Raw genomic sequence first — 72089 nt, 5'->3', positions numbered from 1 at the left:
CACCGTTACGAGCACTCGTGCTTAAAGGTGGCTGGCGGCTGTCTGTCTCTCTCACTTTAGTTGAACCGAGTGTGGCTACGCCCGGTCCTTGTGAAGGTTAAAACAGAGTCTATTTGACAAACTATCGTTGTGGTTTTTGATGCGTAGGTGAGATTGGTTCTTGCTTAAGCCCGTAGCAGCCACGTAAAATTTGCAACAACAAAGTAGAGGACGTCTAACTTGTTTTTGCAGGGCATGTTGTGATGTGATATGGCCAAGACATGATGCTATATTTTATTGTATGAGATGATCATGTTTTGTAACCGAAGTTATCGGCAACTGGCAGGAGCCATATGGTTGTCGCTTTATTGTATGAAATGCAAACGCCCTGTAATTGCTTTACTTTATCACTAAGCGGTAGCGATAGTCGTAGAAGCAATAGATGGCGTAACGACAACGATGCTACGATGGAGATCAAGGTGTCGCGTCGGTGACGATGGTGATCATGACGGTGCTTCGAAGATGGAGATCACAAGCACAAGATGATGATGGCCATATCATATCACTTATATTGATTGCATGTGATGTTTATCCTTTATGCATCTTATCTTGCTTTGATTGACGGTAGCATTTTAAGATGATCTCTCACTAATTATCAAGAATTGTTCTCCCTGAGTATGCACCGTTGCGAAAGTTCTTCGTGCTGAGACACCACGTCATGATCGGGTGTGATAGGCTCTATGTTCAAATACAACGGGTGCAAAACAGTTGCACACGCGGAATACTCAGGTTATACTTGACGAGCCTAGCATATACAGATATGGCCTCGGAACACGGAGACCGAAAGGTCGAGCGTGAATCATATAGTAGATATGATCAACATAGCGATGTTCACCATTGAAACTACTCCATCTCACGTGATGATCGGACATGGTTTAGTTGATTTGGATCACGTGATCACTTAGATGACTAGAGAGATGTCTGTCTAAGTGGGAGTTCTTAAGTAATATGATTAATTGAACTTAAATTTATCATGAACTTAGTACTGGTAGTATTTTGCAAATTATGTTATAGATCAATAGCTCGCGTTGTTGCTTTCATATGTTTATTTTGATATGTTCCTAGAGAAAACTGTGTTGAAAAATGTTAGTAGCAATGTCGCGGATTTGATCCGTGATCTGAGGTTAATCCTCATTGCTGCACAGAAGAATTATGTCCTTGATGCACCGCTAGGTGACAGACCTATTGCAAGAGCAGATGTAGACGTTATGAACGTTTGGCTAGCTCAATATGATGACTACTTGATAGTTTAGTGCACCATGCTTAACGGCTTAGAATCGGGACTTCAAAGACGTTTTGAATGTCATGGACCATATGAGATGTTCCAGGAATTGAAGTTAATATTTCAAGCAAATACCCGAGTTGAGAGATATGAAGTCTTCAACAAGTTCTATAGCTAAAAGATGGAGGAGAATCGCTCAACTAGTGAGCAAGTGCTCAGATTGTCTGGGTACTACAATCGCTTGAATCAAGTGGGAGTTAATCTTCCAGATAAGATAGTGATTGACAGAGTTCTCTAGTCACCATCACCAAGTTAGTAGAACTTCGTGATGAACTATAGTATGCAAGGGATGACGAAAATGATTCCCGAGCTCTTCGTGATGTTGAAATCGACGAAGGTAGAAATCAAGAAAGAGCATCAAGTGTTGATGGTTAACAAGACCACTAGTTTCAAGAAAAGGGCAAAGGGATAGAAGGGAACTTCAAGAAGAACGGCAAGCAAGTTGCTGCTCAAGTGAAGAAGCCCAAGTCTGGACCTAAGCCTGAGACTAAGTGCTTCTACTGCAAAGGGACTGGTCACTGGAAGCAGAACTACCCCAAGTATTTGGCGGATAAGAAGGATGGCAAAGTGAACAAAGGTATATTTGATATACATGTTATTGATGTGCACTTTACTAGTGTTTATAGCAACCCCTCGGTATTTGGTACTGGTTCAGTTGCTAAGAGTAGTAACTCGAAACGGGAGTTGCAGAATAAACAGAAACTAGTTAAGAGTGAAGTGACGATGTATGTTGAAAGTAGTTTCAAGATTGATATGATCATCATCGCACACTCCCTAAACTTTCGGGATAAGTGTTAAACCTAAATAAATGTTATTTAGCATTTGCGTTGAGCATGAATATGATTTGATCGTGTTTATTGCAATACGGTTATTAATTTAAGTAAGAGAATAAACTGTTATTCTGTTTACATGAATAAAACCTTATATGGTTACACACCCAATGAAAATGGTTCATTAGATCTCGATTTTAGTGATACACATATTCATAATATTGAAACCAAAAGATGCAAAGTTAATAATGATAGTGCAACTTATTTGTAGCACTGCCGTTTAGGTCATATTGGTGTAAAGCGCATGAAGAAACTCCATACTGATGGACTTTTGGAACCACTTGATTATGAATCACTTGGTACTTGCGAACCGTGCCTTTTGGGCAAGATGACTAAAACATCGTTCTCCGGAACAATGGAACGAGCTACTAACTTATTGGAAATAATACATACCGATGTATGCGATTCAATGAGTGTTGATGCTCGTGGCAAGTATCGTTATTTTCTGACCTTCACAAGATGATTTGAGCAGATATGGGTATATCTACTTGATGAAACATAAGTCTGAAATAGTTGAAAGGTTCAAAGAATTTCAGAGTGAAGTAAAAAAAAATCATCGTAACAAGAAAATAAAGTTTCTGCGATCTGATCGCGGAGACGAATATTTGAGTTACGAGTTTGGTCTTCAACTAAAACAATGTGAAATAGTTTCACAGTTCACGCCAAACGGAACACCACAACATTATGGTGTGTCCGAACGTCGTAATCGTACTTTATTGGATATGGTGCGATCTATGATGTTTCTTGCTGATTTACCATTGTCGTTTTGGGGTTATGCATTAGAGACAGCTGCATTCACGTTTAAAATAGGGCACCATCTAAATCCGTTGAGACGACACCGCATGAACTATGGTTTAGCAGTAAACCTAAGCTGTTGTTTCTTAAAGTTTGGAGTTGCGATGCTTATATGAAAAAGGGTTTTTTAACTTGATAAGCTCGAACCCAAATCGGAGAAGTGCGTCTTCATAGAATACCCAAAGGAAATTGTTGGGTACACCTTCTATCACAGATCCGAAGGCAAATTTGTTGCTGATAATAAATCCTTTCTAGAGAAGGAGTTTCTCTCGAAAGAAGTGAGTGGGAGGAAAGTAGAGCTTGATAAGGTAATTTGTACCTTCTCCCGAATTGGAAAATAGTTCATCACTGAAATCAGTTCCAGTGATTCCTACACCAATTAGTGAGGAAGCTAATGATGATGATCATGAAACTTCAGATCAAGTTACTACAGAACCTCATAGGTCTTCCAAAGTACGGTCCGCACCAGTGTGGTACGGTAATCCTGTTCTGAAAGTCATGTTACTAGACCATGATAAACCTACGAACTATGAGGAAGCGATGATGAGCCCAGATTCCGCGAAATGGCTTAAGGCCATAAAATCTGAGATATGATCCATGTATGAAAACAAAGTATGGACTTTGATTGACTTGCTCGATGATCAGCAAGCCATGTTAAATAAATGGATCTTCAAGAGGAAGACGGACACTGATAATAGTGTTACTATCCACTAAGCTCGACTTGTTGCAAAAGGTTTTTCAACAAGTTCAAGGGGTTGAATACGATGAGATTTTCTCACTCGTATCGATGCTTAAGTCTGTCTGAATCATGTTAGCAATTGCCACATTTTATGAAATCTGGCAAATGGATGTCAAAACTGCATTCCTTAATGGATTTACTAAAGAAGAGTTGTATATGATACAACCAAAAAGGTTTTGTCAATCCTAAAGGTGCTAACAAAATGTGCAAGCTCCAGCGATCCATCTATGGACTGGTGCAAGCATCTCGGAGTTGGAATATACGCTTTGATAAATTGATCAAAGCATATAGTTTTATATGGACTTACGATGAAGCCTGTATTTATAATAAAGTGAGTGGGAGCACTACAGCCTTTCTGATTAGTATATGTGAGTGACATATTGTTGATCAGAAATGATGTAGAATTTTTCTGCAAAGCATAAAGGAGTGTTTTAAAGGAGTTCTTTAAAAAGAAAAGACCTCAGTAAAAGCTACTTACATATTGAGCATCAAGATCTATTGAGATAGATCAAGACGCTTGATAAGATTTTCAATGAGTACATACCTTGGCAAGATTTTGAAATAGTTCAAAATGGAACAGTCAAAAAAAGAGTTCTTGCCTGTGTTGCAAAGGTATTGAGTAAGACTCAAATCCCGACCACAGCAGAAAATAGATAGAGAATGAAAAGTCATTCCCTATGCCTCAGTCATAGGTTCTATAAAGTATGCTATGTACCAGACCTATTATATACCTTGCTCTGAATTTGGCAAGCGAGTACAATAGTGATCTAGGAGTAGATCACTGGACATTGGTCAAGAATATCCTTAGTAAGGACTAAGGAGATGTTTCTCGATTGTGGAGGTGATAAAAGAGTTTATTGTAAAAGTTACATCAGTGCAAACTTTTACACTGATCCAGATGACTCTAAGTCTCAACCTGAATACATATTAAAAGTGGGAGCAATTAGCTAGAGTAGCTCCGTGCAGAGCATTGTGGACATAAAATATTTGCAAAATACATACGGCTCTGAATGTGACAGACCCGTTGACTAAGCTTCTCTCACGAGCAAAACATGATCACACCTTAGTACTCTTTGGGTGATAATCACATAGCGATGTGAACTAGATTATTGACTCTAGTAAACCCTTTGGGTGTTGGTCACATGATGATGTGAACTATGGGTGTTAATCATATACAGATATGAATATTGGTGTTAAATCACATGGTGATGTGAACTAGATTATTGACTCTAGTGCAAGTGGGAGACTGAAGGAAATATGCCCTAGAGGCAATAATAAAGTTATTATTTATTTCCTTATTTCATGATAAATGTTTATTATTCATGCTAGAATTGTATTAACCGGAAACATAATACATGTGTGAATACATAGACAAACATAGTGTCACTAGTATGCCTCTACTTGACTAGCTCGTTTATCAGAGATGGTTATGTTTCCTAGCCATGGACAAAAGAGTTGTCATTTGATTAATGGGGTCACATCATTAGGAGAATGATGTGATTGACTTGACCCATTCCGTTAGCCTAGCACTTGATCGTTTAGTATGTTGCTATTGCTTTCTTCATGACTTATACATGTTCCTATAACTATGAGAATTGTGTAACTCCCGTTTACCGGAGGAACACTTTGGGTACTACCAAACGTCACAACATAACTGGGTGATTATAAAGGAGTACTACAGGTGTCTCCAAAGGTACATGTTGAGTTAGCATAATTTAAGATTAGGTTTTGTCACTCCGATTGTCGGAGAGGTATCTCTGGGCCCTCTCGGTAATGCTCATCACCTAAGCCTTGCAAGCATGTAACTAATGAGTTAGTTATGAGATGAAGTATTACAGAACGAGTAAAGAGACTTGTCGATAACGAGATTGAACTAGGTATTGGATACCGACGATCGAATCTCGGACAAGTAACATACCGATGACAAAGGGAACAACGTATGTTGTTATGCGGTTTGACCGATAAAGATCTTCGTAGAATATGTGGGAACCAATATGGGCATCCAGGTCCCGCTATTGGTTATTGACCAGAGATGTGTCTCAGTCATGTCTACATCGTTCTCGAACCGTAGGGTCCGCACGCTTAAGGTTTCGATGACAGTTATATTATGAGTTTATGTATTTTGATGTACCGAAGGTTGTTCGGAGTCCCGGATATGATTACGGACATGACGAGGAGTCTCGAAATGGTCGAGACATAAAGATTGATATATTGGACGGATATATTTGGACACCGGAAAGGTTCCGGAGAAGTTTGGAGCCCCGGGAGGTTACCGGAACCCCCCCCCCCCCGGGAGGTATATGGGCCTTATTGGGCCCATGTAGGAGGAAGAGAGAAGAAGCAAGGGAGGGGGGCGCGCCCCCCCAAGCCCAATCCGAATTGGGGAGGGGGGCCGGCCCCCCCTTTCCTTTCTCCTTCCCCCTCTTCCTATTACTACTACTAGTACTACTTCCTAATACTAGTACTCTTTCCTTCCCCATCCAAATAAGATAAGGAAAAGAGAGGGAAACCTACTTGGAGTAGGTTTCCCCCTCCTCATGGCGCGCCCCCCCTAGGGTCGGCCACCTCCTCCCTCCCTCCTTTATATACGGGGGTAGGGGGGCACCCTAGAACACAAGTTGATCATTGATCGTTCCTTAGCCGTGTGCGGTGCCCCCCTCCACGATATTACACCTCGGTCATATTGTAGCGGTGCTTAGGCGAAGCCCTGCAACAGGAGAACATCAAAGATCGTCACCACGCCGTCGTGCTGACGAAACTCTCCCTCGGCGCCTCTGCTGGATCGGAGATCGAGGGTGCGTCATCGAGCTGTACGCGTGTCAAGAACTCGGAGGTGCCGGAGTAACGGTACTTGGATCGGTTGAACCGGAGGACGTACGACTACTTCCTCTACGTTGCGTCAACGCTTCCGCTTCGGTCTACGAGGGTACGTAGACAACACTCTCCCCTCGTTGCTATATCATCACCATGATCTTGCGTGTGCGTAGGAAAATTTTTGAAATTACTACGTTCCCCAACAATAAAAACTGATAATTCCTGGTCATGGTTGTTTCCAACGCCGGTTCATGATTGTTGCCAATGCCGGTTCATGATTATTTATGACGCCGGGTTATGATTGTTGCAGACACCGGGTCATAATGATTGGTGATGCCGGGTCAATCTGGTTTGCTCAAAACCGAAAATTGGAAGATATTTCTCCCTTATATCCATATTACCTGTAGCCCCCAAGTGTCGGGTTGTCATGCTTGCAGCAACCTGGGACTTGTAATTGCCTTATGCTCATAAAAAAGTTCAACCAATGTAGCCCCCAAGGGTCGGGTCATTATGCAATAATGAGCAGGGACTTTGTAGATATAACCATGTAAATTTGAACAGCAATGTGTAGCCCCCAAGGGCCGGCTTAGTAAGATATTACTGAGTTGGGACTTTGTATATAATTTATTGATAATAACATTATATGATGTAATCTCCACCATGGGGCTTGAACCCACGTCCACAAGGTTAAGAGCCTTGTACTTTACCAACTGAACAATGGATCCTTCAATATAATGGATTAAGACTTATGTATCTTGAACTGTTGACAGGAGCAATTGATAGCCCCCAAGGGCTGGCTCATTATGATGTGATGAGTCGGGTCTTCAATAAGGTGAGCAAAAGGGCTTTGCATTAGCCCCCAAGTATCATGGTGCATGCTTGCAGCGACATGAGACTTGCATATTTGATATAATCTCAATTTGAATAATGTAGCCCCCAAGTGCCGGATCGTAAGCCTGCAGCGACTCGGGACTATTCCTTCCATTGTAGAATAAATCATGTCGTTTGATAAAATAATAGCCATTGCGCTAAAGCGACTTTGATAACCTCAATAATAATGGTTATTGATAATCACAATAGAAAATCAGCCATATTGGCTATTCAAGATTTGAATAATATAACCCGGTCTGAAAACCTCAATCATTCAATATCATCATGAAAATCCAGCCAGTTTTGGCTATTAAAAACTTGAATACCTCATCGGTTGATAAGTAAACCCGGAGTTTAAATACCCGGCGGCTCTTGGCCATCGACGATTTAATTCGCCTTTATTGTAAGCCGGAATTTTTATAACCTGGCGGCTTATAGGCTTTGAGAAAAATTCAGAACAGATAATTATTTTGAAGCATCAAGCTTGGTAATGAGCTTGAACTTAATCATTTATATGTCCTATTCCTGCAAATTCTACAAAGAGTTTAAACAACATATGCCCTGGCGACTTAACGTCAAAAGCCAGGGCGGGTAACCACCCAAATGTAGTCTTATCCTGCACACAAATAGATCACAAGATCCCTATGATCCTTTGAATGATACTGCCGGTTTATGTGACCCGGACAGTGAAGTTGATAACTCAAGTCTGTAAGAGCCGGCACATATGATATTTGTGACAACTCAAATACTTGCGATTGTATAAAAACAGATAAAAAATTTGAGGCTTCTGATTCGAATACGATCAGTAAACCGTTTCAAAGGGGTTAAGCTAAGATTCGAATACGATCATATAGCCCTCAGTGGCGTTGGCGTTGCCGATCAAAGTGGGTATCAATAGCTATGTTCTCTTTGGTTCGAATACGACCTATGTTTGAACAGGAAACCCCCAAATGACCACTGTGATATTGAATTTGTACTGCTGGTTTACATGACCTGTGTAATAAGGGTGATAACCCAATCCTTAGAAGCCAATGCTTCCATATAAATGATGGTTGTCATAAGCTGGTGACTTATAGTCAAAAGTCAAGCCAGGTTAATCATAAAACACTTATATACATTTGAGATATAACCCCCAAAAAAGGTCTCAAGTTAAGTAATTGTGGCTGCAATAAACTTTACCCGGGATGAAATAAAACTTTTTGAGGCTTCTGATTTGGATACGATCAGTAAACCGTTCCAAAGGGGTTAAGCTAAAATTCGGATACGATCATATAGCCCCCAGTGGCTTGGCGATGCCGATCAAATGGGTATCGACAGCTATGTTCTCTTTGGTTCGAATATGACCTATGTTTGAACAGGAAGCCCCCAAGTGACCATAAGAGTTGTTTAACGACGCTGATTCAGATACGATCCACGTCGATTCCCAAAGGGGTTGAGTTATGATTCAGATACGATCAAGAAGCCCTCAAGTAGGTTCAGCAGTTTGCTAATCAAAAGGGTATCGACATCTATGTTCTCTTTGGTTCGAATATGACCTATGTTTGAACAGGAAGCCCCCAAGTGACCATGTAAGTTTTGGCATTGCGCCGATCAAGAGGGTATTGATAGCTATGCCCGATGAGCAGGAAGCCCCCAAGTGACCATAATAAGATAAGCCGTAAGGCAGGATACCCATGTTTTGAACCGTGCATCATGGCAGCAAGTTCTCTTTGGCAACCTTTACTTTGTCTGAGAACTCGAACCTTGCGAGAGATTAATTCTTTTTGAACCGAAACTTGAAGCCGGATTTGAAAGCTTCAAAAATTTGTGAGGGACAAATTTACCTTGAGCCGGATTTTGAACCGGATTTGAGAGCTTCAGTGCTTTGTGGGAGAAAGATGTCTCTTGAGCCGGATTTGAAACCAGCGTCCTTATTTTGAGCCGGAAATCTTCTGACGGCTTTTAAATTTTCATCGATCTAGCAGTAATCTTCGGGGCCGGGTTATTTTCCCTTCAACGATCTTGAATTTATTTAAACCGGCTAATTTTGCCGAGTCATATCATTGTAGCCCCTGAGTCTCAAGACGACTTGAGGAGTTGGCTTGAGATTCTCCATAATTAATCGTAAGATAGACCGGTTTGAATCCTGCATGGGACAACTTGCAAACCAAAGTAATTGCTCTTTTGAAGAAAACAATATGTAATATAAAATATATTGGTAAGTTGTCCTCCTTGTTGTAAGCCGGCGTGGTCATAAGAGACGGCCACGGCATTGTAAGCCGGCGTGGTCGTGAGAGACGGCCATGGCGTAGTAAGCCGGTGCAGGAGTCCGTTGAGTAACGACGACCACCTGTGCCAAAAGATGTTGGCGTGTCTCCACCTCCGCGGTATAATATCACTTTTTGTCATAAATAATTGCCCTACATAAACAATATTGCAGACCTAGGCAAAGATAAACTTGTTATTTGACAAAAACAACATGTGATAATAAAACAAACTTGGATGGATATCACCTGATTTGTTTAGACCAAAAATAATTCGCCATGAAACTGATGATCCCTAGGTAACACCGAAATCCCTCACGGGTGAATCGGCCGCGGGAACAAACCGATAAACCAGCCATGGCATTTGTAAGCCGGTGCGGACGAGCAAGTTGTCATCCACGTTGTAAGCCGGTGAGGACGCGTGAACCGGCCACGAGGGCAGACGATGAGTCGTCTGTGGTGTTGTAAGGTGGCGTTGACGGGCGAGCCGGTCGGCGCGTTTAACGTAAACCGGACCGCAGAGGCGATGGCTGTATATAACAACACTAGGCAGAGTGGTTGTTTTCAAAAAATTAATAAATATTGATAAAAGTAAACCGGATGGATATCACCTGGTATTTTTTGTCGGATGCTGGCGCCAGATAATGCATAGTGCTGCTTTTGTTTTTTGACAAAAGAGTTAATTGGTTCTATGTATTCTAGTGCCTGAGCTCTCCACATAACCCGGTCGGCACTTTTTGAGCCAGAATTTTTGGAACCAGAACTTCTTGATAATCCGGCCGGAACCTTTGATAAACCGGAACCTCTTGATAATCTGGCCAAAACTTTTGATAATCCGGAACTTTTTGAACCAGAACCTCTTGATAATCCGGTCGAAACTTTTGATAATCCGGAACTTTTTGAACCGGAACCTCTTGATAATCCGGTCGAAACTTTTGATAATCCGGAACTTTTGAACCGGAACCTCTTGATAATCCGGAACTTTTGAACCGGAAACTCTGGGTGATTCGGCTGGAACCGTTCAGCGATTCAAACCAAACTTTTCATCCAGGCAGCCGGAACTCTTTGGTGACTCGGACGGAACCTTTCGTCGAGTCGGTCGGAACCTTTCGCCGATTCAGATGGAACCTTTCATCGAGTCGGTCGAAACTTTTCACCGATTCAGACGGAACCTTTCGTCGAGGCGGTCGGAACCTTTCCGGCAACTTAGACGGAACCTTTCGTCAAGACGCTCGGAACTTCTTCAATAAGCTGGGCGAAACTTCTCGATCCCTGGGATAGCGCCCTTCAAGAACTCAACACCACCGTGCGCAGGCCCCACGGTGGGCGCCAACTATCATGGAATTAACACGTCAGATGCCCTTAGTGTCAGGACTTAGTCGCAAGGCCAACGCATCTATGTGGTAGCTTGAGAGGGGTTGATTGGGACGAGAGACGCAACACGCAAGACAAAGATTTAGACAGCTTCGGGCCCCGGGAAACATCATCCGGTAACAACCCTACATGCTGTTTGTGGCTAGGTCTCATTATGCTCATGAGAAGAGTCGCCATAAGCCGGCTCCCCCTTTGTGTCTAGCCCTAAATATTGTTTCTTGTTTTTCTCCCCCTTCTTGGGGAGCCCTGCCCCTTCTTATATAAGTTAGAGGGCGGGTTACATGTGGAGTCCTAGTAGGACTAGCCTATCTTGTACTACAAGCCGGATACAAGTCCGGGTCTTGAATCCTTTTAAAGGAGATACTCCTTGCGCCTTTCCTCTTAAGCCGGCCTATCATAACGTAAGCCGGCCTTCTGGGCCTTGAGCCTCCTGGGCCCCCGGATCTTGTCGCTCCTCTGATCCGCTTGCCAGGTCACCCATAAGTCGCCAGGATTGGGCGGGTCACTTAGTGTGTCGTCCAGTCAGGGCGGGTCATTAGTGAGTCGCCAAGTCCGGCCGGGTTATACCTTGCGGCCGGGTTACACAGCGGGGTATATCCCGACAATGTTCGTTTACTTCCTTAATCAGGCGCATGATTCATGTTACATAAAATGTAGCACCATCTACGAGCATTCCAAATTTGTTTCGAAATTCGTTGGGTGGTATTCGTCATAAGCTGAAAGGTCAAATCCGTGTGGGAGTTTGCGCCATTCTATGGAATTCCTGAAATGACTATGTTTTTAACACATCATCTACTCCTACTTTCTTGGTTATCTACAAAGCTATAGCTTGAATCTGTGTGTGGTCATCATTGCAGCATGTGGACACGCGAGCGCTTATGGCCCCAGGGTACAGGATGCTCAAAATAGTTCTCCGGTGTTTATTCAACTAGCTTGGTTAGTGAGCCACTTGTAGATTATGTGGATGAGCTATATAATCTCCGGTCTGAGCAGTTGTGGTCGTGTTTTCTGTTTACTTGTATTGTTATCTGGTACTCGGTGAACTGAACTTTATTCATGTTTAATGAAATTGTTGCGTGCATCCTGCGATGTAGAGACCAGGGAACTCCTTTTTGAAGAAGAAAAGATGATGAATAGGTTGGAAATTATTTTCCATAAAAAAGGGGGCAACTATTTTTTTGGGTAGCCCCTAAGATATTTAAGGTATTGGTAACCATATAGAGGATCTACTGGAGTACATTTTCTCCACCTTTGGTAAGTTTTAGGAGTTGGGCCCACAGTAAGACATTTGGAGATGCTTTTATGCCCCTTACCCGCTCTGAGTTTTCTAATCATCTTAGGTAGTTTTTTGTTGCATCTCCGACAATTTCTTATCTCAAATATAGTGTCATGGGACAATTAATACTCCCTCCGTCCTAAAATAAGTGTCTTGAGTTTAGTACAAATTTGTATTAGGGAGCTCTAGTACAAAATTGTACTAAGCTCAAGACACTTACTTTGGGACGGAGGGAGTATATACTAATTTAATGTATTTTAGATATATTATACGGTCTTTAAAAGTGGAATCAAGGAGGCTACCTTCACTATGTATCAGAAAAGTGCAGTTTGGATTTTGTTGGATGCCAGACCATCTAATAATTTACAACATTCAGCCCGACAAATGAGAGTGTTTGGAGAAGAAGTAGTTTATTGCTTTAATCCCTTTTTCCCAAAATTGTTTAAAAAAATCACAGCTAAAGACAAAAGATGTAAACGTTGAAATCAACCAAACAATGTTTAGCGTAATCTATTTCAGTATCAGATTCAGTTTTTTCTTTAGAAAAGAGAATAGGATATAGACGCTCGCAAATACGTACGCGCACTCATCCCTAACACCATATGCCACTAGAAAAATAGCTCTAAAAAATCTGAAATAAATTCAGAAAATATATGAGCATCCATGTCAAATCTAAAACTTCAACCGTGGTGAGTTGATTCCACCACAAGGTCCAAACTAAGCTTAGTTTGTCTTAACTCTCTCTTTTCAAACTTAACTTTGTTTGTGGGTACAACTATATTTTTGCAGGGTTAACAAAGCGAACACAAAATATAATTGTCAGATGGAGCAAATATGTGAGTAAATTATATTTATTTCATATATTAATGACCAATATCATATGAGTTTTTCTTTGAACAGAACATAATTTACATAAAAAAAGGTGCTTGCTTTCAGAACTCTTATCTTCGCCAGCCAGCACATGATGCCGTTACTTGATAAACCCGAACAAGTGGCATAAATACTGAAATGGACGGGAGCAATAATACATAATCCACTAGCATGGCCAACCTGGATATTCCTACAAACATGCTTGTCACCAAAAAATGGACCGAGTTTTCTACAGAAATTTCAAAGCTGTATTAATCTTATATTCAACGTTCATCAATGAACGGACCGAGCCTTCAGGCCTTAATTAGCAGGCCTATGGCTTGGTGAAATAGTCCAAACTACAAGATGTCAAAGAAGATAATACACTTAGTTAGGACACGTGCTCAGCTGATCATGGGTATTTGTCTCAAATTTTTTAATCATGGGTACATCTCATGTCTGCGGTTTTGGTATTGAAATAATACACTTTTTAAGTTTAAGAAAAATAAAAAACATGCACGTAGAGGTTGAATACAAGTATGTACTCCCTCCATAAAGAAATATAAGATCATTTAGATCACTACATTAGTGATGTATACGCTCTTATATTTCTTTACAGAGAGAGTACTTCTGTAATTTATCTCATATATAGTACAAATTGCTAGGTTTTAAACTTAGGGAAAACTACACCGTGATACTTTAATTTAACTTTGTGCCAGTACAAAGTAACACTACGCAACCCATTACACACACGGGCATATTAGGTGATTCCTTTTTCACAAAATAATAATCCATCTGTTCCTAAATATAAGTCTTTTTATATCGGGTTTGAAGGAGACATGTTTACGTGGAGAAATCATGGGAAGACATTAAACTCGTATATCTACGAGCGACTCGACAGAGCTACGGCTAACAAGAAATGGTGTGACTTGTACCCCGGATTCCGGGTCGTGAATGGTGCGCCTCGGCACTCTGATCATATGCCTGTAATTGTTTGGACAGAGGGAGAGCAACGAACGCGGCGAGGAGGAGATAAGGGGTTCAGATTTGAGGCCCGTTGGTTTCAGGAGGAAGGGTGCCATGAGTTGATCCAGGAGGCTTGGGAGGAGAGTAAAAACCGAGGAGGGGAGGATGTGCCAGGATCTTTACGCTTTGTGGCTGGTAAACTCGGCAAATGGGATAAGGAGGTTCTAGGGGAGCTCGAAGGAAGACTTAAGAAAGCTAAAGATGACTTGGAGAGGTGTATGAGGGAAGGGGTGTCCGAAGAGAAGATTAGAAAAGAGGAGGAGTTGAGGTGTCAGATAGAGAGGTTGGAGGAGAAGAAGTATACGAAGTACAAGCAGAGATCTCATGTGTGGTGGCTGAGGAAGGGAGATAGAAGTACTCGATATCTTATGGCTAAAGCCTCGGCTCGACGGAGAACATATACTATCAAGGGGTTGAGAAGGGAGGATGGGTCTGTAGTAGAGGAGGGAGAGGAGCTTTCTAACTATGTTTGTTCATTTTTTCAGGATTTGTTCACCTCTTCTATGGGTGACCGCACCCATGAGCTCATTGCCAAAGTGGTTCCTAAAGTCACTCCACAAATGCAAGCTAGTTTGGCAGCTGAATTCACAAGAGAAGAGGTTAAAGCAGCCCTTGACCATATCGGAGACCTTAAGGCACCAGGGCCTGATGGCATGCCTTCTATTATCTACAAGAAATGTTGGCACTTCATGGGGGATCAAGTTGTTGAGGAGGTACTGGGCGTTCTAAATGGGGGTCCCATTCCGGAGGGGTGGAATGACACGCTTGTGGTGCTTATTCCAAAAGTTAAAAACCCGACAAGAATCAAGGACCTCCAGCCTATCAGCTTGTGTAATGTGCTATACAAATTAGTGTCGAAGGTCATCGCAAACCGGCTAAAGTTGGTGCTGCCAGAGCTTATCTCGGAGAGTCAAAGCGCATTTGTTCCTGGCAGATTGATCACTGACAATGTCCTAGTGGCATACGAGATTTCTCATTACCTCATGAACAAAAGGAGGGGAAAAGATGGAGTTATGGCGGTCAAGGCAGACATGAGCAAAGCATATGACAGGGTCGAGTGGAATTTTCTCGAGGCAATGTTGTGCAAGCTATGGTTCAGTAGGCAATGGGTTGACCTGGTGATGAAGTGTGTGTCCTCTGTAAGATATCAAATAAGAATAAATGGCACCTTGACGAACCAGTTTATCCCAACCCGAGGTTTGCGCCAAGGTGACCCTCTGTCACCATACTTGTTTGTCATCTGTGCTGCGGGACTGTCTGCTCTGTTGCATGATGCCGAGAGGAATGGTACAATCAGCGAAATAAGAGTTTGTCCAGGAGCTCCTGCTGTGTCACACCTACTATTTGCCGATGACTCAGTTCTACTTCTTAAGGCCAGGGGGAGGAGGCCCAAGCACTGCATGAGGTTCTAGCTCTTTATGAAAACTGCTCGGGACAGAGTATTAATGTGGAGAAGTCGGCTCTCATGTTCAGCCCAGGTACGACCCAGCAAGCGCGTGGGGTAGTAAAGGAAGCCTTATCAATCTCAAGTGAGTCGTGGAATGAGAAATACCTAGGCTTGCCTGTGTATGTTGGTCGGTCGAAGAAGAAAGCGTTTGCTTATGTCAAGGACAAAATCTGGGAGCGAATGCAAGGGTGGTTAGAACGGTTACTGGCCAAATCATAGAAGGAAACTCTTGTCAAGGCGGTGGCGCAGGCGATCCCGACGTATGCCATGTCGTGTTTTTACCTAACAAAAACCTTATGTGGGGAAGTGAGTGCCATGATCGCAAAGTATTGGTGGAGCCAGCAAGACAAGCAGAACTCCATCCATTGGTTGAGCTGGGACAAATTGACGAAACCAAAGAGCATGGGCGGATTAGGGTTTAGAGACATGTACAGCTTCAACGTGGCCATGCTGTCTAGGCAGGTTTGGCGGCTCATACAATATTCGGAGAGCCTGTGTGCACGCATTCTTAAGGCGAAGTATTTTCCTAGCTGCCACATTCTAGAGGCTGAACCAAGAGATGGCATCTCATATACCTGGAGGAGTTTGCTGCATGATGCAGATCTGATTAAGCAGGGATATATCTGGCGCATTGGGGATGGCACACAAGTAAAGATATGGATGGACCCTTGGATTCCGAGAGCTTGGTCAAGGAGAGTGATCACTCCGCGAGGAACATGCTTTTAACGCAGGTCAGCGAGCTAATCAGCCCAGTTATAGGAAGGTGGGATGAAGCCCTGGTTCGGGACATTTTCTGGCCTGAAGATGCAAGGCACATACTCCAAATTCCACTGAGGGAAGGGGTGGAGGACTTTACTGCCTGGCATTTTGATGGGAAAGGAGAACATTCAGTTAGGAATGCATACAAGCTTCATGTGCAGCTTGAGAAAGAGCGGAGAGGCGACAATGCGGGCAGCAGTACCATGGAAGCCGGGAACCTCAACCACTGCTCTGACCAATCATGGAAGCAAATCTGGTCGTTGCCTTGCCCACAAAACATCAAGATGTTTGTGTGGTGCCTGAAACATAACTCCCTTGCGCTACGAACAAATCTGGAGCACCAGGGTGTCAAACTGAAAAGCACCAAGTGTCTGTTCTGTGGACGAGTGGATGAGGACGGTGCTCATTTATTTGTCAAATGTAAAACAGTAAAGGAGGTGTGGAGATTGCTTGATCTGGAAGCTGTCCGGATGTGTTGTCAGGAGGCCCAATCAGTACATGAGGTGCTAGATTTGACATGGGCCATACCCGAGCAAAGGAGAATTGAGATACTAACTTTTTGGTGGCAATGGTGGCATAATCGGAACAAGCTGAGAGAAGGTGAGCTTCCAGTAACAACGGACGAGATAGCAAGACGAACGAGAAGCTATAGCCTTGAATATGCTGAAATCTTCAGGAAGGAAGTGAAGGTCGGGAATGATGCACGCTGGGCAGCGCCACCTGGGGATATGATTAAGGTCAATGTGGATGGAGCCTACACACTGGGTGGAGATCATGCAGGGTGGGGCGTTGCTGTTTGCAATAGTCAGGGGCACCTACTGCTTGCTGGCGCAGGGCGAGACAACACCATTTCTGATGCCTTTGGGGCTGAACTAAATGCAATGGAGCATGTTGTAGCCACTACATCTGATCTTGGCATGCTGCGTGTAATGTTTGAAACAGACTCCCAACTGTTGGCGGAAGCCCTTGATTTTGCTTGAGCTGACTCGTCGCCGTATGCACCCATCACCGAGGAGCTGAAACTTCAAATGAAGATGTGGTTCTCACGGAGTGAAGTCAAAGTGTGTCGCCGAGAAGCTAACTATGTAGCTCATGAACTAGCAAAAATTGGGTATGGGTGTTTAAATTCTGATAGTATGTACTGGGAGTCTGATGCACTAGTAGAAAAAGAGGCTTCCGTCCAGCCCCATTAGTCGCGAAACTGTAGGAACCGCGACTAATGAAGTCTTTAGTCGCGGTTCGGCAGATGAACCGCGACCAAATGCCTGGGCCCAGGGCGCTCGCGGGCTTTAGTCGCGGTTGGCCAGGCCAACCGCGACTAAAGGTGCCCAAAGGCCTTTAGTCGCGGTTGGCCAGGCCAACCGCGACTAAAGGCCCCCCCTTTTAGTCGCGGTTTGTGGCACGAACCGGAACTAATGGGGTTGAGACCTTTAGTCCCGGTTCGTGCCACGAACCGGTACTAAAGGTCCCATTTTCAAACTCTACCCCCCCCCCCCCCCCGGATCGCCTTTTCAGTTTTAAAAAAAATAAAAGAAAATAATGGAAATGTTAAAAAAATAAAAGAAAATAAGTTTCTCATGTGATATGTGGTCTAGTTGTTGGGAAAATTTGCAAATGTGAATTTTGACTTTATTTGCAAAATCTCTCTGAAATTTGTAAAAATGGGCATAACTTTTGCATACTAACTCGGATGAAAAAGTTTTTTATATGAAAAATCATCTACTCGAAAAGTTACATCCAAATTTAACGTAAGCCGGCTCCCCCTTTGTGTCTAGCCCTAAATATTGTTTCTTGTTTTTCTCCCCCTTCTTGGGGAGCCCTGCCCCTTCTTATATAAGTTAGAGGGCGGGTTACATGTGGAGTCCTAGTAGGACTAGCCTATCTTGTACTACAAGCCGGATACAAGTCCGGGTCTTGATCTTGGCATGTTGTAGCCACTACATCTGATCTTGGCATGCTGCGTGTAATGTTTGAAACAGACTCCCAACTGTTGGCGGAAGCCCTTGATTTTGCTTGAGCTGACTCGTCGCCGTATGCACCCATCACCGAGGAGCTGAAACTTCAAATGAAGATGTGGTTCTCACGGAGTGAAGTCAAAGTGTGTCGCCGAGAAGCTAACTATGTAGCTCATGAACTAGCAAAAATTGGGTATGGGTGTTTAAATTCTGATAGTATGTACTGGGAGTCTGATATGTACCGCCCACTGTGGCCGGTTGTGTTATGGGTGACTTACCCAAGCACACGTAAGCAATAAAGCTATGCTTTACCTAAAAAAAAGTCTTTTTATAGAGATTTCACTACGGACTTCTTACAAAGTAAAATTAATGAATGTACACTCTAAAATATGTCTATATATATATATATATTTATATGTACTCCGCAGTGAAATATTTAAAAGGGCTTATATTTATAAACGAATGGAGTATTACAATGGAGAAAAAGTGAGTAAATCTACAGTCTAAAATACGTCTATAAAGATCTATATGCAGTAAACATTGGAATATCTAAAAAGGCTTATATTTAAAAACGGAGGAAATAATAATTAGGTGCTCCCTGCTCTTGCAGTCCTTTCATGCTACAAAACCTCAACCCAAGTTATTAAATGTTGAAAATATTTTTGTATTGATAAACCATAGGTATCATTAACTTTCAAATAAAAATTCAGTTCATGGTTTGAGTAGGAAAGAAAATGCATGTCCAACTGTGAGCAATGCCTGATATCCTAATTAACAAAATATTATAGACACATGAGAGTAGCGATTCGATGCCCAGACCCATCTGCACCTGCGTTGAAAGAAAACTCAAAACAAATACTAAAAAGTTTCAAAAAAAATCAATTTTCTTTGCATGGTAGATAATTTGGTGTGTGAGGCCTGCTCCAAATTTCAGAACATTTGGACATCTGAGTAACTCTCTCAGTTTTTTTCCTGACCGAATGTATATTGACATGTTTACTGTATTTTGCACTTTTGGTCTCTATTGAAATATCAAAACATCTTATATTTATTAACTGAGGGAGTACGTGAGCGTATCTTTCTTCCCTCTCCTCTAAGAAAGGCGGCTAGGATTTCTGCCTCCCGTCGGCGGCGGCGCCAATTTCCCACGTCTTCTGTGATCTTAGGGCTAGGGTGCGCAGTGGATCCCAATCCTTGCCGACGGGAGGGCTTCGTTTTCAGGTGCTTCTTCAAGTTTTGTTAGGGTTTCTATTCTGCTCAAGAAGACAAGACAATGGTGGCTTCTTGAAGATGGAATAAGTTTCTCCCCGCCTAGCCCCCGTCCCGATGGTGTGTCTAACATCGTCGGATGGCGTGTGGAGGTATGTCTCTGGCGGATCTCGTGGGATTCGGTTGGTGTTTGTCTTTGGTAGATCCGCTCGGATCCGGTCTTTGTTCGTCTTTGTGCATGTGTCTTCAGGTTGGATCCTTCCGATCTAATCTTCTCTTCTTTGGCAGCGGTTGCTGTTCTGGTGCGTTGGTCCTATGAGGCCTTAGCACAACGACTTTCCGACTATCTACTACAACAAGTTGTGCCCAGTTCGAGGAGGGAGGGGTGATGGCGGCGGCGTGCCTTCACTCGCTTCAGTGCTCGTAATCGTTGCTAGGCGGTCTATGAATCTAGATGCAATTTTTATTATTTCTGGTGTTCGTTGTACTGCCATGATTAGAGATGAATAGTTCGACAGTTTCCCGCAAAAAACCTGATGGAGTATTATTTATACTCCCTCTCTCTCAGTTTGCAGGGCGTGTGCATACCCCTAAGTTGTCGATTTGACAAACCTAATACAAGTCATATATTAAAAAAATATACCAATATAAACTTTAGATGTTCTATTTTCAAACGGCATAATTTTTATGTTATATAGTTTATATTAGGGTGATAAAATTCGAAGGGCCAGTGGCCGAATTTTATTAGATAGAGAAAACAGAGATAGTACATGACGGTAACGGTCTAGGAGAACTAGAGCTGTTACACCACATTACAGCACGGTACCCATAGTGAGAAAATAAGCTGCAAGCAAAGAATGCAGGCAAGCCAGTTCAGGCCGTCAGGTCGCTGATACAGCCCGTGGATCTCCAAATGCCGATATCTTCAATTACCAAGTCCCGAACTTTGTCTACTGTGCAGCTCACATTATTAAATATCCTCGCGTTCCTTTCCTTCCAGATCCTCCAGTGTACAAGAATGACAATTGATCAAAGTTCTTCCTCACTGGTTTCGGGATTCCCTCCCTCGCCTTCAGCCACCAGTCTTCAGTTGTACCAAAATTGACTTCTGGAATCAAGAAATCAGCCCTAGTCCATGTCCTGAACCGCAGCTAGACTAGTCTGGTAAACTGACAGTGCACAAATAGGTGTGAGCATGTTTCAGGCGCAGAAGAGCACAAAGGGCAAATGCCATTAGATGGCCAGTTTCTTTTTTCCAAATTATCCACCGTCAGACATCTTCTGTGTACAGCAAGCCACATAAAAAACTTGCACCACGGCGGTGCTTTGGATTTCCAGATCAGCTTTTGGCAAGCAAACCGGATGTTCGCGAGGTAGAACAACTGATATACACTCTTAACGGAGAACTGGTGGTCCTTGGTGAGCTTCCAGATCGGTTGGTCCCTAGTTCCAGAAATGAGTGTTGTAGACTGAACAATCTCCCATATCCTCAGGTATTGGACCAAAGCAGTCAGTGTCAAACCTCCTGAGATGTCTCTAACCCAGGCCCGGCCATGCAAAGCATCTCTCACTGATTTGTCCTTGTTCTTAACAAAAGAGAACAGAGCTGGTGCCAAGGTAGCAATCGACTTTCCATCTGGGAGCCAGTTGTCCGTCCAGAACTTCGCTCTCTCGCCATTACCTAGGCTAATGCGACAAGCTGTTCTGAAAATGGGTTCCACGTCATTCTCATTATCATCAGGGAACAACATCCATGGTCTCTCCTCAGTGTCCCATCTTAACCAAGGCCATTTGCAACGTAGTGCCATGCCGAACCACTTGAGGTTGATAATACCGAGCCCTCCCATCTCCAAATGTAAGCAAACTCTGGACCAAGGCAGTAGACAATGACCACCATTGATCTCCTGTTCACCCTTCCAAATAAATCCACGGCAACGCCTATTAATGATCTTGATGACCCAAGCCGGCAAAGGGAGTACAGCCATCCAGTGTAAGGGCAGGGCCATGAGGACCGAGCGAGTGAGAGTTAGACGGCCTGCAGCAACAAGCATCTTTGGCTTCCATCCTTTCAATTTTCCTGAGAACTTATCGATGAGTGGGAGGAGATCTTGGCGTCGCAATCGGAAGATGGAGAGGGGTAGGCCCAAATATTGGATAGGGAATTGTTACCTCCTGCACTGGAAATGCTCCTCCACAGCTGTCGCAACCCCTTTGTCGCAACGGATGGTTGTGACAGTACTCTTATACATGTTAATCCTCAGACCCGCGGCTTCACCAAGGAGCTTCAGAATACTAGATATGGTCTGTAAGTCGGCATGCACCGGCCTGAAAAACAATATAGCATCATCTGCGAAGATGGAAGCCCTCGGCATCTTGGAATTGCATCCAAAATCAGAGAGTAACTTATGATGAACCGCCCACTGCAGCATGCTATGAAGAGGATCCATGGCAAGGATGAACAAAGTAGGCGAAAGTGAATCGCCTTGCCTGACTCCTTGACCTAGAGAAAATGGTTGGCCTAATTCACCATTAATCAAAACAGAGGATGATGCAGTAGACAACAATCCACAAATCCAAGAACACCACCTTCTGCCGAACCCTCTCTTCGTCAGCACTTCAAGAAGGAATTCCCAAGACAGTGTATCAAAAGCTTTGAAATGTCAATTTTCAAAAGTATGGCTTGCTTGCGTTTCTGATGGAGCCATCTGGCCGCATTGCGCACAAATTTGAAGTTCTCGTGCATATTGCGTTTGCATACAAAAGCAGTCTGGGCTTGTGATATTAAAGTGGGCAGGAGGGGGGCGACATGAACAGCTAGCACCTTGGCAAAAATCTTTGCCACCCCATGAATGAGATTAATGGGCATGAAATCCCTAACCTCCAGGGAGTCTGATTTCTTTGGCAGCAGAGTGATAATGGAGGAATTGAGATCACCAAAGGAATAGAAACAACCATCACACAGAGCTCTCATAACTGCCATGAGATCAGGTGCTATGATTTCCCAGCACACCTTGAAGAATAACCCCGAGAACCCATCCGGCCCCGGCGCCCTATCCGAGGGCATGTCCATGATGACCTTCTTAACCTCTTCCTCCGTGAATGGGGCTTCGAGGCTATTGGCCATAGCAGGCGACAAACGCCCCAAGTTGAGATCCTCAAGGCTAATGGTGCGGCCTCTGCGATCTGTGGTGCCCATCAGATTACTGAAGAACTGGGTTGCCATATTCAGTTTGTCTTCGTTATCCGTGACCGTCAGGTTGCCTGCCCTGAGGTAAGGAATCAAGTGTTTTCTGCGTCTCCCGTTAGCTTTCATCTGGAAGTATTTGGAGTTTGCATCCCCCTCCTTCAGGTCACACACCCTTGCCCGCTGCCTCAAGCGCACCCTCTCCAGAGAAGCAAATGCTAGACATTTACCCTTGAGAAAAACTTTCAGATTATGCTCTTCCCTCGACAACGGCCTGGCCTCTTGCGCCGCATCGAGTCTCAAAATGACCTCACTTGCGATCAGGAACTAAAGATTTAGCTGGCTCAGGTTCCTTTGACCCCAACCCCTTAAGGCTTTTGCCGTGCGTTGCAACTTGATTTTAAAAATCTTCATCGGGTCGCGACCCGGGGTCTCCTGTCCCCATGCTTCCCTAACAACCTCCATGAACCCAGGAAGCTTGCACCAGAAGTTCTCAAACCGGAAACGGCCAGCCCGTGGCCTAGCTGTCGAACAAGAGAGCAGCAGTGGCATGTGATCCGAGATATTAGAACTAAGCGGGATAAGATCACTGATGGGGAGCAAATCTTCCCAAGCATTATTGAAAAGCACTCTGTCCAGCCTGGCCATTATTGGTTGTTCTTGTTGATTGCATCAAGTGTACCGCCTACCCATCATTGGCATATCATGCAGTCCCAGCTTGTTGATAGAGTGTCTAAATTTGGACATGAGTCTCTTGTTACCTCTTCCTGAGCTGCGCTCCAACTCCGAGCATGTCAAGTTAAAATCCCCAGTTATAATTCAAGGCATGTGCACTTGCTCACCAAAAAGCGCTAGTTGTTCTAGAAAACGCAATTTATCATCCTGGCCTTGTGGCCCATACACCGATGACACCATCCATACTTTACCATCCTCTAGTGAGAGCACGCGAGCAGAAATCATGAACTCATCCTTCTGAATGTTAGAGAGCCGTAGCTTAGCGGATTTCCAGGCTAATATAATTCCCCCTCTAGTGTCGTTAATAACCTAGATATACATGGATGACTTGTAAGCTGAAACGTTGGGAGTACTCAAATTCAAGGTTTTACGTCTCTCGATAAATGAACTTTATATTTAACTAGTAAATATGCCCGTGCGTTGCACCGGGAGAATCAAAACACACCTCCCTAGCCCAATGACCCAAGATAACATTCTGTTGCATCAGCCATGTAATGTATATTTTACCAATGATCTTAAAATGCATGTATGAGATGCTACACTTCAATCCTGAAAGAATTGATTAATTTAAATATCTAAATTACCTTCCTAGTTAATTTGTAGTATAATGAGTCATTACCTTCATCATTTGATTTATCATTGAGAGCCTAAATCATGAGGATCGTACATGTATGTACATATATAAGAAATTAAGGTTTAATTGGTAAGTTACCAGATGCCCATTACTGATTTTCGTTACCAAATTTCTTCTAAACTTACATGCACGAAGACCTATAAAGTCTAAAGTACAACTCAATTTTCTTTCATATAGAAGGAAACATAATAAACAGATTTGCACATACCACACTAAAACGAATTTTCTATTTGAAGAGGTCACAATAATTTTCATGAAATCAGGTGTATGATTCGGAATTTCTTTTTTAACCATGCATGCTTGAGATTCCATGGAAAGGCATTATTCCCAGTGTGTTGCAACGGAAAAAAATCATCCCTCATACGCACACCTGAGAGCATCGGCGAATCCCTTCAAATCTTTCACAATGCCCCACGAGAAACAACATGATAAGTGGTGTAAGTTCATAAGGTTGTATTATTTGTGAAATGTATTCAACATGTTTCCAATTTATTAGACTACAGAAATATCAACGTTAAGCCGGGATTTTCAAAATACCCCATATAAAGAAGATATTAATAAAGGTTGCATCATAAATGGAATTTTAGGAATGATGATTAATATAATAGCATATTTGAAATCTACACATCTTTTTAAAGGGATTTCCATATATAACATGTTAGATTTGGCGTTAGGATTTGAAAGTGATTAATATAGTACCATATTTGAAATCTACACATCTTTTTAAGGGATTTCTATATATAACATGCTAGATTTGAAGTTAGGGTTTGAAAGTTATGAGTTTTTTTGACATTGAAAGTGATTAATATAATACCATATTTGAAATCTACACATCTTTTTAAGGGATTTCTATACATAACATGTTAGATTTGGAGTTAGGGTTTGAAAGTTATGATTTTTTTGAAATATATGAATATGTCCAAAAAATAGAGTAACTGGTACATTGTGCTGCCCATCTGCTAAGTGACGCTGGAGCGAGTAGTAATATCCTACGCCTACCAACATTAATATAGTACCATATTTGAAATCTACACATCTTTTTAAGGGATTTCTATATATAACATGCTAGATTTGAAGTTAGGGTTTGAAAGTTATGAGTTTTTTTGACATTGAAAGTGATTAATATAATACCATATTTGAAATCTACACATCTTTTTAAGGGATTTCTATACATAACATGTTAGATTTGGAGTTAGGGTTTGAAAGTTATGATTTTTTTTTGAAATATATGAATATGTCCAAAAAATAGAGTAACTGGTACATTGTGCTGCCCATCTGCTAAGTGACGCTGGAGCGAGTAGTAATATCCTACGCCTACCAACATTAATAGGAGAGAAAAATAAAAGGAGGAAAAGGGAGCAAGGGGACTCGAACCTGGGTCTCCCAGGTAAACAGGCAAGCCTCACACCACTGCGCCACACACATGCAAGCTATTGATTACAGGGGCTTCACTTTAATAACTTGAGTAGGTCGCGGATTTTAGAAAAGGGTAAACCGAACCGTTTTTTCCACTTACCAATGGCATGATGGGTAATTATTTACAACTTCAAGGGCACTTTTAATGACGGACGACCAGAAACACTATTTGCTTTATTATAGTACTAGCAAAAGAGCCCGTGCGTTGCAACGGGAGAAAAAAAATACCACATGTCCTAACCCAATAAATTAAATCAGGGACGTCGCAGTAATTTATATACCAGAAAAGGTGTAATCAAAAGGATAATTTATAAAGTCGAACATGAAAACACATTTTTGAGTTTGCCGTGTGTACCCTAACCCGTGTATATATATTAATACAACATTGTCTAATCCTTATCCACCTATGAATGATGTTCGTATCGTTTTCAGTTTTCCGCCCCCTTATCCACAAATTGCCATTCCTCATCCTCTTCACCCAACACCGCTATGCTCCATCTTGCTCTTCCTCTTACCTCAACCCCACCCAGCGCTCTGCTCCGATTCTTTCCATTATCATTATTATTATATTGTTTGCTCTATGTTATTTTTGCATTGCATCATGACATCATGTCATCACGTCATTAAATAATTCACACCATTTTTAAAACTATGATGATATTCATAATTTAATTTGAGGCCTCCTTTTATTTTATTTTTATTGCTTTTCTTAGTTCCATTCCAATGTTTCACAAATTCCCATGCTTTTTCTACTTCAAGCTTAGCCTCTAAACTTTGCCAAGAATTCTTTAATCATTTAACCAGAAGCATTAGCTGCTTTATTAGTAGGGAAAGATATATATATATATATAATATATAATATATATATATATATATATATATATATATATATATAGGGAAAGATAAAAATAGTTAAAAAGACGCAGTTTTCTAAAGTTGGGTCGGTTAATCGACAATCTACACACATGCCAGTTTTCTCAAAATCGCAAAATTACCCTTCTCACAAACCCTATCTCCTCCTTTCCCCATCCCGTAGCCACCATACTCCACCCCCCTGCTCTTCTCCGGCCGGCGCGCCACCGCCTTCCAGCCCGCCCCTCTCGTTTCTTCCGGCCGGCGGGCCACCCCACTTCCACTCGACGCATCTGCTTGGCTCGCCATTGGATCCATCAGGTAGACGAGGCGGCGCGCTCCCCGTCGTCGTAGCAGGGTGAGCAGGCGCCCCACCCCGCCCCCAGTCCCTCTGCTCGGGCGTCCAGACGCAGGAGCTGTCCATCTCTCGTCGCTCCTCCTCTTCTACCATCGGCTGGTTCTCTCCAACAGCACATCCTAGCTGCTGCTTCATACATGGCGCTTAGATTGATACGGTAGGAGTCGGTTCTTTCTTGTATCAGTTTCAGAGTTGATTTGAATGACACATTTCGTGTAGAAATAGATGCTCAGTCGTATTTACTCGTTTATGCTGCTGAAATTTGTACTGGTTGTGTGTTTCGAAGGAGATGAAGCTACGAGGAGCTCCTGGTGTGAAGAGGTAAGGGTAGAATGGTTTTTAACTTCTCCAGTTAATTTCTGTTAGTACATTTTGGTTATGAAACTTTCAAAATACATTTTGGCAACATTGAAGTTTATAATGGTATTTTGGAGTTTGACTGAAGTTTTAATGGTACACAGGCAATGCTCTGCTCATAGTCTCAGCCACGTGCTGCTGTTCGTACGCTCTTGATCTCGTCTGCCGTCCCCTCCCTCAACATCCTCCGGGTCGCTCCAGTCCTCGCCGGGCCCGTCAGCCCTGCAACTAGCATCGCCCTGCCATCTCGGTCGCACTCTTACTCCTCATATCCCTCCCCTTCTACCGCTCTCCTCTGCTCCGGCCTGAGCGCATCCGCTCACCAGACCATGCTTCTGCGGCATGGTGCACCTCTCTGCGCGCCACGATCCCCAGCAGGAGGCCTCTTCTTTGGTGTTGGCCGCCACAGCTCTGCGCTGGTGCGGCCCGATGTCCTTCGCCGGACCTGCTTCTTGTGGGCTGCAAAGACGAGCGGAGGAGCAATCAGGTTAGCTCTCCATACCGCTGATCTACGCCACACTGATGATTGCTAATTCAGTGATTTGGTTTGTTGCCTAGTTGTGATAAGCTTATTGATTCTTGCAAGACCAAGTCCAAATTGATTCCTAGTGCTTGAAATGTGTGTTTGTGGCAGACTGCACCAGTTAAAAATTTGCAATTTAGCAGAAACTTGGAGATTTGGGTTGTTGTTTACTGCCACTTTGACTTCGTGCTTAAGTCTCTATCTGTAGCAGAGGATTGAGGATTGCCTTCTTACCTACAACTCTCCACCGTCATATACCTAATGTGCCAGTCTTCATGAATTGTATGACAATGGATGCGTCAATATTTGAACAAAGAAAATATAATGAACATATCGAATGGAGCATGAGAAGCAAGGTCATGTTGCTTTTTTGGGGGAAGAAAATGTTTCCTTCACTGCACTGACTCCTGATGATATACCCACTTTAACCACTAAAATACTTGCATGTTGATCCAACATTAGTAGGACGATATATAGGCTTAAGACTAACCCATTTGAACCTCATCTTTGCCCCTCTGCTACACACATTTCTGCTCAGTGGCGTGACACCCATGTTTGACATGTATCAAGTGTGAACATTCCGTTGGCACCTTTTTGACATGTATCGCCTTCTTGGTTCTCTCAAGTCACCAATGTCGAAATGTCGTACGTCGTACCTATGGCAGGCGATTTTATGCTCACATAGTGTGTTAGAGAAAGTTAATCACCTTGTTTAGTTTCTCATCAGCTTATAAACCTAACTTTATTGATATAAAACTAAGAATGATGACATCTGCTTTGCTTTTATTTCCTTGTTTTCTGTTGTCTATTGACCGTTCCTGCCTCTCACTTCTGGGGATGCACTACCGGAGTCAACCCACCATGTAGGTGCATTTCCTCTATCAGTGTTGTCCCCTTTGCGGCTTAAACTTCTGGTATATCTGCACTGGAAATTTGATCCACTCCACGCGCATTAACAATCTAATGTTATGTTTTATAACAAATCTATTTAAGACATCGCCGCATCAAAACTCTATAATACTGTAACTCCACCATAATGTCAAAATATGAACCTTTGCTGCCCAGTCACAGAGACGAGTTACTTCAAAAGCTACAAAAATCAGCAAACGAAAGTGATATTTTGGTTGGTAATGTTTTTCTAACAACTATATCTTCTTTTTTGTAAACATATTTTACAGCCATTATATACTTAGTTACCGATGGAACCTGCTCTTTTGGTGTTTGAAAATAGCAACTAAATATTTCTTTAGTCTCAAATCTCTATAAATCTTGGTTGCTAAAACTCAATTGTGATCAGTCATTGAAACTTCAGTTGCATTTGTCTAACGCTTGAATATTGGGGTTCATCGCTGCTTAGATCACATGGCAGTGACAACCCACAGTTATCAACTAATGGTTTAAAATTTATAATGTCTTCTCACACTTTGTTTTATGTTAGTGAGTTAGTGATATTGACGCTATGTTGTGTACTGGCTTGTATGGAGGCAAGAAAGAAGAACTGTTCTTCTAATTCTTGCTTGTTTTATTCCTCATAGGGGGTCCTCTCTATATTGACGACCTAACAATCCAATGTAAGTAACCATCAATCTTATTTCTAATTGCTTGAGGACGAAGCTAAAAGATTTCTTCCTAATTTAAAGGATAGACTATCTACCATAGAGATTGGAATCAGGGTTGGGGCGTGATGATGAACTGGGAGTCCAGCGGTGTGACGAAGTTTAGTTAAATCATTTTATATCATGAAAATGAATACGATGGAAGTACCAATTTTTCATGATAATTTCTGCAGAATTAGATACAAACAAGAGTACAAGATTGCCTGTATTCCAAGTCTTAGAAATTTGGAGTGCCTTAGCTTTGTGAAGCTTAGCAACCATGATTTGATATATCTATTTTGTTTAGTTACCAGATGAAAAACTCAAGATGGAGGCCTGTGTTTGCCTTGGAGACAGGTGGACCACCTAACGCCGATGGCGAAGACTTTGAACAGGACAGTGGTTTTCTTGGCAGGACAAGGCTTGGCCGACTCGCCCAAGCTGCTGGAAGGCAACTACTTGAAAAGCTGAACTCTGCCAGAAGCAACTCTCCCACAAAGATATTCCTTGTGCTCCTTGGATTCTACACCGCCAATGCTCTGGCAACAATCCTAGGGCAGACTGGTGACTGGGATGTTCTTGTTGCTGGCGTCGTAGTGGCTGCTATTGAAGGAATTGGCATGCTTATGTACAGAAAACCGGTCACCAGGCCTCCTGGACGATTTCAGTCATTTATTTCAATGGTGAACTTCTGGAAAGCCGGTGTATGTCTGGGCCTTTTCGTGGATGCCTTCAAGCTGGGAAGCTGAGTTCTCTGGATTCACCTTATCTTGTTTACGTATCAGTACTGCGGTTGATCCATTGAGCCCATCATAACGCAAGGATTTAACACCACAAATGGCCATGCGCTCATGGATCAAGTTTTGGTGTTGCAGTTGGCCCAAGTGTTTGCAGAGATAGCTTATACGTGATCGATTTCTTGTTCATCGAGATGTTGTGGAATTAGTGTTCTTCTGGGGTGGTGTACTCTTTGTGAGGACTGATCGTATACCAATGTGTTGCGAGCATCATCTCGCCTCATTGGGAGTTTAGGACTGAAAATGTACATATGATTGTTGAGTTTCTCTTAGAATCTGAGGCTGTGATGGAACTCTTAGTCGGATGTTCATTTTTGTGCCACAGGGAAATAATCAAGGCTGCATTGTAAATGCTTGTGCGTAGCAGTGATGAGCTGGTTCTTTCTTCTATGCTTTATGAACATGAAGGTTGTTCTTTCTTTGTAATTTGCTTTGCATTTCTTGCTCAGTACCCTCCCCCCTTCTTTGAAATGGGAAAAGAAAATTCTATAAGACCAAGTCTATCTTCTCATCAAGTTGGACCCATGTGATAACATGACACATGTCTTGCACACATCTCAAAGCCTTTCTTCCCTGTAGGCCTTAGAGATGCCCTAACGCTGACGCCCAAAACAGACATGATATTCGTCCACGGACTGGTCCGGACCAGTCTGTGTATAATGTCTGTTTTGGGCATCCATATACACGGACTGGTCAGACATGATATCCATCCGTGGACTGGTCCTGTGTATATGGATGCAAAGCCGGTCATCCAATCGTATTTCTAAACTGAGAGTCGGCCATCCAATTGTCTGTTTAGGTTTGGTCAATTTGAAATTCAACAGCACATAGTGTTCGATCACAACCAAAAAGAAACTAAAAAGTGGCAAATGTTCATAGTTTTTACATGTATGATCACAAAAGTATGATAGTCCGCAAGAAAATGAACTTTTTGCCCTGTTGGACCGGCTATTCGAGTCTTCATGCTAAACTCCGTCACCGCCTCCTCCTCGCCATCCGCTTCCTTCTTGTCCGCCCCCTTCTCCGCAGTCTCCAGCTCCTTCAAGCACTTCAGCTCCTTCAAGCACTTCAACATCCTAAGACGGACGGCTTGCACGATCATCCTTGCATCGTCATCCAACTAGTCCATTTCAAGGTCAACATCTTCGAATCCTCCGAAGCGGCTGCGACCTCAACCTTCTTCTCTTCGAGCTTGGCCTTCTTCTTTTCAAGTTTGAGCTTCTTATCAGTCGCCGCCATCAAGATGTTAAACCTCTCAGCCTTACATATCTCCTTGACCTCTATGTTATCTTGGTCACCGCCCTTTCTCGCTTCTCCTTCTCCTCCTCCCACTTCTTTCCTCGGGGCCCTTTTCTAACCTTCTTGGGCGGCTCTTTTGTTCGGTCGGTTGGATCACCTGCTTCTTCCTCGGTGTCGATGCCGGCGGTCTTGATGTAGTTGGCAATGAATAAATTCCACTTTGGATGCCCACTCAACTTCAACCAACAATTTATGAGGATGGAATTTCCCTCTCCAACTTCAAGAACAAGTTGCACGCACGGCAATGCTACAAAGAAAAACATTGCCAACAAGTTGCATATCCGGTCCGGCCGAATGACCAACCCATAGAGCATATCCGGTCATGACCGACGCATATAGCAACTTACTTGGACGGTGATTTGTGCTACTTGGCCACCGACTGATTAGTTGCTTCAAATGGCCACAATATTTGGACACGACCTCTTGGATGATGTACCATCGATGGTCGAGCGAATTTGCTCCACGGTTGCATGCCGACGAGTTCATTGGTGTAGGGCTCGAAATGCTTGTTCTCATGGAACCAAGTATGAATGTTGACCTTCTCTTGGGTGTGGAAATCCAAATGTACCAATAAGCGAAAGGTCTTCGTGTGGCTTCTGTTGGCTGACCGGTTGAATACCGGGAACATGTTGAAAAGGAGACATTATGTGATCAACGACAATGTTTACACCTGCCTGCTGTGTTCTTCCCCCCAGGAAACCGTGCCCCACTTGTTCTTCAAATGCCCTTTTGTGATTGACTGTTGGAACACTATGGGAATCTCCTGGCAGAATAGTGATTGCAGATTAGCCCTCTTGCATGAGGGAAACCGTTCATGGAACAAACCACTGTTTATGGAGGTCCTTACCATTGTGGTTGGGGATATGGAAAGAGAGGAATAACAAGCATATGCCATCACTAGTTTTTTGGAGGAACGTGTTCGGAAGTGACATGTCAATGATGGCACTGGCGGAGCTTCAGCAAGGCTGAATGGGCCGTGGCCCGCCCAGCCCATGAAGTTTTATACAGTATACACCTACTCTTGGGCTTTAAAACAGCAGCCCATAAGCTATGTTCTTCTTGTTGGCCCGCCCATGTTTGGGCTGCAAGCTCCGCCACTAAATGATGGTACACAGAACAAAGGAGGAACTACATCCCTTCATCAGGGGCTTGGTGGAATCCATCTAGTTTGTCTAGTTTGGCTGTTCCTTTTCATCCTTCTCTATTTTTCTATATTTCTTGTGCTTGCGTTTTCTAACTTGTAGTCCCCCATCTCTCCATATACCCCCCCCCCCCGCCTCATCCATATTGTAACTCGTCACTTGCTAATCGAAAACTGTCATCACATTTAAAAAAAATATGTTGGCCCAAATGTTGCGTCCTTTTACTTTGTGCCATGGATCGGATGCTAGTGATCAACCACAAAGCGCACAACAACTTGTTCTCCCTCATGTTGAAGTTTCCTCCTTTATCCTTCTTCTTTGGACCAGCTGCAAATTCATCCGATTCAAGGTCATCGTCGCAGTCCTCCTACTGCTCCTGCTGGCCGGTGTACGAATCCGGCTACTGGGTGTCCGTGCTCGGCTGCATGCTAGACTGTGTGTACGTACCCGACTGCGTGCCCGACTGAGTGTACACTCTCGGCCGCGTGGACTCCGAGTCATCCACCTACCCGCCCTCGTAGCTGCCTCCGCCTTCGTTATGGATCATCTCAAACATCTCTCTGTTTGCGTCGTCATACGCTGGCTTGCCCGGTTGAGACATATTAGTGAACAGAGAGCGGGCATTGAGCTGCTCCACGCTTGTCGTCCGCATTCAGATAAGCTTAAGCAGTGTAGAATCGGAGAAAAGGAGCCGCGTGGCGTTGACGTCGAGGCAATAAGGCATGTGCCTGGCAATAGATGTCGGGGGCTACCTACCGAACTGTTGGGTGGCGTAGAAGTAGGGATGCATATATTGATCTGTTTGGGACGACATCTTTACGGACGAAGACAACGACGGTGCCCCGCGTCCCAGGCCCCCCCCCCCCCCCCTGCACCACGCGCCCCCTTCATGTTCACCGCCATGACGGCCGCCCCTACCGTCCTTCTTTTTTTAGCATAGCCACCTCCTTTGCCTTCTGAGGCGGCGTTCTTACCATGTCGCCGAGTTGATCTTTCACGGGGATGAAAGTGGGGCGGCACATTTGAGGGTCGGCCATCAGAGAAACCATAAGGGTGGTGAGGGAGGGGGTGGGGGGGGGGTGTGAAAGTCCGGGACTGCTTTAAAGTTTGTGCGACCAAATGTCTGTTGGGGTGTGGTGTGAAAGTCCGGGACTGCTTTAAAGTTTGTGCGACCAAATGTCTGTTGGGCCGGCGAGACTACCAAACGAGGTCCTAAAAAAAAGACTACCAAACGAGTTTCCGTACCCTGGAAATAGAAATATTGTTGCGTCACTCACCGAAGAAATATTGGTCTGTCGCTCACCAGTCAGGAAAAGAACAGAGGTCAGCAGCATCTACTGTTCGCAAGCCCGTCATCACTCATCAGCAACCACGCCATCGTCCTTGCCTGTTCCTTCTATCCATCCGTCCCGTTCTCCCTTCTCCATCCCATGTAACAAAATCAGCTCAGCTCAGCGACAACAGCGGCGGATGATGAGAGCTCCTCCTCGGCTACTGTCGCCTCCTCCCTCCGCCACGGCTCCTCACCTCCTCCTCTACGCCTCCTCCGCGGTCTGCCGCCTCCCTCCCTCCGCGGCCGCCGTCGCCCGCTCCGTCTCCGTCTCCACCACCGTCGTCGACGCCCCGGCCGCCGCCGCCGAGCCGGGCTCCTCCGCCACGCCGCGACGCCGCCTCATCCTCCTCCGCCACGGGGACAGCGCGGTTGGGGAGCGCTTCACCAGAGGTATATATATCGTACGTGGCAGGCAGAATCGTTCAAAGAGTGTAGGTGCGCAGCTTCTTTGATGACTTTTCCGTTCAAAGAGTTGCCTGGGGCACTTGAGCTCCCAATACTTTGGGGGTACTATCAATTAACTCTCACATTTGGTAACATCATTGGTGCTTTGGGAGTTTGGGTGTCGTAGAAGTTATGGAGTGGAATGTAACACTGTGACTATTAAGATACACTATACTTGTAGTCTGTTATACTTGAGTTAACATGTCGGGCTAAAATTCACGATATTATGAGTAAGGGGTTTCGTAAATTAGTTGGACGTCGAGCACGAAATGAGAAATCAGGGATCAAGAACATTAAACGGGGTCAGCGTGTTTTTATGCGACAGGCTTCAGTCAGCATTTTAGTCTGGTTCTATGTGCCATTTTACAATTTTAATCAGTAATTTAATTTAATTCTTCTCTTTACTTTTCGCACGATATTGTGGTACTCTTGTTTAGCTGCAGTGCTAAAAGAAACATAGATGCATTCCCTCTTTGTGGTCGCTGGCCTTTTGCTTCATTCTTGAAAACATCATCTCATATTGCCATCAATGACAGATCATGACAGGCCACTGAGCAAAGCTGGAAGAGCTGATGCAATAAGCGTTTCTGATAAATTCCATCAGATGGGATGGATACCTGAGCTTATCCTATGCAGGTACATCCTTGTCTTGTGCAGAACAATGTGTACACAGAATAGGGTTTAATGACAGCAGTAGGCGTGTAATGTAGGAACACTTCAAGGTCCAATTTGGTTGCCCTCGTATTTGTTACTAATTGTGTTGGTGGGTCTCGCAGTTTTAGAAAACTGAAACTGAGGTCCCATTAGAATGCTGGACTTTCACATTAACCAGTTCTTTCCCAGTGGGATAGGGAAATTTTTGGGTTCTAATTTCTAAATGGGGTCTGAAATTATGTATTCAAGCCACAAGTGTAAATGTTGTTTCTCCGTGATTCACTTAGATAAGCAGTGGATAATGACATATATTACATCGAAATGAACATATTACAAGTGTTACTTTCTATTCTTTAGTTTCATCTTTTTGTGCTATTTAACTTTTGGAGAGACCGAGAGATACTTTCATTTGAAAGTGCCAAATTGTAAGCTATGTCTATGAAGATGACGTAAAATCACCTACTTTGATTTACTCATATGTGCCTTAATGGAGCATGTCATGTCATTCATACCTTCCTAAACTGTTTGTGAACACAGTGATGCAACTCGTACAAAGGAAACTCTTCAGATCATGCAAGAGCATGTTCAAGGATTGTCTCAAGCACTTGTGCATTTCATCCCAAGTTTCTACTCGATTGCTGCAATGGATGGTCAAACTGCCGAGCACTTGCAAAAGGCAATTTGTGAATATTCAACTGATGAGATACTAACGGTGATGTGAGTCTGCTATTATTTGTTCTTCATTATGCTATGTTCTCGGAAGTATGCTCAGACTACATAGTCATTTCCTTCTAAGCACCTGTGCATGATATCTCTGAGAGTTGCTAGGCCTGTTTTTGATGCTTTTGTAGAATAAAATTTCAGGTGCATGGGACATAATAAAGGATGGGAAGAAGCAGCCTCTATGTTTTCTGGTGATTCAGTGGTGCTCAAGACGTGTAATGCTGCATTGCTAGAAGCTGCTGGGAAATCATGGGTTGAGGTTAGTATTATTCTGATGCCTGTGCTTCTCTTTTTAACCCCTTCATAGTACTGCGATGTGCCTACCATCATCATGGTTGCCAACAATGCCAATCCAAAAACTGATTGTGCAAATGTATAAATTACTCTAATCCTATATTTTTCCTATACAGTTACTGATTTTTAGCTAATGTAGAATTTTAAATGATGCAAGCAGACTATTCACTGGTGATTTTCAGCTAGGTGGATCCTTTAATTCTGCAGTCCGTAAACTAATATAAGAGTGTTTAGATCACTATTTTAGTGATCTAAATGCTCTTACATTAGTTTACAGAGGGAGTACTTGTTATTGGTAGTCATTTAAAAAGCACACACTAAAGGCAATTTAGAAAGCCAAGTGACTAATGTTACTGTCTGTTTGAAGGATACCTGAATGAGACGACTCAGGAAAATAGAAAAGCTTTTGGCAGTACAAAGAATTTATGAAAATGCTTGTGTTTTTTCTTCGAAAAGTATACTAGTCCATGTTCTGTGGCACATTCAAGCCCCCTATACTAAACTGAAGGGAAATCAAATCACCATGTTGCAAATCGAAATGGTCAAGTATTATCATCATATGTGAAGCATTTTAGAAACAATGACCAGTTTCATGCTGCATTGGTTTCAATTTCATACCCAACTCATAATCGAACAGCTCCATACTCTTCTCCATCAAACAAAATGATGAATAGCTTCATAGTGCACCATTTTTCATGAAATAAAAATGCAGATAAATTGGTTGCAATTTGACCGATTTTCAATCGTCATGATATGCAGGCTTTTTCGCAGGCTGGCCTTGGGGGGTGGAAGCTTCATGGCATTGTAAAGCCATAAAGTGATAAAACATTGTAGCTAAAGCTAGATGCAATTTTCGTAGCATTTTTGTTCTCATTTTGTCTCGTGCAGCTATGATTGAATGTTGTTGAAGTTATTGATGCGCATAGATAGATGAGATCAATGCACTTCACCAAACGTGACAAGACTTACAAAAGAACCACATCGCTCTTGGCCAGGGTGGTTCTTTTTTTTTTGGGAGGAAACTTCTGATCTATCCATCATGCCATGGCATGGCCGTAAAGAACACAAAAGTAACAAAAATTAAATCCATGTATGTAGACCAGCTAGCGACGACTGCAAGCATTGGAGAGAATCGGAGGTGCGTCGCTGTCATTGCCCCTTCCTCATTTTAGCCGGACCAAACTTGTTTAATAGACAGTTGAAAAGTCATCGTGCCAAGGACTCACAAGAACGGCAACCATGAACGTTGAAGAGAAGTATAGCTCGAAAGGATCCGACCTGTAAACATACAAACAAAGACTAATCCAAGTAGATCTCCCGAAGACTGGCACCGAACGAATCTTGCGAAATCCGCCGAAGACACACTTTCACATGTCCTCCGATGACGCTAGACACACTTCCACATGCCCTTCCACGACATTAGACGCGTTACCGTTACGGAGGCTAGGCGGGGAGAAACTTATTTCATCCTCAGGAAGCCGCCACCGCCTCGTCTTCAAACTTTAAATGAACTCATAAAAACACCTAAAAACAAGCAAGATCCCTCCCGCACCCAGGGTTGTTCGATTACGAGTTGGTGTAAGGTAGATCTTTCCTTTGTCCAAGGATGGCAGCTCCATACCCATGGAGTATGGAGCTGTTCGATTATGAGTTGTTTTTTTTCTTTTTGGGCATAGATACATAGAAATAAATATTTGATGTTGTCTTTTACGTCTTCTGGTTAGCAGATAATTTTTGCTGCAGCCAAGTATCTGTCGCACAGAGATTTTTTTTAGAACGAAGGCTCAAGGAGAGCCCGACTTTGAATTAACAAAGCCATCAACCGGCCAGGGATTACACAAGGCCACCAATACAACCAACGAAAAACAGAAAGGAAAATAAACTGCAGGTACACGGTGATGCCGAAGCAGCTTACAAGCACCAAAGACTACATGCCCTATAAAAGTAAACAGAGAAGCACTAGCATGTAGTCAACGGAGTCCTCCAAGTGGACTATAGACAGTAGGACAAACAGAGGGGAGCTTCGGGCAGCCATTGCCCAACGTCGATGGACCGAGCCCTCATCTACCCTGGAAGGTGCACATCGAAAACCAAGCCGCTCCTCTCCAAATCCGGAGGGGACCCCTGCCCCTCGCCTTGGCTCGAAAGGCGCCGGACCGCCGGAAGATGGAATTGCCCTCCCTAGAGCAAGGAAAGGGCATGATTCTGTGCACCAAGGAGATACTCAGCTCGACACGCCGCTGCACGAAGGGAACCAGAAGAGTCCACACCGCAGCCCACTGCTACAAGCACGAAGAGGAAAAACTGCACAATGGAGCTGTCACTGAACAAACAAACAGCAAGGAGAAATGGAGCCTCCATAACTGGATCAGATACAAAGCATCATGCTCCAAATCCCTCGCCGAAGACGCAACCACCCAGCCACCACCGCCCAGCACCACAGCACACTCCCACCTTGCCCAAGCCAGCACCTTCAGGAAGGAGGCGGCGCACGCTGCACCGTTGTCGACCTGTCTCAGCAAGACATGGGATTTCTCCCGGGCATGGAGCGGGAGGGAGAGGGCACGAAACTCGACGGCGCCTCCAAGGAGGGGAGCGGCACCGGCCGGTGTCGCCGCCGTCGTGGCTAGAGCACCCCAGCCAAGGATTTCTCCCGATTCGAACCGCATATCCGGGCAGCCCAACGCCGGATCCGGCGGCCAGAGGCTACCGACGACCAGATCCGGCGGGGCAGAGTGCTGCGTGGGGGAAGGGGCCGCCTTCAGATCCAGCCGCGGGCGAGGGGAGCGCCGCACCCGCCGCGACCGGCGACAACTCCCGCCGTCCCTCGCCACCCTCGCGGCCAAGGGAACGGAGGGTCACCACCTGCGGCGCCGCTTGCAGGGAGACAGCGCCGCCTCGCCACCCGAGGCCGCCGCCTCGGCGTCCGGAGCCCTCCGGTCGGGAGCAGCAAATCCTCGCCGCCGCCGTCCTTGACGACCCCGCGGGCGGCGCCGGAGATCCCCTCGGGCGGCGGCGAGGGGGGAGGGGGGAGGCGGGAGGGGAGGTTCGGCGGCTAGGGTTCGGCGCCGCCCGAGTCGCCCCAAGCGGAGCGACGCGGGGGCCCTGTTAAACTTTCCCCCGAAAATCAGAATTCAAAGCGCCTTGCCCACAGCAAGGCACGGCGTAACTGGCGGGCAGGCAGCCGTTGGATGCAGGGGGGCGGCTCAGATTGAGTGATGTAACGCGAAACACTATAGCTGACATTGTAGACCAGGGTACTGTGAATAATCTCCTGTAGACGAGTCACTGTAGCTTGGGGTACTGTTCACGCGGATCTGTCCGTTGACCCTCGACCGGACGGTGTGGAGAGGGGAGCCAGTCACTGTACTGTTCACCGGTGACTTGCTCACAACAAGTCACTGGATCTCAATCCATATCTGTAGTCCAATCGTTGAATACCACAAATTAAATCTTAAATCCTACTCTAATTCCTACCAACATCTAGCAGCAGGATTTTAAGTGGCATGTGATGTTTACTGAAACACAATTTAAGGGACAACATTCAATTGGCGGCTATGACACGAGCGGTTGGCTATGTGAAAACCAATCAAAATATAGGTTAGCATTCAAGCGAGCTGCTCAATGATATCATACTGAAGTCACACTCAATTTGTTCAAATACTGGTTGGGCGTTTCATATACATGCGCGCGGACGGAAAAGCCTACGGCAAGATTCAGCTGTGAACCGAGTTGCGGTGAAAAAAGGGTGTCGTGAAATGTGAGTTCCCCCACTTGAGCTGTCCAGCAGAGGTTTCACCCTCGTCCTTATCGTCATCGGCACAGCTCCTGCTTTGCCCGCGCCCATGGTTTGGCTTTAGCGCAACTTGTCTGTTAGCCATAGCCAGGTGCCCTGCTCCGAGGGAGGAGCCAGACTGGCCACTTGGCGGGACAAGATTCTCCCACTTGGCCGTACAAATCGACAGGAAATCGACCGAGCGAGCTAGATTCAAGGAATCGTTGTTCAAGGCGGTGTGTACGCGGTTGGAGCAGGTGACTATGAAGGTTTTCACCCAACATAGGTGGCAGCATAACCTTCGGATTGGTCCATCTCACCTTTCGACATAGGCACAGTGTCGCTCTATAGGACTCTACTATTGTTGATTTGTCGGTTTTTGTTTTCTTCTGGTTATCAGACTTTTGGTGTTCGGCTATGTACATCCTAGTTATGCAGATGTCGGGTGTTGCTCATAATGCTTTGTATCCACTTGATGCTACATTTTGAGTTAATAGAATCGCCCTTTATCAAAAAAGATTCAAGGAACCATCTAAGCCAAAAGTTCATTTTTTTGGCGGGAAGTTAATGCTACTGTTTTCTACTAAAGAACACTCCCTCCATTCCATAATGTACTGCGCCCGCGTATTCCAAGAACTAAGTTTGATCATAAATTTAACCAACGAGACCGACTGCGGCGGGAGCAAAAATCATACCAACGAATTCACATTTCGATACGAATTCAGTGGTATATATTTTAGCTCCCGCTGCAGTCGGTCTTGTTCACTAAATTTATGGTCAAATCTAGATCTCGAAAAGCGCAAACACACTACATTGTGAAATGAAGGAAGTACTACACTACAATATGCGAAGTTGAGAAAGCATTGTACAGTACAATATACTAAGTTTTCCATATGGCCGCCGACAGCATCTGCGGTATTGAACCAATAATATGAATGAAAGGCATTTATTTGACAAAGCAGACCACCGGTCTAGTGTTATCAGGCTAACCGTAACGGGAGTATCCTAACTAGTGAGTATTATGCAGGACGAGTGTTGAGTATTATATTATGATACGGTATCATAATAAATTCTATGCTAATGTGTCATGCATATTAATAAATAAGGACATATGATATTAACTTATGATACTATGCACTACGAAATGATACTTCTTCTATTTTTATTTACTCTGCATATTAGAGTTGACTGAAGTCAAACTTTGTAAACTTTGACCAAGTTTATAGAAAACAATATAAATATTTATCATAACAAATTTATATGATGTAAAAGTACAGTCAATAATAAATTAAGGGTTTTGATTTGTTATGGTATATGTTAATATTTTTGTTTATAAACTTTGCTAAAGCTTACAAAACTTGACTTCGATCAAAGCTAACACGCAGACTAAATAAAGATGGAGGAAGTATCATATGTGTGATATTAATATATGATACTCTTCACCACGACCAGCCTCATACGAGTAGTCGACACTAGAGATTTATGGTATTCCCTCTGTTTCTTTTTACTTTGCATATAAGATTTGGTCAAAGCCAAACTTCGAACAGTTTGACTAGCTTTTTTGGAAAATATATCAACATTCACACTATCAAATATTATTTGATGCCTGATGAAACTAATTTTCATAATGTATAACTTTAGTATTGTACATGTTGATATATTTTACTATAAAATTAGTCAAACTTTGTAAAGTTTGACTTTGTAAAGTTTGACTTTGTAAAGTTTGACTTTGACCAAATCTTATATGCAGACAAAAAAACGAAGAGAGTACTACAAACACTAGAAACGGGAGTAACGATCACTGAACGGGAGGTGCAAGCCGTACGGAGTAATTAGCAAGAATGGTACGACCAGTTGTCCCAGTTGAACGTAAATCTCCGTCGCTGCTGCCAGCGCCAGTTGCCTGGTTCAGTGGCTCCGGCCTTGTTTGAATCGGATCCCTATCTCCACTTGCTGGTCACTGGCCTGCTCCTCTTGGTGTGCGCTCGACAAGCCTTATCCCACTTGTCGCACAATGTTCCAGAAACTTCGAGCCAAGTAGAGTAGGAAGCAACACATCCTACTCGGACAGTTATCCAGCATAAAGTTTTGTCGAAGGATTCTCGGAGATGCTATGCAATACAGGCCAGGTGCAGAAATGGAAATGATCTACTGCGATGAGTGATGCTTTACGTTTCACCTGACCTCTATATAAGGCCGACGTGCTACGCGAAGAAACACATAGCCTTCCTTCGACAACACAAACAGCGATACCTGAAACAACAAACATTGATTCCCCGTACACGATGTGCGGAGGGAAGTTCGCCACCAACGACCGCGGCAAGCAGCGTCCCGGCCAAGCCCTGTCGGCGGCGGCGGGGAAGGCGAAAATGCGCGGCAGCTGGACGACGGATGAGGATTCTGACGACTGGGAGGCCGCCTTCCGGGAGTTCATGGCCGCCGACGACGGCGACGTCCGCAATGAGCCGCTCCCCACAGGCATCATGGCATCCTGCGAGCTATACCGCTCGCCGGCCATGGCGAGGCCGAAGCGGCGCAGGGCGAGCCCTAGCCACCCGTACCGCGGCATCCGGCAGCGGGCGTGGGGGAGGTGGTCGGCGGAAATCCGCGACCCCATCAAGGGCGCTCGCGTCTGGATCGGCACCTTCGACACGGCCGCGGAGGCCGCGCGCGCCTACGACGCCGAGGCGCGGCGCATCCACGGTAGAAAGGCCAGGACCAACTTCCCTGCAGCGCCGGCGGCGCCGTGCAGCCATCGTCCTGGGCCGTCTTGTTGCAGCACCGATGACGGCGCCGACAACGTGGCCCGTGCGACGGAGAGCGCCTCGTCGTCGTCCAAGCATGTCCACGGGATTGCGCCTTCCGACGCGCGCATACTGCTGGAATGCTGCTCGGACGACGTCATGGAGAGCCTCCTCGCCGGCTCCGACATGGCCGGCAACATGGACCTCCCGGAGCTTCCGGTTCCCGAGCTAACAATAACACATGCATCCGGTAGCAATTTTGTTAAAAACACTTTGTATGAAACATACACGTAAGTGCCCTAGACCCAGCCGCCGGGGGCGCACACTCCCTCCTCCCCTCCCTCCGCCGCCGTTGGGGGACGTCGCTGGTCTAAGCCCGAGGGCCGACGGCGGTGGCGGAGGACATCGCCTCTCTCCCGCCGATCTGGGGTTGTGCGAGGCCCCAAATCATGTGGAGGTGCGCCCGATCCGATCGGCAACGACGATGGTTGTGGCGCGGCGGCGTCGGAGGCGGCACGGGCTGCGGACGCGACGGCCAGCCTTGTTCAGGCGGCAGCGGCGGCGCGCCATCTCCTTTGGATCGGCGGCGGCGGCATGGAGGGCCTGGTGGTCGCGTCGGCGGCACCTCCGATCAGATCTGTTCTACCGGTGCACTCGGCGGTGATGGTCATCTCTTTCGTCAGGGGCGGTCGGCCTGCGGCTGGGTGGTCGGATCTCGAGGTTCGTCATCTAGTCCCGGCTACGAGTCACGAAGACATAGTTGCCGGTGAAAACCAAGCTGTTGGCGGGCGATGATGGCGTTTTGCGCCGTTATCTTGATGAAGTCATCGTCGTGTAACTGTTGTCGACTCACTCATGCTGCTTCGGGGGAAACCCTAGGATCTGGTCTTACAGTCGGCCGATGGCGGTATTATGGTATCGTTTCTCTCTTGGGAGCATCGTTTGTGGAGCAGCGCTGGAAGACAGAGGCAGGCGGTGGAGTGACTTCGTCTTGCATGGAGCTTCGGTGGAGCTGTCAAGTCATGCCTGACCGATAGGTGCTACGCTGAGTCATGCCTGGTTGGCAGGTGCTACGCACGACAGATCTTCTAGAGTCTTCGCGTCTGGACGGACGAGCATAGGGCGATGGTGCCGTTGGGCGCCGTGGTGGTGTCGACGGATGTCCGGATTGGCAAGGTTGATGCGGATCTCTCTCCAGAAGATGAGTCAGTGATCTGATGATGATGTCGGCTTCTAAAACGTGTGAATGTGGTGTGCGCTTTAGGCAAGCTGCACCGGCTGTTTATTCTGAATTTCTGATACATTATGTGGATGGATAGGCGACGACACCGATTTAGATATAAGGAGTGAGAGCACTCTGCGTTATCGAGTTGTAGGTGTGAGTGGTGTCTTTGGACAGACTGATGTATTGTCCTTGTTAGATCTTTATGAAATAATTAATAAAGATGGTTGCATGCATCGATGCAGAGGCTGGGTGTTTAACCTCCTTTAAAAAAATGTGTTCGTAAGTGTGTCTGGTTTCTTTTCTGTCTTAGAACAGGAGAATGAGCAATTTTAATGAGCTTTGGTACATCTACCTTAATTTTTTTATGAGTGTGTTTGATTTTTTTTTGCATGGTAATACGTGTCTCATTCATATCATAAAGAACAAAGTATAAGTCACGTAAGAATCGACATGACAAAATTGAAAAGATAGCAGAACATCTCTGAGCTTGACACTAAGGTCCGTCACCTGCCTCCGGCATCACCACAGCAGGCACAGAAGAAAAGAATGACGGATCACCTCCTCACCCGAGCTCGACGCGGCTTCATCGCTGATATGCAGCTTTGCGGACCTCCAAGGTGGCTCACCAAAAGTGAAGCCATTGCCGTTGAACGAATCAGACCGGGGCAACACCCCAAACACGCCATCAAACTCCAGATCTGGCACCCCACCACGACTAAGACGCCGAAGGAGGAAACCATACCTGCCATCCACCAACCACGAACCCAACACATGTTCCGTCTTCCAGATGTCATCGATGCAGACCACAATCTGCATCCGCTCCTGGACTATCTCCCAAGCTCCACGCTGACGCTGGAGCAAACGTCGTCGCAACGACGGAGCCCGAGGACACAGGTCCACCACGAGGATACAGCCGCCGCCACGCGATCCTTGCTTGAACAGACTGATTTCCAGATCCATCCCCAACCATAGGACCGATAGCCTCGTCAGAAAAGGATCCGAAGAATATTTATTCAGCGTCGTCATCGTCGTCGCCGAAGCAAAGGCGATGAACAACCTAAAAACCTAGACTACAGATGAGTAGAAACGATCCACACGCGTGGATCCGGCGACCCCCCTCACCACCGATGACCGAGGTCGCCGACGGAGGGGAGCCGCCGGAAAACGGCGTTGGAAGATCGGCCTCTGGCGGCGGCTAGGGTTGCAGCCGCTAGTGTGTTTGATTGATTGCACCGGTTTTCGATGGTTGCATTAGAAAGAGTAAAATGCAAGCGCGGTCCTAATTCTTTCCCAAAAGTGTTGATTGGGTCCTAATTCTTTCAGATTGCATATCTGGGTCCTAATTCTTTCTAAGTTGTTCATCCGAGGTCCTAATTTTGTCTGACCGCCGCTGACCAGCTCGCGTGGCGCTTTGACCGCCGCCACGTCGACTCAAGGGCCCATGTGTGATAACGACCAGCCGTGCATTTTTTCAAAAGAGCCCCCCAACCCTAATCTCTTCACAGCCGTAGTCCTTTTCCTCTCCTCTTCCCCACCTCTCTCTGCTCTGGCGAAACAGGGGAGATCGACGGCGGTGGTCCGGTGAGAAGAGGCAGGCGGCCATCGCAGGCGCTTGTCCGGCGGCGGCGCCGCTAGGATGGCGCCCGTGCATCGGCGACCGGAGATCCTCCTCTGCGATACGGTCAGTGTGGTGCCCGTAACCCTAACCCTCGATCCTCTTTTTCTGCGGATTCCGATTTAGCTCGAATCGATGGTAGTATTTGACTGAATCCCTCGATACCTAGGACCACAAGAGGAGGTTTTTACCGTAGAAATCAACTATGCTGGATTTTTCTGCGGATTTGGCCGATCGAAGACGTATGCCGATGGGAAAGTTGCTCTGTTCGATGGTTGCGAAGTAGATACATGGTCTCCTCTCTGGCTCACTAATTTTATGCATCAATTGGGATATAGTGACCAATCTAAGCATGTTATTTACTGGTTACTGCCTGGAAAGAATTTAGGTGATGGACTACGGATTGTGGACTGTGACACTGACACTTTGCACATGACAGCAGTTGTTCCAAAATTCCAGTACTTTCAATTGTTTGTTGATCACAAAGACATGGCCTTTGACAGTCTAATTGATAATATTCATGTTAGTGGTACACCTGAGCTACCTCCTGTACTAAGCCCTAAATCTCCTGGGTTTAGTAGTGGAATAAGAGGAAGTCCCAGGTTTAAGGTGAGAATACTCCTACATAGAAAAATGAGCTCATTCATCTTCTGCATTGCTTCTGCATACACCACAGTCTCAACAATGCTCTGCTTCTTCACTTGCAGACGAGCTAGCGGCGGCCGACATGGCGGCGACGGCGCGGCGCCAAAGAGAGGGAGAGAGCGAGCAGAAGACCTAGGGACCGGAGAATGAGGAAAGCATAAACTCCAGGGGCCAAACTGCTTAAATTCCCAACCTCCAACTGCGGGAAATCTCCCGCGTGGGCCCTCGAGTCGACGTGGCGGCGGTCAAAGCGCCACGCGAGCTGGTCAGCGGCGGTCAAACGAAATTAGGACCTCGGATGAACAACTTAGAAAGAATTAGGACCCAGATGTGCATTTTGAAAGAATTAGGACCCAATCGACACTTTTGGGAAAGAATTAGGACCGCGCTTGCATTTTACTCCATTAGAAAATTGAGTAGACTGGTTGAGAATATACAGGGTAAAATACTACACTTGTATATTGTTTGGTTGCATGCATATAAAGTCTCCGCGTCGTGAAAACACCCGGTATTTGGTAGCCTACCTCACATGATGATTACGAGTTAACTACTACACTTAAACCACAGCACCTCGGCCAGCGTTGTACGGTGACAACGCCGTCGTGAAGCACCACGGTAGTTCCTCGGAGGCCACTGGCTGAAGTCTCCGCCGCCACCGCATGTCGCTCAGCTCCGTGTCCAGGCTGCCCAACAGGTCCTGCTGCTGCTGCGTCAGCGAGGATTGCAGCACTAGCCTCCGGGCAGACGATTAGTAGGTGCGTGGACACAAACAGGTCGTGGATGTTGTTGCCGCCAGTCCCTCGCCGCTGGAGCTTTCTCTCTCGCATGAACGTAGAAGAAAGAAGGAAGAGGAACGATGCAATGGACACAACAAGCTTTACCCGGCGCACGTACGCTGCCGGCCGCACCAACAGCCGATCGTTTTCATTCCTGAGCTCGAACTCAGCCACCGGACAACAACGAGTACACAGAGGGCCTTCTATACCCAAGCTACACACATCAGGCTAGCTACCACACGCAAGCACGCATGCATCCACTGCAGCGAAAGCTAACTACATGCACGCATGCAGCCCACGACCCGGCTGCATGACGCCCGCGCCTGCCGAGTCCACGATCCGCACGGCGTGACCAACTAACCGCATGCAACTAGACGGAGCGCCCACGCAACGCCCGCCCCGCGCTCCTCAGCTCCCGCGCCCGCCGCGCACGCACCCCAACGGGATACGACTGGTTCCAGCGCCTGGCGCGGTCACACCTCGCGCGTCCGTCTAACCAACACACACACACATGACCCCGCCGTGCACCCGCCGCGCCCGACACGCCCGGCGCAATCGCGGTGGCTTATGCCCAACACTCACCCCCCTTAGCCACGAATTACAGCAGGTGAGTTCATCGTCGTCAATGTCGCCATGGCCGTCGCATCGCACCGCTGCGGCCTCCGCCATGCCGTCGACGTCGTTGTAGCCGCCGCCGTCCTGACGTCGCTGCCACACCTGCCACCGTGCCGCCGTGCCCTTCGCGTGCACTCCCCACGTCCCCGCGCTCCCGGCCCGCGCTCCCGCGCGCACGTACGCTATCTGCGCAACTAGGTCCAGTGCCTCGACGCGGTCCACTCCCACGGTCCCGACGCGTCTGGTGCGCACCCATAACACGCACCGGTCGCGCCCGGCTCGCCACCGCGTCTTATTGCCCTGCACTGCCGTGCCGTCAACCGTAGCGCAGCGCCTCCACGGTCGTCGCGCCGAGCCGCCGCGGCCTCTGCGACACCACGCAGGTCCTCCGCGACTTCCTCGTCTCCGCGACCGCCACTGCTCGCCGCGCGCACGGCATCACGCCACACCGCCGTGGACTCGCCGCGCGTTGCCGACGCCACGCGCTCGCCGCACGCCCGGCATCACGCCACACCGCCGTGGACTCGCCGCGCGTTGCCGAGATCTTCATGTCCGCCGCGCGCCACGGCCGCCCCCCGAACCTGTGGCTCTGAATACCAAATGTTGTTGCCGCCAGTCCCTCGCCGCCGGAGCTCTCTCTCTCTCTCTCTCTCCCTCGCACAAACATAGAAGAAAGAAGGAAGAGGAGCGATGCAGTGGACACAACAAGCTTTACGCGGTGCACGTACGCCGCCGGCCGCACGAACAGCCGATCGTTTTCATTCCTGAGCTCGAACTCAGCCACCGGACTACAACGAGTACACAGAGGGTCTTTTATACCCAAGCTACACATATCAGGCTAGCTACCACACGCAAGCACACATGCATCCACCGCAGCCAGAGCTAACTACATGCACGCATGCAGCCCACGACCCGGCTGCATGACGCCCGCACCTGCGGAGTCCACGATCCGCACGGCGTGACCAACTAACTGCATGCAACTAGACGGAGCGCCCACACAATGCCTGGCCCGCGCTCTTCAGCTCCCGCGCCCGCCGCGCACGCACGCCAACGGGACGCGACTGGTTCCAGCGCCTGGCGCGGCCACACCTAGCGCGTCTATCTAATCAACACACACACAAACACATGACCCCGCCGTGCACCTGATGACCCACAAGTGTAGGGGATCAATCGTAGTCCTTTTGATAAGTAAGAGTGTCGAACCCAACGAGAAGTAGAAGGAAATGATAAGCGGTTTTCGGTAAGGTTTTTTCTGTAAGCACTGAAATTATAGGTGGTAGATAGTTTTATGGTAAGATAAATAGTAACAAGTAACAAGTAAATAAAGTAAATAAAGTGCAGCAAGGTGGCCCAATCCTTTATGTAGCAAAGGATAAGCTTGGACAGTTTCTAATAATAAGAAAGAAGCTCCCGAGGACACATGGGAATTATCGTCAAGCTAGTTTTCATCACGTTCATATGATTCGCGTTTGGTACTTTGATAATTTGATATGTGGGTGGACCAGTGTTTGAGTACTGCCTTTACTTGGACAAGCATCCCACTTATGATTAACCCCTATTGCAAGCGTCCGCAACTACATAAGAGGTATTAAGGTAAACCTAACCACAACATTAAACATATGGCAAAGCATATTCATGTTCATAATCAGAGGGATAATAATATGCATAAAGGATCTAAACATATGATCTTCCACCAAGTAAACCAATTAGCATCAACTATAAGGAGTAATCAACACTACTAGCAACTCACATGTACCAATTTGTGGTTTTGATACAAGATTGGATACAAGAGATGAACTAGGGTTTTGAGAGGAGATGGTGCTGGTGAATATGTTGATGGGGATTGACCCCCTCCCGATGAGAGGATCGTTGGTGATGACGTTGGTGATGATTTCCCCCTCCCGGAGGGAAGTGTCCCCGGCAGAACAGCTCCGCCAGAGCCCTAGATTGGTTCCGCCAAGGTTCCGCCTCGTGGCGGCGGAGTTTCGTCCCGTAAGCATGCCCACGCTTTTTTCCAGGGTAAAAGCTCTGATATAGCAAAAGATGGACACCGGGGGCCCATCAGTGGGTCCAGGAGACAGGGGCGCGCCCAGTAGGGGGGAGGCGCGCCCTCCACTCTCCTGGACAGGGTATGGGCCCCCTGGTGTATTTCTTTCCTCCAATAATTCTTATTAATTCCAAAAAGATGTTTCGTGGAGTTTCAGGATTTTTGGAGCAGTGCAGAATAGGTTTCCAACATTTGCTCCTTTTCCAGCCAGAATTCCAGCTGCCGGCATTCCCCCTCTTCATGGTAAACCTTGTAAAATAAGAGAGAATAGCCATAAGTATTGAGATATAATGTGTAATAACAGCCCATAATGCAATAATATGATATAAAAGCATGATGCAAAATGGACGTATCAACTCCCCCAAGCTTAGACCTCGCTTGTCCTCAAGCGGAAGCCGATATCGAAAAATATGTCCACATGTTTAGAGATAGAGGTGTCGATAAAAATAAAATACGGACATGAGGGCATCATGATCATTCTTATAACAACAACATATATAGATTTTATCATATGATTTCTTATGCTCAAGTAACAATCAATTCACAATGTCAAGTATGGTTCAAAAACTTCATTGGGAACTAACAAACTATAATCTCAGTCATTGAAGCAATTGCAATTTATCATAACATCAGAAAGAGTCAACAATAGAGCTTTTCAGCAAGTTCACATACTCAATTATCTTGTAGTCTTCTATAATTGCTAACACTCACACAATACTTGTGGTTATGGAGTTTCAACCGGACACTGAGAAAGATAGGGGCTTATTGTGTTGCCTCCCAACGTATTCACCTTTAGGTGATGTCAACAATAATAGCCCATGCTAACTTACATCCAATTGGATATATATATATCATGATCTTTCAAACACGAGGAGCTTGCCAAAGGATAAAATGAAAAAGGGAAAGGTGTGGATCACCTTGACTCAAGCATAAAGTAAAAACATAAAGTAAAAGATAGGCCCTTCGCAGAGGGAAGCAGAGGTTGTCATGTGCGTTTAGGGTTGATGCACAAAATCTTAATGCAAAAGAACGTCACTTTATATTGCCCCTTGTATGTGGACCTTTATTATGCAGTCCGTCGCTTTTATTACTTCCACAACAAGATCGTACAAAGCTTATTTTCTCTGCACTAATAAGTCATACATATTTAGATAGCAATTTTTATTGCTTGCAACATGACAACTTACTTGAAGGATCTTACTCAATCCATAGGTAGGTATGGTGGACTCTCATGGCAAAACTGGGTTTAAGGATATTTGGAAGCACAAGTAGTATCTCTACTTGGTGCAAGGAATTTGGCTAGCATGAGGGGGAAAGGCAAGCTCAACATGTTTGGAAGGTCAATGACAATATACTTTAACTGAGATGTCGAAAACATAAACCATTACGTTGTCTTCCTTGTCCAACGTCAACTCTTTTAGCATGTCATACTTAATGAGTGCTCCCAATTATAAAAGGTGTCCAAGATAATATATTTATATGTGAACCCCTCTTTCCTTATCACTTCCTATTAATTGCAACGATGACCAAAACTACGTTCATCAACTCTCAACAATTTTTATGCCTCATACTTTCTATGTGTGAAGTCATCACTATTCATAAGATCAATATGAACCCTTTTATTCTTTCTACTTTCTCAAGATCATAGCAACATAGCAAAGCCCTTGACTCAACACTAATCTTTATTATAGATAGCTCACGGACTCGATTACAAAAAGAGATCACAAAGCAAAACTCAAAACTACTTGATATCAAAACTTTGATCTACTAGATCAAGATACTACTAAAAGGATCGAACTAAATAAAACGGTAAAGATAGGAGTGTGATGGTGATACGATACCGGGGCATCTCCTCCAAGCTTGGACATTGCCAAGGGGAGTGCCCATACCCATGTGATTATGTCCTCGGAGGTGATGAAGGTGGTGATGATGACGGTGGATAATTGCACATTGAGCGTAAAAGCTCCTCCAACTTGCGGATAATGCCCTTGAGTCCGGCGATATGATCCTTCAATAGGATATTCTCCTGTGTGAGATACTTGTTATGTATGCGAGCTAACTCGATCATCTTGAAAGTTTCAATCTCTGTTGGAGTGAAAAGGTGAGGTAAAGGTTGAGGGATGTCTTCTTCTTTCACCGCCGGAGTTTGAACCTCCATGGCCTTCTTGATCCCTTCATCCTTGTTGATCTCTTTTGGTTCTTCTCTTTTTAGCTCTATCTTCAATAGCCAAGCATCCTTGTCTTCATTGTTGGAGGAGGGCGACGTCATGGTGCTCTTAATCTGCAATATAGACAGCTCGAAACGAAAACAGAGGATATTTGCGTGATACGGTGGTCAAAACCTTCGGGATTATATATAATGAATTTTTTTCTGACCAAAATACGTAATGTGCAAGAAAACGGAGTCCGGGAGGCACACGAGGTGCCCACGAGACAGGGTGGCGCGCCCAGTAGGGGGGGCACCCTCCACTCTCGTGGAGGCCTTGTGTCCTTTTCGGACTACTTCTTTCTTCCTAAAATTCTTAAATATTCCAAAACTGATAAAAATTGCCATTGGAGTTGTTTTGGAGTCGGTTTAGTTACCGTACCACATACCTATTCCTTTTCGGAGTCTGGAACGTTCTGGAGAGTGTCCCTTATGTATTCCTCAGGGGTTACGATTTCAATAATATTAGTTTCAACATTGATAGGATTACCTGAAATATAATGTTTAATTCTTTGACCATTTACCACCCTTGGACTTGTGCCTTCAAAGTTGTTGATTTTTATAGCACCAGAATGATAGAACTCCTCAATAATGTAAGGACCTTCCCATTTTGAGAGAAGTTTTCCTGCAAAAAATCTTAAATGAGAGTTGAATAATAACACATAATCTCCTACGTTAAACTCACGCTTTTGTATCCTTTTATCATGCCAGCGTTTGACTTTTTCTTTGAATAACTTGGCATTCTCATAGGCTTGGGTTATCCATTCATCAAGTGAGCTAATATCAAACAACCTCTTCTCACCGGCAAGTTTGAAGTCATAGTTGAGATCTTTAATAGCCCAATATGCTTTATGTTCAAGTTCAAGAGGTAAATGACACGCTTTTCCATAAACCATCTTATATGGAGACATACCCATAGAATTTTTGTATGCAGTTCTGTAGGCCCATAATGCATCATCAAGTTTTTTGGACCAATTCTTTCTAGATCTATTCACAGTCTTTTGCAAAATTAATTTGAGCTCTCTATTGCTCAACTCTACTTGACCACTAGACTGCGGATGATAAGGAGATGCGATTCTATGATTAACATCATACTTAGCAAGCATCTTACGGAAAGCACCATGAATAAAATGTGAACCACCATCAGTCATAAGATATCTAGGGACTCCAAACCTCGGAAAAATAACTTCTTTAAGCATTTTAATAGAAGTGTTATGATCAACACTACTAGTTGGAATAGCTTCTACCCACTTAGTAACGTAATCAACAGCAACTAAAATATGTGTATAACCATTAGAGGCAGGAAAAGGTCCCATATAATCAAAGCCCCAAACATCAAACGGTTCAATAACAAGAGAGTAATTCATAGGCATTTCTTGACGTCTACTAATGTTACCTATTCTTTGACATTCATCACAAGATAAGACAAACTTACGAGCATCTTTGAAGAGAGTAGGCCAATAAAAACCAGATTGTAGTACCTTGTGTGCAGTTCTATCTCCAGCGTGGTGTCCTCCATAGGATTCAGAGTGACACTTGCGTAGGATCTGTTCCTGTTCATGCTCAGGCACACAACGTCTAATAACACCATCCACTCCTTCTTTATAAAGGTGTGGGTCATCCCAGAAGTAATGTCTTAAATCGTAAAAGAATTTTTTCTTTTGCTGGTATGTGAAACTAGGCGGCATAAATTTAGCAACAATGTAATTAGCATAATCAGCATACCAAGGAGCAGTACGAGAAGCATTAATGACCGCTAATTGTTCATCAGGAAAGCTATCATCAATAGGCAGTGGGTCATCAAGAACATTCTCTAACCTAGACAAGTTGTCTGCAACGGGGTTCTCAGCTCCCTTTCTATCAATAATATGTAAATCAAATTCTTGGAGCAAGAGAACCCATCTAATGAGCCTAGGCTTAGCACCTTTCTTTTCCATAAGATATTTAATAGCAGCATGATCAGTGTGAATAGTAACTTTGGAATCAACAATATAAGGTCTAAACTTATCACATGCAAACACAACTGCTAAGAATTCTTTTTCAGTAGTAGCATAATTTCTCTGGGCAGTATCAAGAGTCTTACTAGCATACTGGATAACATTCAATTTCTTATCAACTCTTTGCCCTAGAACAGCACCTACAACATAATCACTAGCATCGCACATAATTTCAAAAGTTAAATTCAAATCAGGCGGCTGAACAATAGGTGCAGTGATCAAAGCTTTCTTAAGTATTTCAAATGCTTCTACACAATCATCATCAAAGACAAAAGGAATATCTTTTTGCAATAAATTAGTCAGAGGCCTAGAGATTTTAGAAAAGTCCTTAATGAACCTCCTATAAAAACCGGCATGACCAAGGAAACTTCTTATACCTTTTATGTCCTTGGGACATGGCATCTTTTCAATAGCATCAACTTTGGCTTTATCAACTTCAATACCTCTCTCGGAGATCTTATGCCCCAAGACAATGCCTTCATTAACCATAAAGTGACACTTTTCCCAATTCAGGACGAGACTAGTGTCTTCGCATCTCTGCAAAACTCGATCAAGGTTGCTCAAACAATCATCAAAAGAGGATCCATAAACGGAGAAATCATCCATGAATACCTCACAAATCTTTTCACAAAAATCAGAGAATATAGCCATCATGCATCTTTGAAAGGTAGCAGGTGCATTACATAAACCAAAAGGCATACGTCTATAAGCAAAAGTACCAAAAGGGCAAGTAAAAGTAGTTTTAGATTGATCCTTCGCTGACACAGGTATTTGAGAGAAACCAGAATAACCATCTAGAAAGCAGAAATGTGTGTGTTTGGATAGTCTTTCTAGCATTTGATCAATAAAAGGTAAAGGGTAATGATCTTTCTTAGTAGCTTTATTTAACTTACGGAAATCAATTACCATCCTATAACCTGTAATAATTCTTTGCGGGATCAATTCATCTTTATCATTAGGAACAACGGTAATACCTCCCTTTTTAGGAACACAATGGACAGGGCTTACCCATTCACTATCAGCAACGGGATAAATAATACCTGCCTCAAGGAGCTTTAGTATCTCCTTTCTTACCACTTCTTTCATCTTGGGATTTAGTCGTCGTTGAGGATCTCTAACTGGTTTGGCATCTTTCTCCACTGTAATTTTGTGTTGGCATAATGTGGGACTAATGCCCTTAAGATCATCCAGAGTATATCCAATAGCTGCTCGGTGCTTCTTCAGAGTTTTCAATAATCTTTCTTCTTCTTGCTCTGAAAGGTTAGCACTAATAATAACAGGGTATATTTCCTTTTCATCAAGATAAGCATACTTAAGATTATCAGGTAATGGTTTGAGTTCAAACACGGGATCACCCTTGGGTGGAGGGGGATCCCCAAGAATTTCAACGGGAAGGTTATGTTTCAGCATAGGTTCCTGTTTAAGGAACACTTCATCTATTTCCCTTCTTTCCTTCATAAACATATCGTTTTCATGGTCTAGCAAATATTGTTCTAACGGATCAGTAGGAGGCACAGCAATGGAAGCAAGACCAATAATCTCATCCTTACTAGGTGGTTCCCTATCACGAGGTTCTCTATGAAACTTAGCAAAATTAAACTCATGAGACATACCATATATGCCAACGGTGACAGTATCTTTTTCACAATCAATCTTAGCACTAGCTGTATTCAAGAAGGGTCTACCAAAAATAATGGGACAAAAATCATCTTGTGGGGAACCAAGAACAAGAAAATCAGCAGGGTATTTAACCTTCCCACACAAAACTTCAACATCTCTAACAATCCCAAAGGTTTAATGGTATCCCTATTAGCAAGCTTAATAGTAACATCAATGTCTTCTAATTCAATGGGTGCAATGTCATGCATAATTTCTTGATATAAGGTATAAGGTATTGCACTAGCACTAGCACCCATATCACATAATCCATGATAACAATGATCTCCTATTTTAACAGAAATAACAGGCATGCCTACGACAGGTCTATGTATCTTAGTATCTGGTCTAGCAATATTAGCAGTCTCACCACAGAAATAAATAACATGCCCATCTAAATCATCATCCAAGAGATCTTTAACCATAGCAATACTAGGTTCAACATTAATTTGCTCAGGAGGTGTATAAGTCCTAGTATTACTCTTACGAACAACAGTCGAAGCTTTAGCATGATCCTTTATCCTAACAGGAAAAGGAGGTTTCTCAACATAAGTAGTAGGAACAATAGGATCACTATAGGTGATAGTCTTTTCTTCAACTGTAATAGGTGCAACTACTTTCACTTCAACAGGAGGATTATATTTAAACCACTTCTCTTTAGGGAGATCAACGTGAGTAGCAAAAGATTCACAGAAAGAAGCTACTATCTCAGAGTCAAGTCCATACTTAGCGCTAAATCCACGAAAAGCATCGGTATCCATAAAAGATTTAACACAATCGAACTTAGGTGTCATACCTGACTCCTTACCATCGTCGGAACCCCAATCTTCAGAGTTGCGTTTAATTCTTTCCAATAAGTCCCATTTGAAATCAATAGTCTTCAGCATATAAGAACCAGCACAGGAAGTATCGAGCAGGTTGCGATTATCAAGAGAAAGCCGAGCATAAAAGTTTGAATAATCATTTCCCGAGAGAGCTCATGATTGGGGCATGAATATAACATTGACTTAAGCCTCCCCCAAGCTTGAGCGATGCTTTCTCCTTCGCGAGGCCAGAAATTATATATGTAATTACGATCACGATGAACAAGATGCATAGGATAGAACTTCTGGTGAAATTCCAACTTCAATCGCTTATAATTCCAAGATCTCGTATCATCACATAGCCTATACCATGTCAATGCATCTCCCTTCAAAGATAAAGGGAAGACCTTCCTTTTGACAACATCATCGGGAATACCTGCAAGCTTAAATAATCCACAAACTTCATCCACAAAGATAAGGTGTAAATCGGGATGCAATGTTCCATCTCCTGCAAATGGATTAGCTAGCAGTTTCTCTATCATACCCGAAGGAATCTCAAAGTAAATATTTTCATAAAGTTCAGTAGGTTGAGGAGCAACTCTTTGCTCTTCTGGTCGGGGTGAAGATACCCCGAACAAGCCCCTCAAAGGATTAGTTTCCATAGTGACAAGTAACAGAAAATTTCAGCACACTATATAAATGTTTCCTTACCAAGTTCCACTCACCAAAAGCGCTACACTCCCCGGCAACGGCGCCAGAAAAGAGTCTTGATGACCCACAAGTGTAGGGGATCTATCGTAGTCCTTTCGATAAGTAAGAGTGTCGAACCCAACGAGGAGCAGAAGGAAATGATAAGCGGTTTTCAGTAAGGTTTTCTCTGCAAGCACTGAAATTGTAGGTGATAGATAGTTTTGTGATAAGATAAATAGTAATGAGTAACAAGTAAATAAAGTAAATAAAGTGCAGCAATGTGGCCCAATCCTTTATGTAGCAAAGGATAAGCCTGGACAATTTCTAATAATGAGAAAAGAGCACCCGAGGACACATGGGAATTATCGTCAAGCTAGTTTTCATCACGTTCATATGATTCGCGTTCAGTACTTTGATAATTTGATATGTGGGTGGACCGGTGCTTGGGTACTGCCCTTACTTGGACAAGCATCCCACTTATGATTAACCCCTATTGCAAGCATCCGCAACTACAAAAGAAGTATTAAGGTAAACCTAACCACAACATTAAACATATGGATCCAAGTCAGCCCCTAACAAAGCAACGCATAAACTAGGGTTTAAGCTTCTGTCACTCTAGCAACCCATCATCTACTTATTACTTCCCCATGCCTTCCTCTAGGCCCAAATAATGGTGAAGTGTCATGTAGTCGACGTTCACATAACACCACTAGAGGAAAAGACAACATACATCTCATCAAAATATCGAACGAATACCAAATTCACATGACTACTAATAGCAAGACTTCACCCATGTCCTGAGGAACAAACGTAACTACTCACAAAGCATATTCATGTTCATAATCAGAGGGGTAATAATATGCATAAAGGATCTGAACATATGATCTTCCACCAAGTAAACCAATTAGCATCAACTACAAGGAGTAATCAACACTACTAGCAACCCACAGGTACCAATTTGTGGTTTTGATACAAGATTGGATACAAGAGATGAACTAGGGTTTTGAGAGGAGATGGTGCTGGTGAAGATGTTGATGGAGATTGACCCCCTCCCGATGATAGGATCGTTGGTGATGACGTTGGTGATGATTTCGCCCTCCCAGAGGGAAGTGTCCCCGGCAGAACAGCTCCGCCAGAGCCCTAGATTGGTTCCGCCAAGGTTCCGCCTCGTGGCGGCGGAGTTTTGTCCCGTAAGCTTGCCCACGATTTTTTCCAGGGTAAAAGCTCTAATATAGAAGAAGATGGACACCGGGGACCCACCAGGGGGTCTAGGAGACAGGGGGCGCCCAGTAGGGGGGGGGGGAGCCCTCCACTCTCCTGGACAGGGTATGGCCCCCCTGGTGTATTTCTTTTGCCCAATAATTCTTATTAATTCCAAAAAGATGTTTCGTGGAGTTTCAGGATTTTTGGAGCAGTGCAGAATAGGTTTCCAACGTTTGCTCCTTTTCCAGCTAGAATTCCAGCTGCCGGCATTCCCCCTCTTCATGGTAAACCTTGTAAAATAACAGAGAATAGCCATAAGTATTGAGATGTAATGTGTAATAACAGCCCATAATGCAATAAATATTGATATAAAAGCATGATGCAAAATGGACGTATCAGCACCCGACGCGCCCGACACGCCCGGCGCAATCGCAGTGGCTTATGCCCAACAGTGGAGCCACAGGTGCAAGGAGGTGGATCCACCACCGGTGCCATCATCGTGGAGCGGGAGCAGGAGCTGTGGCCGCTCGGCATCGCACATGGTCACGGTAGCCGCACTGGATGGACAATGACTGTGAGTGGTTGGGTTGTGCCCCCAGCGGCGCCCGTAGCTCCCGCTCCTCCTCCGCTTACATATGGCCGAGCAGCACGCTCAATGCAGACCCTTCATTGCCGCCGCGGCCGCTCGTGAGGGCCATGGCCTGCTGCTCGGGCCCGCATGAGTACACCTCGTGATCTCCCCCATCGAAAAGGTGAGATCCAGGTGCACCTCCTGCATCACCATGCTCACGACGCTGCACAAGCATTTCACGAAGGCGTGCTCTATGGGCGCACTGGACTCCAGGAGCTCCTTCTTGCACGAGCGAGGACCGCGTCGGCGCGTCGTTGATCGGTCCGGCGATCCCGACGTGGGTGAACCGCGTAGCCACCGCAGGAGCCGCCTATGGGCGGTGTCGGGCGGGGGCTACTCGGCGATGTTGGGCAGCACGAGCGGGACGGCAGCAGTGTGGTAGCCATCTTCCCGAGTGGGGCGGCAGCACGAGTGAGGTGGAGGGGTGGACGCCGCGCTGGGGGCGGGCTATGCCACCGGGGCGACGAGTGGAGGAGGCGAGTGTTGCGGAATGTAGTAATTTCAAAAAAAATTCCTATGCACACGCAAGATCATGGTGACGCATAGCAATGAGAGGGAAGAGTGTCGTCCATGTACCCTCGTATACCGTAAGTGGAAGCGTTATGACAACGCGGTTGATGTAGTCGTATGTCTTCATGATCGACCGATCCTACTACCGAACATACGGCACCACCGCGATCTGCAGACGTTCAGCTCGGTGACGTCCCACGAACTCACGATCCAGTAGAGCTTTGAGGGATAGTTCCGTCAGCACGACGGCGTGATGACGGTGTTGATGAAGCTATCGAAGCAGGCTTCGCCTAAGCACCGCTACGATATGATCGAGGTGGATTATGATGGAGGGGCACACCACACACGGATAAAGATCAATGATCAACTTGTGTGTCTTGGGGTGCCCCCTGCCCCTGTATATAAAGGAGCAAGGGGGGAGGTGGCCGACCAAGGAGGAGGGCGCGCCAAGGGGGGAGTCCTACTCCCCTTTCCTAGTAGGAGAAGGGGGAAGGGAAGGACAGGAGGAGAAGGAAGGAGGGGGCGCCGCCCCATCCCCCTAGTCCAATTCGGACTAGGCTTGGGGGGGGGGGCGCACGGCCCAGCCCTAGCCAGCCCCTCTCTCTCTCTCCCTAAAGCCCATTAAGGCCCATATACTCCCTGGGTGGTTCCGATAACCTCCCGGTACTCCGGTATTTATCCAGTGACCCCCGGAACCCTTTCGGTGTCCGAATATAACCTTCCAATATATCAATCTTTATGTCTCGACCATTTCGAGACTCCTCGTCATGTCCGTGATCTCTTCCGGGACTCCAAACAACATTCGGTACATCAAAACACATAAACTCATAATATCGATTGTCATCGAACGTTAAGCGTGCGGACCCTACGGGTTCGAGAACTATGTATACATGACCGAGACACGTCTCCGGTCAATAACCAATACCGGAACCTGGATGCTCATATTGGCTCCTACATATTCTACGAAGATCTTTATCGGTTAAACCGCATAACAATATACATTGTTCCCTTTGTCATCAGTATGTTACTTGCCCGAGATTCGATCATCGGTATCTCAATACATAGTTCAATCTCGTTGCCGGAAAGTCTCTTTACTCGTTCCGTAATGCATCATCCCGCAACTAACTCATTAGTCACATTGCTTGCAAGGCTTATAGTGATGTGCATTACCGAGAGGGCCCAGAGGTACCTCCCCGACAATCGAAGTGACAAATCCTAATCTTGATCTATGCCAACTCAACAAGTACCATCGGAGACACCTGTAGAGCATCTTTATAATCACCCAGTTATGTTGTGATGTTTGGTAGCACACAAAGTGTTCCTCCGGTATTCGGGAGTTGCATAATCTCATAGTCATAGGAACATGTATAAGTCATGAAGAAAGCAATAGCAACAAACTAAACGATCAAGTGCTAAGCTAATGGAATGGGTCAAGTCAATCACATCATTCTCTAATGATGTGATCCCGTTAATCAAATGACAACTCATGTCTATGGCTAGGAAACTTAACCATCTTTGAATCAACGAGCTAGTTAAGTAGAGGCATACTAGTGACACTTCGTTTGTCTATGTATTCACACATGTACTAAGTTTCTGGTTAATACAATTCTAGCATGAATAATAAACATTTATCATGATATAAGGAAATATAAATAACAACTTTATTATTGCCTCTAGGGCATATTTCCTTCAGTCTCCCACTTGCACTAGAGTCAATAATCTAGATTACATAGTAATGATTCTAACACCCATGGAGTCTTGGTGCTGATCATGTTTTGCTCGTGAGAGGGGCTTAGTCAACGGGTCTGCAACATTCAGATCTGTATGTATCTTGCAAATATCTATGTCTCCCTCCTTGACTTGATCGCAGATGGAATTGAAGCGTCTCTTGATGTGCTTGGTTCTCTTGTGAAATCTGGATTCCTTTGCCAAGGCAATTGCACCAGTATTGTCACAAAAGATTTTCATTGGACCCGATGCACTAGGTATGACACCTAGATCGGACATGAACTCCTTCATCCATACTCCTTCATTTGTTGCTTCCGAAGCAGCTATGTACTCCGCTTCACACGTAGATCCCGCCACGACGCTTTGTTTAGAACTGCACCAACTGACAGCTCCACCGTTCAATATAAACACATATCCCGTTTGTGACTTAGAGTCCTCCAGATTAGTGTCAAAGCTTGCATTGACGTAACCATTTATGACGAGCTCTTTGTCACCTCCATAAACGAGAAACATATCCTTAGTCCTTTTCAGGTATTTCAGGATGTTCTTGACCACTGTCCAGTGATCCACTCCTGGATTACTTTGGTACCTCCCTGCTAAACTAATAGCAAGGCACACATCAGGTCTGGTACACAGCATTGCATACATGATAGAGCCTATGGCTGAAGCATAGGGAACACCTTTCATTTTATCTCTATCTTCTGAAGTGGTCGGCCATTGAATCTACTTCACACCTTGTAACACAGGCAAGAACCCTTTCTTTGCTTGATCCATTTTGAACTTCTTCAAAACTTTATCAAGGTATGTGCTTTGTGAAAGTCCAATTATGCGTCTTGATCTATCTCTGTAGATCTTGATGCCCAATATATAAGCAGCTTCACAGAGGTCCTTCATTGAAAAATTCTTATTCAAGTATCCTTTTATGCTATCTAGAAATTCTATATCATTTCCAATCAATAATATGTCATCCACATATAATATTAGAGATGCTACAGAGCTCCCACTCACTTTCTTGTAAATACAGTCTTCTCCAAAAGTCTGTATAAAACCATATGCTTTGATCACGCTATCAAAACGTTTATTCCAACTCCGAGATGCTTGCACCAGTCCATAGATGGATTGCTGGAGCTTACACACTTTGTTAGCATTCGTTGGATCGATAAAACCTTCAGGTTGCATCATATACAACTCTTCTTCTAGAAATCCATTCAGGAATGCAGTCTTTACATCCATTTGCCAAATTTCATAATCATAAAATGCGGCAATTGCTAACATGATTCGGACAGACTTAAGCATCGCTACGGGTGAGAAGGTCTCATCGTAGTCAACTTCCTTGAACTTGTCGAAAACCTTTCACAACAAGTCGAGCTTTGTAGACAGTAACATTACCATCAGCGTTAGTCTTCTTCTTGAAGATCCATTTATTCTCGATGGCTTGCCAATCATCGGGCAAGTCAACTGAAGTCCACACTTTGTTCTCATACATGGATCCCATCTCATATTTCATGGCCTCAAGCCATTTCGCAGAATCTGGGCTCATCATCGCTTGCTCATAGTTCGTAGGTTTGCCATGGTCAAGTAACATGACCTCCAGAACAGGATTACCATACCACTCTGGTGCGGATCTTATTTTGGTTGACCTACAAGGTATGGTAGTTACTTGATCTGAAGTGTTATGATCATTATCATCAGCTTCCTCACTAATTGGTATAGGGATCACATGAACTGATTTTTGTGATGAACTACTTTCCAATAAGGGAGCAGGTATAGTTACCTCATCAAGTTCTACTTACCTCCCACTCACTTCTTTCGAGAGAAACTCTTTCTCTAGAAAGGATCCATTCTTAGCAACGAATGTCTTGCCTTCGGATCTGTGATAGAAGGTGTACCCAACAGTCTCCTTTGGGTATCCTATGAAGACACATTTCTCCGATTTGGGTTTGAGCTTATCAGGTTGAAGCTTTTTCACATAAGCATCACAGCCCCAAACTTTAAGAAACGACAAATTTGGTTTCTTGCCAAACCACAGTTCATAAGGCATCGTCTCAATGGATTTAGATGGTGCCCTATTTAACGTGAATGCAACTGTCTCTAAAGCATAACCCCAAAATGATAGCGGTAAATCAGTAAGAGACATCATAGATCGCATCATATCTAATAAAGTGCGGTTACGACGTTCGGACACACCATTACGTTGTGGTGTTCCAGGTGGCATGAGTTGCGAAACTATTCCGCATTGTTTCAAATGAAGACGAAACTCATAACTCAAATATTCTCCTCCACGATCAGATTGTAGAAACTTTATTTTCTTGTTATGATGATTTTCCACTTCACTCTGAAATTCTTTGAACTTTTCAAATGTTTCAGACTTATGTTTCATTAAGTAGATATACCCATATCTGCTCAAATCATCTGTGAAGGTGAGAAAATAATGATACCCGCCGTGAGCCTCAATATTCATCGAACCACATACATCAGTGATACGTCTCCAACGTATCTATAATTTTTGATTGTTCCATGCTATTATATTACCCCTTTTGGATGTTTATGAGCTTTATTTTACACATTTATATCATTTTTGGGACTAACCTACTAACCGGAGACCTAGCCCGTATTGCTGTGTTTTTTGCCTATTTCAATATTTCAAAGAAAAGGAATATCAAAAGGAGTCCAAACGGAATGAAACCTTCGAGAGCATGATTTTTGGAACGAACGTGATCTAGAGGACTTGGAGTGCAAGTCAAGAAGCAATCGAGGTGGCCAGGAGATAGGAGGGCACGCCCACCCCTCCTGGGCGCACCCCTGTCTCCTGGGCCCCTCAGGCGGCCACCGGCGTACTTCTTCCTCCTATATATACCTACGTACCCCGAAAACATCCAGGGAGCAACCGAAAAATAGTTTCCACCGTCGTAACCTTCTGTATCCGCGAGATCCCATCTTGGAGCCTTCGCCGGTGCTCCGTCGGAGGGGGAATCGACCATGGAGGGCTTCTACATCAACACCATAGCCCCTCCGATGAGTTGTGGGTAGTTTACCACAGACCTTCGGGTCCATAGTTATTAGCTAGATGGCTTCTTCTCTCTTTTTGGATCTCAATAAAATGTTCTCCCTCTCTCTTGTGGAGATCTATTTGATGTAAACTCTTTTTGTGGTGTGTTTGTCGAGACCCGATGAATTGTGGGTTTATGATCAAGTTTATCTATGAGAAATATTTGAATCTTCTCTGAATTCTTTTATGTATGATTGAGTTATCTTTGCAAGTCTCTTCGAATTATCAGTTTGGTTTGGCCTACTAGATTGATTTTTCTTGCCATGGGAGAAGTGCTTAGCTTTGGGTTCAATCTTGCGGTGTCCTTACCCAGTGACAGAAAGGGTTGCAAGACACGTATTGTATTGTTGCCATCGAGGATAAAAAGATGGGGTTTATATCATATTTCATGAGTTTATCCCTCTACATCATGTCATCTTTCTTAATGCGTTACTCTGTTCTTATGAACTTAATACTCTAGATGCATGCTGGATAGCGGTCGATGTGTGGAGTAATAGTAGTAGATGCAGGCAGGAGTCGGTCTACTTGTCACGGACGTGATGCCTATATACATGATCATGCCTAGATAATCTCATAATTATTCGCTTTTCTATCAATTGCTCGACAGTAATTTGTTCACCCACCGTAATACTTATGCTATCTTGAGAGAAGCCACTAGTGAAACCTATGGCCCCCAGGTCTACCTTTTATCATATAAGCTTTCAATCTACTTTTATTTGCATCTTTACTTTTTGTATCTATATTATAAAATACCAAAAATATATTTATCTGATCATACTATCTCTATCAGATCTCACTTTCGCAAGTGGCCATGAAGGGATTGACAACCCCTTTATTGCGTTGGTTGCGAGTTCTTTGTTTGTTTGTGTAGGTGCGTGGGACTTTTGAGGATCCTCCTACTGGATTGATACCTTGGTTCTCAAAAACTGAGGGAAATACTTACGCTACTATTGCTGCATCACCCTTTCCTCTTCAAGGAAAACCAACGCAAGCTCAAGACGTAGCAAGAAGGATTTCTGGCGCCGTTGCCGGGGAGGTCTTCGCTCAAGTCAAGACATACCAAGTACCCATCACAAACTCATCTCCCTCGCATTTACATTATTTGCCATTTGCCTCTCGTTTTCCTCTCCCCCACTTCACCCTTGTCGTTTTCTTCGCCCCTCTTTCGTTCGATCTTGTGTCTCCATGTGCCTTCCTTTTGCTTGCGTCTTTGCTTGCTAGAAGTTTATGGATCCTCATCCACTTGCTAATATTTTTAAGAGATCCAATTATGTTGAACCAATTTCTAGTGAGTTGTGTGCACTAGATTATCTTTATGAGGTTTTGCTTGAAATTCGTGAAACTAAAAATTGTGATGAAGAAATTTATGAAGAGATTCACGATAACCCCTTGAATAAAAAGCATGATTGCAATGATTTTTCTATAAATTCTCTTGATGTCAATTGTGCTAATAATATGCAAAACCCTAAATTTGGGGATGCTAGTTTTGCTATGTGTACTACTTATTGCAATGAGCATGATTGGGGTGATTCTTCTTATGATCTTGAAAATTTATTTAAGCCCCATGATGAATATGAAGGAAATATGCCCTAGAGGCAATAATAAAGTTATTATTTATTTCCTTATATCATGATAAATGTTTATTATTCATGCTAGAATTGTATTAACCGGAAACATGATACATGTGTGAATACATAGACAAACTTAATGTCACTAGTATGCCTCTACTTGACTAGCTCATTAATAAAAGATGGTTATGTTTCCTAACCATAGACATGAGTTGTCATTTGATTAACGGGATAACATCATTAGGAGAATGATTTGATTGACATGACCCATTCTGTTAGCTTAGCACTTGATCCTTTAGTATGTTGCTATTGCTTTCTTCATGACTTATACATGTTCCTACAACTATGAGATTATGCAACTCCCGTTTACCGGAGGAACACTTTGTGTGCTACCAAATGTCACAACATAACTGGGTGATTATAAAGGAGCTCTACAGGTGTCTCCAAAGGTACATGTTGAGTTGGCGTATTTCGAGATTAGGTTTTGTCACTCCGATTGTCAAAGAGGTATCTCTGGGCCCTCTCGATAATGCACATCACTATAAGCCTTGCAAGCAATGTAATTAATGAGTTAGTTACGGAATGATGCATTACATAACGAGTAAAGAGACTTGCCGGTAATGAGATTGAACTAGGTATTGAGATACCGACGATCGAATCTCGGGCAAGTAACATACCGATGACAAAGGGAACAACATATGTTGTTATGCGGTTTGACCAATAAAGATCTTCGTAGAATATGTAGGAGCCAATATGAGCATCCAGGTTCCGCTATTGGTTATTGACCGGAAACGTGTCTCGGTCATGTCTACATAGTTCTCGAACCCGTAGGGTCCGCACGCTTAATGTTTCGATGACAGTTATATTATGAGTTCATGAGTTTTGATGTACCGAAGGTTGTTCGGAGTCCCGATTGTGATTACGGACATAACGAGGAATCTCGAAATGGTCGAGACATGAAGATTGATATATTGGAAGCCTATATTTGGATGTCGGAAGTGTTCCGGGTGAAATCGGGATTTTACCGGAGTACCGGGGGGTTACCGGAACCCCCTGGGGGCTTAATGGGCCTACATGGGCCTTAGTGGAAATAGAGGGCAGCAAGGGGAGTGTGGGGCGCGCCCCCCAAGGCCCAAACCGAATTGGTTTAGGGCAAGTGGGCCGGCCCCCCTCTTTCCTTCTCCTCCTCTCCCTTTCCTTCCCCCTTCTCCTAGTCCAACAAGGAAGGAGGGAGTCCTACTCCCGGTGGGAGTAGGACTCCCCATGGCGCGCCCCCTCCTAGGCCGGCCGCCCCCTCCCGCCTTGCTCCTTTATATACGGGGGCAGGGAGGCACCCCATAGACACAACAATTGATCTCTTGATCTCTTAGCCGTGTGCGGTGCCCCTCTCCACCATAGTCCTCGATAATATTGTAGCGGTGCTTAGGCGAAGCCCTGCGACGGTAGAATATCAAGATCGTCACCACGCGCGTCGTGCTGACAGAACTCTCCCTTGGCACTTGACTAGATCGGAGTTCGAGGGACATCATCGAGCTAAACGTGTGCTAGAACTCGGAGGTGTTGTAGTTTTGGTGCTTGATCGGTCGGGCCGTGAAGATGTACGACTACATCAACCGCGTTGTTCTAACGCTTCCGCTTTTGGTCTACGAGGGTACATGGACAACATTCTCCCCTCTCATTGCTATGCATCACCATGATCTTGCGTGTGCGTAGGATTTTTTTTAAATTACTACGTTCCCCAACAGTGGTATCTGAGCCTGGTTTTATGCGTAGATGTTATATGCACGAGTAGAACACAAGTGAGCTGTGGGCGATACAAGTCATACTGCTTACCAGCATGTCATACTTTGGTTCGATGGTATTGTTGGATGAAGCGGCCCGGACCGACATTACACGTACGCTTACGCGAGACTGGTTCTACCGACGTGCTTTGCACACAGATGGCTGGCGGGTGTCAGTTTCTCCAACTTTAGTTGAACGGAGTGTGGCTACGCCCGGTCCTTGCGAAGGTTAAAACATCACTAACTTGAGAAACTATCATTGTGGTTTTATGCGTAGGTAAGAACGGTTCTTGCTCAGCCCATAGCAGCCACGTAAAATTTGCAACAACAAAGTAGAGGACGTCTAACTTGTTTTTGCAGGGCATGTTGTGATGTGATATGGTCAAGACATGATGCTATATTTTATTGTATGAGATGATCATGTTTTGTAACCAAGTTATCGGCAACTGGCAGGAGCCATATGGTTGTCGCTTTATTGTATGAAATGCAAGCGCCCTCTAATTGCTTTTACTTTATCACTAAGCGGTAGCGATAGTCGTAGAAGAAATAGATGGAAAAATGACAATGATGCTACGATGGAGATCAAGGTGTCGCGTCGGTGACGATGGTGATCACGACGGTGCTTCGGTGATGGAGATCACAAGCACAAGATGATGATGGCCATATTGTATCACTTATATTGATTGCATGTGATGTTTATCCTTTATGCATCTTATCTTGCTTTGATTGACGGTAGCATTTTAAGATGATCTCTCACTAATTATCAAGAAGTCTTCTCCCTGAGTATGCACCGTTGCGAAAGTTCTTCGTGCTGAGACACCACGTGATGATCGGGTGTGATAGGCTCTACGTTCAAATACAACGGGTGCAAAACAGTTGCACACGCAGAATACTCAGGTTAAACTTGACGAGCCTAGCATATACAGATATGGCCTCGGAACACGGAGACCGAAAGGTCGAACGTGAATCATATAGTAGATATGATCAACATAGTGATGTTCACCATTGAAAACTACTCCATCTCACGTGATGATCGGACATGGTTTAGTTGATTTGGATCACGTGATCACTTAGATGACTAGAGAGATGTCTGTCTAAGTGGGAGTTCTTAAGTAATATGATTAATTGAACTTAAATTTATCATGAACTTAGTACCTGATAGTATTTTGCTTGTCTATGTTTTTTGTAGATAGATGGCTCGTGTTGTTGTTCTGTTGAATTTTAATGCGTTCCTTGAGAAAGCTAAGTTGAAAGATGATGGTAGAAATTACACGAACTGGGTCCATAACTTGAGGATTATCCTCATTGCTGCATAGAAGAATTACGTCCTGGAAGCACCGCTGGGTGCCAGGCCTACTGCAGATGCAACTGACGATGTTAAGAACGTCTGGCAGAGCAAAGTTGATGACTACTCGATAGTTCAGTGTGCCATGCTTTACGGCTTAGAACCGGGACTTCAATGACGTTTTGAACGTCATGGAGCATATGAGATGTTCCAAGAGTTGAAGTTAATATTTCAAGAAAATGCCCGGATTGAGAGATATGAAGTCTCCAATAAGTTCTATAGCTGCAAGATGGAGGAGAATAGTTCTGTCAGTGAACATATACTCAAAATGTCTGGGTATAATAATCACTTGATTCAACTGGGAGTTAATCTTCCTGATGATAGTGTCATTGACAGAATTCTTAAATCACTGCCACCAAGCTACAAGAGCTTCGTGATGAACTATAATATTCAAGGGATGGACAAGACTATTCCCGAGCTCTTCGCAATGCTAAAGGCAGCGGAGGTAGAAATCAAGAAGGAGCATCAAGTGTTGATGGTCAATAAGACCACCAGTTTCAAGAAAAAGGGTAAAGGGAAGAAGAAGGGGAACTTCAAGAAGAACAACAAACAAGTTGCTGCTCAAGAGAAGAAACCCAAATCTGGACCTAAGCCTGAGACTGAGTGCTTCTACTGCAAGCAGACTGGTCACTGGAAGTGTAACAGCCCCAAGTATTTGGCGGATAAGAAGGATGGCAAGGTGAACAAAGGTATATGTGATATACATGTTATTGATGTGTACCTTACTATTGCTCGTAGTAACACCTGGGTATTTGATACTGGTTTTGTTGCTAATATTTGCAACTGAAACAGGGACTACTGATTAAGCAAAGATTGGCTAAGGACGAGGTGACGATGCGCGTGGGAAATGGTTCCAAAGTCGATATGATCGCGGTCGGCACGCTACCTTTACATCTACCTTCGGGATTAGTTTTAGACTTGAATAATTGTTATTTGGTGCCAGCGTTAAGCATGAACATTATATCTGGATCTTGTTTGATGCGAGACGGTTATTCATTTAAATCAGAGAATAATGGTTGTTCTATTTATATGAGTAATATCTTTTACGGTCATGCACCCTTGAAAAGTGGTCTATTTTTATTAAATCTCAATAGTAGTGATACACATATTCATAATATTGAAGCCAAAAGATGCAGAGTTGATAATGATAGTGCAACTTATTTGTGGCACTGCTGTTTGGGTCATATTGGTGTAAAGCGCATGAAGAAACTCCATACTGATGGACTTCTAGAATCACTTGATTATGAATCCCTTGGTACTTGCGAACCATGCCTCATGGGCAAGATGACTAAAACGCCGTTCTCCAGAACTATGGAGCGAGCAACTGATTTATTGGAAATCATACATACCGATGTGTGTGGTCCAATGAATGTTGAGGCTCGCAGCGGGTATCGTTATTTTCTCACCTTCACAGATGATTTGAGCAGATATGGGTATATCTACTTAATGAAACACAAGTCTGAAACATTTGAAAAGTTCAAAGAATTTTAGAGTGAAGTGGAAAATCATCATAACAAGAAAATAAAGTTTCTATGATCTGATCGTAGAGATGAATATTTGATTTACAAGTTTGGTTTACATTTGAAACAATGCGGAAAAGTTTCACAACTCATGCCACCCGGAACACAACAACGAAATGGTGTGTCCGAATGTCGTAATCGTACTTTGTTTGATATGGTGCAAGCAATGATGTCTCTTACCGATTTACCAATATTGTTTTAGGGTTATGCATTAGAGATAGCTGCATTCACGTTAAAATAGGGCACCATCTAATCCGTGAGACGCCACCGTATGAACTATGGATTAGAAATAAACCTAAGCTATCGTTTCTTAAATTTTGGAGTTGCGATGCTTATGTGAAAAAAGTTTCAACCTGATAAGCTCGAACCCAAAATCGGAGAAGTGAGTCTTCATAGAACACCCAAAGGAAACTGTTGGGTACACCTTCTATCACAGATCCGAAGGCAAAACATTCATTGCTAAGAATGGATCCTTTCTAGAGAAGGAGTTTCTCTCGAAAGAAGTGAGTGGGAGGAAAGTAGAACTTGATGAGGTAACTGTAGCTGCTCCCTTATTGAAAAGTAGTTCATCACAGAAATCTGTTTCTGTGACACCTACACCAATTAGTGAGGAAGCTAATGATATTGATCATGAAATTTCAGATCAAATTACTACCAAACCTCGTAGGTCAACCAAAGTGAGATCCGCACCAGAGTGGTATGGTAATTCTATTCTGGAAGTCATGTTACTAGACCTATGATGAACCTACGAAATATGAGGAAGCGATGATGAGCCCAGATTCCGCAAAATGGCTTGAGGCCATGAAATCTGAGATGGGATCCATGTATGAGAACAAAGTGTGGACTTTCATTGACTTGCCCGATGATCGGCAAGCCATAGAAAATAAATGGATCTTCAAGAGGAAGACAGACACTAATGGTAGTGTTACTATCTACAAAGCTCGTCGCAAAAAGTGTTTCGACAAGTTCAAGGTGTTGAATACAATGAGATTTTCTCACTCGTATCGATGCTTAAAAGTCTGTCCAAATAATGTTAGCAATTGCCGCATTTTATGAAATTTGGCAAATGGATGTCAAAACTACATTGCTTAATGGATTTCTTAAAGAAGAATTGTATATGATGCAACTAGAAGGTTTTGTAAATTCGAAAGGTGCTAACAAAATGTGCAAGCTCCGGCGATCCATCTATGGACTGGTGCAAGCATCTCGGAGTTGGAATATATGCTTTGATGAGTTGATCAAAGCATATGGTTTTACACGGATTTGCGGTGAAGCCTGTATTTACAAGAAAGTGAGTGGGAGCACTATAGCCTTTCTGATAAATATATGTCAGTGACATATTGTTGATCAAAAATGATGTAGAATTTTCTGGAAAGCATAAAGGAGTGTTTAAAAGGATTTCTTCAAAGAAAGACCTCAGTAAAGCTACTTACATATTAAGCGTCAAGATCTATTGAGATAGATCAAGACACTTGATAAGATTTTCAATGAGTACATACCTTGTGTCGTGGAATTGTCACGACAGATGTCCTTAGTGTCAGGACTTAGTCGCGAGGCCAACACATCTCTGTGGTAGCTGTTGGGGAACGTAGTAATTTCAAAAAAATTCCTACGCACACGCAAGATCATGGTGATGCATAGCAACGAGAGGGGAGAGTAATGTCCACGTACCCTCGTAGATCGTAAGCGGAAGCGTTATGACAACGCGGTTGATGTAGTCGTACGTCTTCATGACCCGACCGATCAAGCACCGAAACTACGGCACCTCCGAGTTCTAGGACACATTCAGCTCGATGACGATCCCCGGACTCCAATCCAGCAAAGTGTCGGGGAAGAGTTCTGTCAGCACGATGGCGTGGTGACGATCTTGATGTTCTACCGTCGCAGGGCTTCGCCTAAGCACCGCAACAATATGACCGAGGTGGAATATGGTGGAGGGGGGAAACGCACACGGCTAAGGAACGATCACGTAGATCAACTTGTGTGTCATGGGGAGTCCCCCTGCCCCCGTATATAAAGGAGGGGGGAGGCGGCCGGACTTGGGAGGAGGCGCGCCAAGGGGGGAGTCCTACTCCCACCGGGAGTAGGACTCCTCCTTTCCTTGTTGGAGAAG

The 72089-nt window shown here is 44.5% G+C and overlaps 3 protein-coding genes across 3 annotated transcripts; all 3 read left to right on the top strand.

Annotated features, from left to right (window-relative positions):
• The first annotated feature begins 26461 nt into the window (after positions 1 to 26461).
• LOC123111634 (ycf20-like protein) lies at positions 26462 to 30359 on the top strand. Its single transcript, XM_044532460.1, has 4 exons — positions 26462 to 26843; positions 26973 to 27007; positions 27148 to 27530; positions 29469 to 30359. The coding sequence occupies exons 3-4, from the start codon at positions 27373 to 27375 to the stop codon at positions 29908 to 29910; spliced, it is 600 nt and encodes a 199-aa protein (XP_044388395.1). The 5' UTR covers positions 26462 to 26843; positions 26973 to 27007; positions 27148 to 27372; the 3' UTR covers positions 29911 to 30359.
• A 3361-nt stretch (positions 30360 to 33720) lies between these two features.
• Positions 33721 to 36882, top strand: LOC123111633 (uncharacterized protein At3g52155, chloroplastic). The gene is made up of 5 exons (XM_044532459.1): positions 33721 to 34122; positions 34713 to 34812; positions 35368 to 35547; positions 35695 to 35812; positions 36607 to 36882. Exons 1-5 carry the CDS (start codon positions 33870 to 33872, stop codon positions 36661 to 36663), a joined length of 708 nt encoding a protein of 235 aa, XP_044388394.1. The 5' UTR covers positions 33721 to 33869; the 3' UTR covers positions 36664 to 36882.
• Positions 36883 to 41866: 4984 nt separating this feature from the next.
• Positions 41867 to 43747, top strand: LOC123116050 (ethylene-responsive transcription factor ERF073-like). Its single transcript, XM_044537059.1, has one exon. It carries the CDS (start codon positions 41908 to 41910, stop codon positions 42658 to 42660), a length of 753 nt encoding a protein of 250 aa, XP_044392994.1. The 5' UTR covers positions 41867 to 41907; the 3' UTR covers positions 42661 to 43747.
• Positions 43748 to 72089: the final 28342 nt, after the last annotated feature.

This window comes from Triticum aestivum, chromosome 5B (assembly GCF_018294505.1).
Source record: "Triticum aestivum cultivar Chinese Spring chromosome 5B, IWGSC CS RefSeq v2.1, whole genome shotgun sequence".
Taxonomy (NCBI): domain Eukaryota; kingdom Viridiplantae; phylum Streptophyta; class Magnoliopsida; order Poales; family Poaceae; genus Triticum; species Triticum aestivum.
The sequence above is the reverse complement of the archived record's forward strand: the minus strand, read 5'-3'. Positions and strand labels throughout refer to the sequence as shown.

Coding starts and splice junctions, on each gene's coding strand:
- LOC123111634 (XM_044532460.1), top strand. CDS start 27,373: ATGCTTCTGCGGCATGGTGCACCTCTCTGCGCGCCACGATCCCCAGCA. Junction 27,531..29,468: donor ACGAGCGGAGGAGCAATCAG/GTTAGCTCTCCA, acceptor TATTTTGTTTAG/TTACCAGATGAAAAACTCAA.
- LOC123111633 (XM_044532459.1), top strand. CDS start 33,870: ATGATGAGAGCTCCTCCTCGGCTACTGTCGCCTCCTCCCTCCGCCACG. Junction 34,813..35,367: donor CCTGAGCTTATCCTATGCAG/GTACATCCTTGT, acceptor TTGTGAACACAG/TGATGCAACTCGTACAAAGG. Junction 35,813..36,606: donor CTGGGAAATCATGGGTTGAG/GTTAGTATTATT, acceptor CATGATATGCAG/GCTTTTTCGCAGGCTGGCCT.
- LOC123116050 (XM_044537059.1), top strand. CDS start 41,908: ATGTGCGGAGGGAAGTTCGCCACCAACGACCGCGGCAAGCAGCGTCCC.